General features: G+C 35.8%; 1 long non-coding RNA gene and 1 other non-coding gene across 2 annotated transcripts; both read left to right on the forward strand.

Moving 5' to 3' along the window:
* The first annotated feature begins 15,213 nt into the window (after window positions 1-15,213).
* On the forward strand, window positions 15,214-39,188 carry LOC131152323 (uncharacterized). Its single transcript, XR_009135921.1, has 2 exons — window positions 15,214-15,967; window positions 39,156-39,188. It is a non-coding gene; the product is annotated as an uncharacterized LOC131152323 (long non-coding RNA).
* A 13,641-nt stretch (window positions 39,189-52,829) lies between these two features.
* LOC131152471 (small nucleolar RNA R71) lies at window positions 52,830-52,935 on the forward strand. Its single transcript, XR_009135971.1, has one exon. It is a non-coding gene; the product is annotated as a small nucleolar RNA R71 (small nucleolar RNA).
* Window positions 52,936-72,089: the final 19,154 nt, after the last annotated feature.

Consider the following 72,089-nt stretch of genomic DNA (forward strand, 5'->3'; position numbering starts at 1 on the left):
TCTTATGTTCAATTGTTTTCACGTGAAGAAATACTTGAGACTTTTATGGTCTGTGTAAATCTTGCACTTTTCACCATATAGGTAATGTCTCCAGCTCTTTAATGTAAACACCACAACTGCCAGTTCCAAATCATGCGTAGGATAATTTTTCTCCCAAAGGAAGGGTTAGCACCACAACGGTAATGAGTCGTTACTTTAATTCCTAAAAGCTCCGCTCACAATCCTCGGTCGACTCAAACTTAACTTTCTTTCTCGTCAACATCGTTAGTGGGACCAATATTTTGGAGAATCCTTCCACAAATTGATGATAATATCCGACAAGACCTAGGAAACTCCTGATCTCATGAATATTGTTCGGCCTTGCCTAATTTTCTATAGTCTCTATTTTACTTGGATCTACATAGATGCCATCTTTGGATATCACATGTCACAAGAATGCAACTTTCTCTAGCTAGAACTCACATTTCTTAAGTTTGGCATAAAGTTTCTTTTCTCTTAGAACTTGGAGTACTAGTCTCAAATGATTTTCATGTTCTTCTGTGCTCTTTGAGTAGATCAAGATATCATCAATAAAGACTACAACAAATAGATCTAAATATTTATGGAAGGCCCTGTTCATAAGGTCCATGAATGCGATGGGGGCATTGGTCAATCCAAATGGCATGACCAAAAATTTGTAATGGTCATATCTAGTTCTAAATTCGGTCTTTGGAACATCCTCTATTTTTATTTTCAATTGATGGTACCTTGATCAAAGATCGATCTTTGAAAAGACTTGTGCTCCTTGGAGTTGATTAAACAAGTCATCTATACACAGTAGTGGGTACTTGTTTTTAATTGTCACCTTGTTTATCTCTTGATAATTAATGCACATCCTTATTGTTCTGTCCTTTTTTTTTGACAAATAGGATTGGTACTCCCCATGGTGACACACTAGGTCTAAAGAACCCTTTGTTTAGTAACTCCTGTAACTACTCTTTCAGTTCTTTCAACTTTACTTGTAATGACCTGCTTAACTTATCACATAATAAACATAAATAATAATAACATCAACTCGAACCTGTGGGTAGCGGGGGATAGCCTAACATAAACAGCGGAAACCTAAGCAGCAGTAAAAATAATTTACATCCATCAAACTATTAATTACATAATACCAGAGTCTACTACATTCCCAAAATAAAGTATTTGAATACAATCTCCAAAACATCAAAATAAACCTAGGATCTTACAACGAAAATCTCCTGATCCTAGATCAAAGCTTACCCTTCTAGTAGGGAAGCTCAACTCACTCAACGGCGGCCATGACCCGCCTGTCTCTCAGGGTCTCCAAAAAAATTAATTAAGTTCGAGGGCGAGATACATATGAGTAAGGGAAAATAAACTAAATACAGCTGTGTGGCAACATGAATATATAATACAGTTATACATATACAATATATTTCACATATCTGTAAACATTCATCATAACATACTGAATCATCATATACTTTCATTTTTTTCTAGTAACTCATATAATTCATAAATTGTCTGTTATATCTGATAATACTGAAAACATACCCAAGATGAATAGCTAGCTGATGTCATGTATTACCTCCCATTACGGATTATGCAGCCCGAAGGCGGGACTCGACAATGGTTGGCCGACCACTACCTAGTCAAAGATTTCTGTAAGTATGATGGGCCAGCCACACCCTAGTCCGGACTGCCAGGTAGACGTCCACACTTTACTGAAAGCCACATCGACTATCCATCTCCCACCCCCTCATAGGGTGGTCAGCACTGATCTGATCATAGATATCTGATCTATAAGCTACAGTACCGAGCTCCTGAACTGAACTAAACTAACATCCGTGTTCTGATAACATATAATACACGATAATATAACATCTTTCATAATTTCATAAATACGGCCTCACGCCGAAATCGTTTCATAAATACGGCCTCGCATCGAACATTTCATAAGTACGGCCTCGCGCCGAACATTTCATAAATACGACCTCGTGCCGAACATTTCATAAATATGGCCTCGTGCCAAACATTTCATAAATACAGCCTCGCACCGAAATCGTTTCATATATACACGGCCTCGCACCAGAATCATTTCAGGTATATACATTATGAAAATAAATCAATTATCATGTATTTGTCAAAATCATCATAACATACTGTATCATTTCATAATACCTGAAAACATGCTTTACTCGTAAAAGCTTCCATATCATAATACTTTTCATGAAAAATAATGTTCATGCCACACAAAGTTGGGTAAATCATGCATTTCATTATAAAATCATAATTTTCCTACAACAGCAGTATTTTCCCAAATATGCATTTATTCCATAATATTCAAATATCGTACATATTTTTCAGAAAATCAATTTGCTCATAAATAATAGTAATTTGCATGAAAAATAATTGCTTTAGTTTATTCCCTTACCTGACTACTGAGAAAGCCCCTAAAAATCTCGATCTAACACCCGTAGGGTTTCCTGATCAATGCCCTAAAAACGACAACCCCCAAAATTAAACATCAGTATTTCTTCGTAAATATCTTTTCCTACAACTATGGTAAGACCAAATTTAGCATAAAAAGGCTTACCTCAACTTGGGGACGAATTTCAACTCAGCTCCACTGACGATCCGCTCTGGAAGATATGGAGAGAACTTCTCCAAGAGCGTTGTAGTGACTTCAAATCGTCGAACCAGTAGAAATCTGACCCGAAATCGAAGAGAGAAGGAGAGGCAGCTGAAGGGAGGAGAGAGAGAGGGAGGTTCTGCGCTGAATTTCATCAAAATCCGAGTTTTTCACTATTTATAGGGCTGGATTTGTCGACGAGCCACGTCATCTTGTCGACGAGTCCTTTAATAATTTCGTCGACGAAACCCACTCCTCGTTTATGAAATTCAGACTGCCCAAAATCTCTCTCGGTATTTCCTTATTGACGAAACTTGGCTTCGTCGACGAGACCCTCTTATACCCTCGTTGATGAATCCCCTGTGTTCATCAACGAGGCCCTGATAATTTCTCTCGGTTATTCCTTCCAAAGTGCAATGTCATCGACTTCCTCATTCTGTTACTGTTTCCATTTTCCACCCTCTTAATCATTATTTAAATCCCATTATTATTCGGGTTGTCATACTACTGGTGCCATTTTGTATGGAGTTTTGGATATCGCTGCCATTCCTGGTAGTAGGTCGATAGTGAACTCAATTTCACGATCAGGGGGTATCCTAGGTAAATCCTCAGGGAATACATCTGAGAATTCCCTTACTATTGGAATATCCTTCAACTTTAATTCTTCCTTTGGTGCCTCCACCATGCATGCTAGATACCCTTGACATCCATCTAAGAGTAATCTCTTTGCCTGGATGGCCGAAAATATCTGCGGTGAAGAGCGTACATGAGTTCGATCGAATTTGTATTCTTACTCTTCGGGAGGTGTGAACATCATCTCCTTATTATAGCAATCTATACTAGCATAGCTAAAAGCTAGCCAGTCCATCCCAAGAATTACATCGAACCCATGCATATTGAATACTACCAAGTTGGTAGGTAGTATTCTTTCTTCAATACAAATTGGGTAACCTTTAAGTATTTTTCTACAAATTACTGAGGTTCCCATTGGTGTAACCACAAATAACTCAGTTTCTAATGGCTGAGTCCCAACCCCACACATTTTAACATAAGTTGTAGATATAAAGGAATGTGTGGCTCTAGAATCAAATAATATTATTGCTTTCTTAGAGAACATGAGAATAATACATGTCACCACATCGTTAGCATTTTCAGCATCTTCTGGAGTGAGGGCATAGAAACGCACCTGAGTGGTGTTTTGTTGATTGTTGCTCCTAGGTGCTTGGTTGCTTCCCCTATGTTGATTAGGATTGTAGGAGTTATTCTGCGGGCATTCTCGTACAGAGTGGCAGGCTTTACCACATCGATAGTAGACCTTTAATCCAACCCAACACTCACCCCAATGCATTTTGTAACATTTTGGATAAGGGGTGCCTTGTGCATCGTTCGGATTTCTCGTTACTTGTCTGTGTCCCAAAATATTGTTGTTATTGCTCTTCTTCCAAGGCCCTTGATTTCTACCAGAGTGAAACCCTTGAGGCATGACCTTTTTCTCTGGTCAAACATCTCTGCACTCCTTTGTAGACTTTTTTCCACTACCATTGCTTTGTCTACTAGCTCGAAGAAATCTTTGACTTAGAGTACAACCACCCGTTCATAAATCCTCGGACTCAAGCCTTCTTCAAATTTTTGAACTTTCTTTGATTCGTCCGGAATTAAGTACATGGCAAACAGAGATAATTCAATAAACTTGGTCGCGTATTGTTGAATAGTCAAGTTTCCTTGAATTAAATTGGTAAATTCCTTGGCCTTGGCATCTCTAATAGATGTGGGGAAATATCGCTCAAAGAATATTTCCTTGAAGCGTTCCAATGTAAAGGTTTCTGGTCTTGGATTTCTTTTGAGGAGAAGTTTCATTGAATTCTACTAGCGTTTAGCATCACCTGTCATTTTAAAAGCCACATATAATACCTTCTGCTCGTCCATGCAATGCAGAACTTACATCAACTCCTCCATTTCTTGGATCCAATTCTCTACAGTGATTGGATACACTTTTCCTTCAAAGGTTGCGGGGTTCATGTAGTTGAACTGTTCAATTGTACATCCCTCATTAGTGGGTGGACAAATCCGTCCCTTGGAACTTCGCAGAATTTCTGCCATAACTTGTGTGCTACTCTTGTAGCACCAATATAGTTGGGATGCCTTCTTCGTGGAAAGAATTCACACTATCCTTGTTTTCTTCAGTATGCACATCGTTGTTCATGTCTTCTTCGTGGAAAGTATCCATAATATTCTCGTTTCGTTCAGTATGCATGTTGTTGTTCATGGGGTCCATTTTGAAAAAGGACCAAAGTTGTTTTAAAAACCATAATCTTATCCTAAAGTTTAATAAAAGTAATAGGCACAAGAAAAAACATCTTAGCCTACCCGATCCTACCCACCTCATGTTTTATGTCTATGCTCTAATAAAAATTATTTACTAGAGTTTACAGAACTTATAACTTATGCTCTGATACCAAATTGTAACGCCGTGAACCCACCAGGGTTTGAGATGTTACTTTCTACAAATGATTTATAACGGAAGTAAATAAATGTCAAATATTATTATACCAGAGCACTAATAACTTCATTACAATCATATCTCAAATACTAAAATTAACATTCTTAAAAATTCTAAAATATACAAACGTAATCCAATTGATATTATACTAATTTTTAATTTACTCTATTTTTTCTATTCCTGCTCATGCACATCCTACACCTGATTTCTAGTACGCTCTTCAAAATTTTCTATAATATAAAATAATATTTAGAGTGAGACGACGCTTAATAAGTAAAAGAGATTATTATTAATGTGTGGCCAAGATGAGCTTTCACAGTATTATAATTTCATAAAATAACATTTAATACTATAACTTCAAAACTGCATTTAAAATAAAAGTAAATTTAAAAATTACTGCATAAAACTTTTACTATCAACTATAGCTATATAATTTTATAACCATACACTGTAACTGTTAAACTAAACTTGTAAATTTTAAAACAGTAACTATAATACTTAATTATATATATACATTTTCCTTTACGTGTTTCCTTCAAATTATCATTTAGGACTACTAAAAATGGTCATGCTAACATAAACATATATATATATATATATATATATATATATACGTATTTACATATACTATAAAAATATCCCTTAAGCCTATTAACTGTAAGTCATGTTTACTCCTATGACAGGGTTGTGTGGTCCAAAAACTGGATTTAATTGGCTGGCCGACCAAACTAAATCAATCTGTAATTTGTAAGTAAGATTTTCCCTATTAAGTCCTAGCCTGGGACCAAGTGTGCACTTAGAAGAAATCCACTATTCTGTAAATAACATGATTGTTGCCATTGCAGTTTTCTAGCATTTGTTTCTCTTCCTTTACCTGAGTACGATGCCCATGACTTTAACAACAAAAGTCATGTCCTTGATCACCTCTTTGTTTGTCATAGGATCACCCAGTTTGCACCCACCTTTCATATAACCCAGAAAGATGTATTGTCTGGACACAACACCAAGCCTAGATCCTTCATCACTAGAATATTGCACTAGTGGACATCCACTCACATCCGAATAGTCTACCGCAAAACCTGCCCACCATTCACCTGCAACTTTCCCATCTAGCGATACTTTTGACGATCGGTCACACGAGAAATATGCCATACTCACTAACTTCACCAAAAAGCACCTTGCAAGCCTTGCATATAACCTGCCCTGCTCACAAAACTTCTTGAACAAAACCAACGTACTCAGCCCCAATGTTTGACTTGAGAATCTCTCACCTGGTCAGGTTCTCCACCTTAGCCACTGCATGAAATACACCAAGACCCTTCGTGATAAACCCAAGAAATACATATGTCTATCCCTTGATACTATCATCATTGGTTCTCAAATATTTGAATACATGTAGTCACCCATATGCTTTAAGGGCATATGCCACAAGAAACCTGACTCAAACTCAACTGTTGCAACTTCACCTAGAACTATAACATCCCGTAGGGCAAAGATTATTCTCACTACTTTATCCCCTTTCATCACTATCAAGTTACCATACATTTTCATTTCTTCACATTCAGACTCATAACAATATCCTATATGGTCTAAAATTTCAATTGAAAAAACCATTCTTCTTTAGACCTGATTCATGTTTTACATCACATATGACTTTTACAACACCATCATACATTTTTATTTTGACATTTCCAATAACAAATATTTTGCATGAAATATCATTTTCCATCAAAATACAACCAGTACAAACTGACCTGTAGATGTCAAACCATTTTATAGGATAAAAGCATCTAGTGACTAAGATTCAAGAATCACCCATGAGGCACTTCGAACTCGATGAAACACATAGCATATCTCTAATACTATATTCTAAGTCTTTCTCCACTACACTTGCAGATTTTGGCGAGCCCATAGACATATATTGGCATTCCCATTTTTACCAAACTAATGCCGGAGAATTCTCATCCATGACGTGATAGAACACGTCCTTAGTCAAACAAAGACGAATGATTGCTCCCAATTCATTCCAAGTTGTTGCATCCATGCTATCCGGTTGAAATTCTGTATAAAGTGTAATAATCCAACCCAAAAAATAAAAGAAAACAAATAAAAGTGTTAGCTTTGGTGTAATCCCAAGAGGGGTGGTGAATTGGAGATTTCAAAATTTATCCCTAGGTCAACTAGTCTAATAGCAGTATTACACAACCTAAGGTCTGTCTATGCAATCATGAATAAAACATACATGTGCGGTTATATAAAGTACAGAAAAAATAAATAGCACACGCAATATGTGATCGAGGTTTGGCCAAAGTGCCTACGTCCCCGCCTTGGCTCACCAGCACAAAGATTCCACTATGACTCACTTAATGGGTGGAGCGGCACCATTTACAAATAAGTCAATTAGCGGGGCTGACCTCAACCTACACCTTACCAAGATGGTGCAACTAACTTTCCTAATCGGGTCTAAGCCAATCTGGGACTATTCAACAGGGATAGTCTCCCTCTTCAGGCCCACACCTAGAATATAACAAATGTATGAAAATTTACGTACACGGAAATATGCTTCTTCAACAAGAAGATATGTACTTACAATATGCACAGTATACTTAATCAACCACACATCAACAATATAGGAATTGTAAGCTCAATGATGTGTATGTGTGTTATTGACTGTGTTATCAACACTCTGTAATGTATAATCTCAAATATGCTCAAGAGTGTACAAACAAGCTATTTCTTTGAAACAAGATATAACAAATCTCAATATTCAAATTAGGGTTTCAAAGATGCTGATAAAAATATTCAAACTAACTCAAAAGATTTTCCTAAATGAAATAAGCACAAGAGTTGTTTGAAATATAGCTTGTAAAAATTCTTTGCACATAAAAATTATTACTTTAAGATATTTTGCAATGACAATGCTAAGATCCTCAAGCTAATGAGTTTTCCCAACACAAGATTTATCAAGTTCATTATGTGGGAAATACTCTTGCTTCACTCTCAAAAATCAAATAATCAACAACCACAGAGATGAGAGTTTTAAGTAATGCAAAATAGAAGACTAGCATAATAAGAACTCTCACAATACTTGGATTGATCACAGAAAGGCGTATATGAGAGTATTTGAAGTAGTATAGGAAAAATAGGCTATTTGAATTTAAGAGGATTTTTCACTAATGATCTTGCTAATCCTATACTAATTTTCAAAAATGTCCCCCTATATATAAAAGTAGGGAAAATTATAACTGTTAAGGACATGGGGGGAATTATTAATATTGTTTTAAAACCATTAAGAAATATTAACCCCGTTTGATCGTGCTTACTACGATACAAATTATTTCAACCCGAGAGCTTCGGGTGGCTAAACCATGGTTTGGTCGCTCGACTAGAGACAACGAAAAAAATTTAGTTTTTAAAGTTCGGTCGCCTGTGCAAGGGTTCGTTTTGTTGAACCAAGGCGATTTCGACACTGTCCGTGATTCGGGTGTCTATTCTGAAGTTCGGTTAACCGAACTCATGTGTTCGGTTGCTCGAGGCTATTTTGAACGTATAACTTTGGGCTGTCGAGTTGTTGAGAAAGGTCAGATTAGCGGTTCAGTCGCCCTAGGACACTATGACCAAAATTGTTCAGTCGCTCAAAACCAAGTCAGCCTTCTAACCGGTTAAGGGTTTGGTCGCCCGAATCCTCACAACTTTTGCATATAAGTCTAGTTTTTATCCATTTAAATCCCTTGATAATATAAGTGATTATAAGAATTATTTTATGTGTATGAGTCAGTGTAACCACACTTCTCGGGGAGAGTGTCGGTATTGGAAGTCGATTGGGCATGCAGAGAGATGTTGAGCACCCCTGGGTTCAGACCAGCCTAAAGTGGGCCAATCGTACTACAGATGAGAATTGTTTTGACTTAGTCTGGTAGGCCAACCATGGTATTCTCTCCTTCTCTCACCCTCTCTTATTCTCTTACTTATCCATGGGAGCAATCAGCAAGAGATTCACTATGAAAATCAAAGTCTCAGAATACATTGGTCTTCTCTCCTTCTCTCACTCCCTCTTATTCTCTTACTAATCAAAATATCCCCAAACACACACACACACACACACACACACACACACACACACACATAGATAGATAGATAGATAGAACAAGCCCTTAGAGACATCCCCCACTGAATCCCCAATTGTCACACCATTTACATTCAAAATTCAAATATTTTCTCGTAACCCAATGACCACTCGTCGACAAAAATAGGTCACTCGTCGAAGAGGCTGAGAAGATAACTCATTGACGAGTTTTTCAACTATGATATTTCCTGGCTCTTGGTGTTTCATCATCGATAAGTCTTTACTGCTACCCTACACCAAGACCACATCCATATGTTTTTCCCTTTGTTTATAAACTCCCGAAGTATAAGAGCCATACGATAAACAACAATCTCCACCTTGGCGATTATACACCCCTTAGGAGAACCCAAAAAATATATTTGAGTGCTCCACCTTGAACTCTGAACATTCGTTTGAGACCGTCTCCCTTCTAGCACTTGGAGACATGCACCAAGTCCAAGTAACGCAGCTTGAACATGTCGATGGTAGCTTCAGCTTCTGCCATCAACCCCGATATAGTTGTAAATGCAATACCCAAAGACTTCATCCTAGGCTTCCAATAAGACCATCCCACAACAGTAAACACAAAAGTTTTTGCAAGCCTTATAATACCAAAGCCCCCTACATAATCTTCAACAAAACTAATAATTGACGGTTCACTCTGTTGCCTGCTGAAACACTCCATTACACAATCATGGAGGACCTTTAACAAATCCCGAACATCACAATTGGTCCTTGGGTACAGAGCAGTAGATATTCTATATAGATTCTCCATAGAACTCCCATGAGATAGCAAACAAAAATCTCTCGTTGTCCATAAAGCCACCCTGAGATAACATCAATTTCCCTGTAGCTCTATGGACAAAGCCACCCTGAGGTAACACCAATCTCCCTGTAGTTTTTTTCAAGCAAATCAGAAAACCAAGACCCATCTTGGCCGTACCTGACACATTCATGTTAAAAACTTTCAACAGAGTATACAAAAGTTTAGTCTCTGTCAAAGCCTTTCCAGCCAAAAACATGTTTTTCATACACAATAGATACATCACTCCATGACATCCAATCACCCTTTTCCACAGTGGAAGCCTCACCAACTCACACACCCGAGTAGTGGTATGATAGTACATATGAGTCCACTGTGATCCTGCTGGTCTCCCAAGCTGAAAACTCCCTGCAATATGAACTATGTCATCTCTACCCTGAGTCTATTGCTCCACTTGCATCACATGCCTATTCATACCGTGATACTATTGACTTGAGATATAACTCCCCACATTTATGCCCTGAGTCCCTAACTCCACTTGAATAACATGATTGCTGCTACTGCAGTTTTCTGGCATTTGTTTCTCTTCCTTTACTTGAGTACGCTACCTATGACTTTAACAACAAAAGTCATGTCCTTGATCACCCCTTTTTTTGTCATAGGATCACCCAGATTGCACCCACCTTTCATATGACTCAGAAAGATGTATTGCCCGGACACAACACCAAGCCTAGATCCTCCATCACTAGAATATTGCACCAGTGGATATCCACTCACAATAGAGTAGTCTACCGAAAAACCTGCCCACCATTCACCTGAAACTTTCCCATCTAGCGATTCTTTTGACGATCGGTAACACGAGAAATGCGCCATACTCACTAACTTTACCAAGAAGTACCCTGCAAGCCTTGCATATAACCTGTCCTACTCACAAAACTTCTTGAACAAAACCAGCGTACTCAGTCCCAATATTAGACTTGAGAATCTCTCACCCGGTCTGGTTTTCCTCCTCGGCCACTACTTGAAGTACACCAAGACCCTTTGTGATAAACCCACGAAATACATATGTCTATCCCTTGATACTCTCATCATTGGTTCCCAAATATCTGAATACATGAAGTCACCCATATGCTCTAACCGCATATGCCACAAGAAACCCGACCCAGACTCAACAGTTGCAACTCCACCTACAACTATAACATCCTGTAGTGCAAAGATATTTCTCGTCACTTTATCCCCTTTCATCATTATCAAGTTGCCACACATTTTCATTTCTTCACATTCAGACTCATACCAATATCCATTACAGTCTAAAATTTCCAATGAAAATACCGTTCTTCCTTAGACCTGATTCATGTTTTACATCACACATGACTTTTACAACACCATAATACATTTTTATTTTGACATTTCCAATAACAAATATTTTGCATGAAATATCACTTTCCATCAAAATATATTCAGTATAAACAGACTTGTAGATGTCAAACCATTTTCTAGGATAAAAGCATCCAGTGACTAAGATTCAAGAATCACCCATGAGGCACTCTAAACCCGATGAAACACAAAACATATATCTAACACTACATTCTTAGTCTTTATCCACTACACTTACAGATTTTGATGAACCCTTAGACATATATTGACATTCCCATTTTTACCAAAATAATGCCAAAAAATTCTCATCCATGATGTGATTCAACACGTCCTTAGTCAAACAAAGACAAATGATTGCTCCCAATTCATTCCAAGTTGTTGCATCCATGCTATCCTGTTGAAATTTTGTATAAACCGTAATAATCCAATCCCAAAAAATAAAAGTAAACAAATAACAGTGTTAACTTTGGTGCAATCCCAAGAGGGGTGGTGAATTGGAGATTTAAAAATTTATCCCTAGGTCAACCATTCTAGCAGCAGTATTACACAACCTAAGGTCTGTCTATGCAATCATGAAAAAAACATACATGTGTGGTAATATAAAGTGCCAAAAAAATAAATAGCACACGCGATATGTGATCAAGGTTCGGCCAAAGTGCCTACGTCCCCGCCTTGGCTCACCAGCACAAGGATTCCACTATGGCTCACTTAACGGGTAGAGCGACACCGTTTATGATCAGGTCAATTAGCAGGGCTGATCTCAACCTACACCTTACCAGGATGGTGCACCTAAATTTCCTAATCGAGTCTAAGATAATCCAGGACTATTCAATAGGGCTAGTCTCCCTCTTCAGGCCCACGCTTAGAATACAACAAATGTATGAAAATTTACGTATATGAAAATATGCTTCTTTAACAAGCAGATATGTACTACAATACGCACAATATACTGAATCAATCACACATCTACAATATAGGAATTGTAAGCTCAGTGATGTGTATGTGTGCTATCAACACTCAGTACTATATAGTATCAAATATACTCAAGAGTGTACAAATAAGCTATTTCTTTGAAGCAAGATATAACAAATCTCAATATTCAGATTAGGGTTTCAAAGATACTGATAAAAATATTCAAACTAACTCAAAAGATTTTCCTCAATGAAATAAGCACAAGAGTTGTTTGAAATATAGCTTGTAAAAATTCTTTGCACACAAAAATTATTGCTTTAGGAAATCTTGCAATGACAATGCTAAGATCCTCAAACTAATGAAGTTTCCCAACACAAGATTTATCGAGTTAAATCTGTGGGAAATACTTTTGCTTCACTCTTAAAAATCAAACAATCAACAACCACAAAGATGAGAGTTTTAAGCAATGTAAAATAGAGGACTTGCACAATAAGAACTTTCATAATACTTGGATTGATCATAGGAAGGAGTATATGAGAGTATTTGAAGTAGTATAGGCAAAATAGGCTATTTGAATTTGAGAGGATTTTTCACTAATGATCTTGCTAATCCTATACTAATTTTCACAAATTTTTCCCTATATATAGAAGTAGGGCAAATTATAACCGTTAAGGACATGGGGGAAATTATTAATATTGTTTTAAAACCATTAAGAAATATTAATCCCATTTAACCGTGCTTAACCGCGATAGAAATTATTTCAACTTGAGACTTTCGGGTGGTTGAACCGGGTTTGGTCGCCTGAACAGAGATAATGAAAAAATTTAGTGTTTGAAGTTCAGTCGCCTAAGCATGGGTTCGTTTTGTTGGACCAAGGCGATTTCCACACTATCTGAGATTCGGGTGCCCGTTCTGAAGTTCGGTTAACCGAACTCATGTGTTTGGTTGCTTGAGGGTATTTTGAACATATAAGTTCGAGCTGCCGAGTTGTTAGGAAAAGTTAGATCAGCGTTTTGGTCGCCCTAGGAAGCTATGGCCAAAATGGTTCGGTCGCCCGAAATCAAGTTAACCTTTTGACCGGTCAAGGGTTTGGTTACCCGAATCCTCACAACTTTTGCCTATAAGTCAAGTTTTTCTGCAGTTAAACCTGTTGATTATATAAGTGATTATAAGAATTATTTTATGTGTATGTGCAAGGACCTAAGGTCTTTCTAGTGAATGAGTTAGTGCAACAACACTTCTCAGGGAGAGTATTGGTATTGGAAGTCGATTGGGACTGCAGAGAGATGTTGACCACCCCTTGGTCCAGACCAGGCTGCGGTGGGCCAATCGTACTATAGACAAGAATTGTTTTGACTTAGCATGATAGGCCAACCATGGCTAAGTCCCGCCTTCGGGCCGCACAATCCGGTCATGTGGGGTGATTACATGATGGTGATATATGAATATCCACTCAGGTTGGTTCCTCATTACAGACATGATAAATGTACATTTACAAACATGTTGGGTTTCGAACCCAGAGAAACAAATTGAGCACGTACATATTTTTGAGAAAAAATATATGGTTGTAAATGTATATATATATATATATATATATATATGGATATGAGTATAGTTTTCGTGATTACTGAGTTAAATTATTTAATAAATGAACGTGCTATGACACATTAAAACTTATGTTACCACACACTGACAATAATTTATTTCCTCTTACTGAGAGGTGTCTCACTCCTTAATTTTTAACATTTCAAGAAATCTAGAAAGCTGAGCTTAGAGAGCTCTGGGTAGGATTAGTGGTTTTGGGGTTGAAGTTAGTGTCGGTGAGATACTATTATTTATTTGTGTATGGATATGTTTTATGTACCTTGGGTTGTATAGGTGATTTTGGGAGAGTTACTTTTGTATTATGATGGTATTAGTACTCTGGTATACCAAAAGTTCACATTTTTTCCCCAAATGCTTCCTTCTTTATTCTTTCATGGGGTATTTATAGGCACGAGGGTGCGCATACCAAAAAAGCCGATCAAAGGATTTGATGAGGCCTAAAAAAAAAAAAAAATTGGGATCCTTCTCCAAGCATAACATGACTGTGGTCAAAATTGGCTTTGGGTTAAAGTTGGATTTAGGTTGAAGAAGTGATGGGACCCATAGATTGGGTTATGGCCAAGCCCTATAAATTATGGTATAATTGCAACCTAATTATAAAATTTAGAGTTCAAATGAATTCCAATGAGTGTTGACATCTGAAACCAACAATTAGGTGACAATTTTGAATTTTAATATATATATATATATATATATATATATATATAATTTTCCATTTACAATTCTTTTGATTCACACATCATACAAATTTTAAATATTAAATTTACAATTTTTTTTTGAATTTTTGGGAAAAAAAGGTGGATTTGAGCCATTTGGCCATGTTCTGTGTTTTGGTAAATTGACATCTAGACAAAATATGATGTGAACAACATTTATTAGGTTTTTTATTTTGTTATCTGAAGTACATGTTTATTTAAATTTATTTATTTATCTTATTAGTTTAGATATGCGATACATTGACAACACAAACAAACTAGTCAATTATTTCATAATTTTTTTCAAAAATAAATAATAATAAAAATTCATTACCATTTACGTTAATGAAGTGTAAACCAAGGAAAAAAAATTATTAGATTAATAAAGACAACGTCACCCTAACAAATTTATTAGATTAAACAAAAAAACAAATATATTAATTAATCATATTGTGTTCGAATAAATTATTAATTCAATTTGTTTATTAGTGGTTATAAAGATATTAATTCAATTATTATTAGTAGTTACAAAAATTAAATTGTAAATTTCACAATTTATAGAAAATTAACATTAGGCTAATGCTTTGCCTACTCCCTATGAAGCCCAATGGGCTTTATAGTGTGGCGGCGTAACACAAAGATAATGAAATCATTCTTGAGGTTTGATTAATAACTGTATTTTCTTTTTGGGGAATTTTTTTCTTGACTAAATGTAAGAAACAAGGAAAAAAAAAGAAAAGTAGAACCTATTAATGTTATCTCTTAATAATAAAACATTCAAACAAACAACAAACACTTCACCTTTTTTCAACATTAAAGGGGACTTGAAAACATCTTAAAATATCAACCATACAAAAAAGTCGCTGAACTTACGATAATACAACTCCAACTATATATATAGTGGCCTCATAATTTTAACTAGTCACCGCACTCGATGAGGTGTTGTCCTAGATAGCCAATCGAGCTACATGTTTTATGGGCATCGATATAAGTACTTAGCACATAAAGCTAACATACAGCAACAATGCTTTATTCTAGTTTAAACACCTAAATTACATAGCTATGCTTTTGGCTAATGGGGCGGATTTCCAATGCCGGGGCTCGGGCCCGGTGTTGTAGGTCTGAAATAATTAGTTGCTGCAAGATTGTGGGCTAATGGTTCAGAGTGGAGAATAAAGTTTGTGGCTATATGATCTTTCCCCATTTCATTCCCATTGTTGCCAACGTTCTCTATCTTAATGAATTGCCTTCCTTCAGAACACATGATTCCATGATGAATCAAAACTAGTATAAGAAGGAAAGCACAATTGATGCAAGGAAACTTGATTTTGGCCATGATCATTGGGTTAGGCTAGCTAGGGGGAAGTGGTGATAGGTAGAATAGCCCCTTACCTCTTACTGCTTTAGGGATGAAACACTCAATGAGGCCTAAGCTACTTATATACACCTTATGCACACACAAACCCACACAATCATGACAAAAAAGAGAGAGAGAGAGAGAGAGAGAGAGAGAGAGAGAGAGAGAGAGAGAGAGAGAGAGAGAGAGATGCAATTAATGATAACGTAAACATTGAAATGGACAAGATTTACCTCACGTGCTCTCCATATTTGATTGTATACAAGACCTACAATCATGACAAACAAAAAGTTAAGTAGCACCCATTGCATGGCTAAAAAATTTTATATGCATATATACAAATACATATACATACACACATACACGTATGTCATTTAAAACTTTTTCTTAGTTACAACTTAGCCCATTGATTCTAACTTGTTACGAAAATATCCAATTAACCAAGTCAATCCCTCCATCAAGATTTAGTTAAAAACTATTGTTTAAAATCCATAAAACCCACTTGCTTTTTCCTTTTATATTTCTATCTACCAGCGTTAAAATAAATATACTAAGAACCCAATTATATTGTCTAAACTTATTTTACCACTAATAAATTTATTCTCCTATAAAATATTAAAAAACATTTTCATGTTATACGGTGAGTTTAATTGAATAAGCTTGAAGAGATGAAAAATGTTAACTAACATTTCAAGAAGTTTCCACCGAAAAAAAAAAATTAATAGCTAATATATTTTTATCAAAGTAATATTTTCTTCGCATTTAAAAGATCTGATTTAACTTATTATTTGCAATTCTTAGTCAATCTTTCCAAAGTTGTTTAATTAAGTTCATAGTCTAAGGTGAAAGTGACTTTAATAATTTACAAGATAATGAAATTTATATAATTCAGTATATTTACAAGAGAATGAAATTAGTTTAAAAGTGGAATTATTTTAACTAGTATATTTGGATTCTTAGGTTACGTTTGTTTGCCCAATATCTATTGTAAGAATAATTTAGTTTTAGTATGTTAATTACAATTAATATTATACAAGAAATTTTTTTGTTACTACAAAACAAATAATGATATGAAATATTTTATGAGTCTATAATATGAAATAGACAAGGAATAACTATTCCTAAATTTTATCATTGGAATATCTATTACTTTTTTATTACTCATTGAATGAAATAATTATGAGTATATATGCAATAACTATTCCCTTGATTCACAAAACTTAAACTATATTTTATCTTATTTCAAGGAGTAACTATTCCGCCTAACCAAACAAGCTGTTAGTGATTTCTTTTGTATAAGAGAAAAAGTTAGTGTTTTTTTTTTCTTTTTGGGTTTAACCCTTATTTCTGATACTATGTTTTGATGGAAAGATTGAGTTAATAAATTGTAATAATTGTTTGATATTTTGAAACTAAATAATATTTTAGGCAATACACGCACATGCATATGTGATTTCTTTTTCTTTTTATGCATGCATAGGATTCTACGTTTGTTAACTTTCTCTTTGTCTTGATATTTGTTTAGTTTACATAATTGATCAATGGGAAAAAACAAATTAAGTTGATTGTCCATTACAAATGGTTTTGCATACAACCAAGGATTTCAATTGGTTGAAACGAAAATTACTATTTTTCATACACAATGTGGGCCTTGTTCACTTTTGCAATGACATTATTTGCATCTCTCTCTCTCTCTCTCTCTCTCTCTCTCTCTCTCTCTCTCTCTCACTCACACACACTAGGGCTGACAAATTGGGTCATCGGGTCAGGTTTGGGTTCGGTTATTAGTTGGTGGGATTTATAAGAATTTAAGTTTGAATTGACCTATTTATTAACATATGTGTAAAATATCAACCCGAATCCATCTAATTAGTAATGGATCATAAAAATGTATACTTGTTAAATATAAAATTTTTGTTTAATATTTTTAACTAATAGGAGTTAAATTTTTTTTTAAGAAGTATTTATTTATCTTTGTTATCTTTAAATTTCACAATATGTGAGTTAATTTTTTTAAGAAAGAAATTATTTTTATTATTTATTATTTTTATCTTTAATATTTTGAAAAATATGATCTATTTTTTAAAAAATAAAATAACATTTATGGGTTAAATGGGTAACTCATTTGACACATTAATGATTTATAGAGTTACTATCATCTTTATTGTATCTACCACATATAATGTTGTGAAAAATAAGGGCGACCTCTCTCAATAATGTGCATTGGAATGAACATTGTATAAAGGATCACGCATACATACTTGCAACAAACAAAAAATGGTGATAAAGAGAAAAATTCCACAACCATAGCAAGATAAAGAGAGTAAAGATAAGTGCAACGACGCCAGGAATTACGTGGTTCGGTAAAGCCAACATTTGTGAGAGCAATCGGCAAGAGTTTCGCTATGAAAATCAAAGTCTCACAATACAATGATCTTCTCTCCTTCTCTTACCCTCTTTTATTCCCTTACTTATCAAAATATGCCCAAAATAACATATATATAACAAGCCCTTCGAGAATCCCCCCCGAATCCCCAACCGTCACACCATTTACATTCAAAATTCAAATATTTTCTCGCAGCCCAGCGACCACTCGTTGACAAGAACAGGGCACTCGTCGACGAGCCAGAGAAGACAACTTGTTGACGAGTCTTTAAACTCTGATATTTCCTGGCTCTCGGTGTTTCATCGTCGATAAGTCTTTACTGCTACCCTACTCCAAGACCACATCCATATGTTTTTCCCTTTGTTTATAAACTCTCGAAGTATAAGAGCCATACTATAAACAATAATCTCCACCTTGGTGATTATACGCCCCTTAGGAGAACCCGAAAAATATATCTGAATGCTCCACCTTTAACTCTGAACATTCGGTTGAGATCGTCTCCCTTCTAGCACTTGGAGACATGCATCAAGTCCAAGTAACGCCGCTTGAACTTGTTGATGACAACTTCAGCTTCTACCATCAACCCCGATATAGTTGTAGATGCAATACCTAAAGACTTCATCCTAGGCTTCCAATAAGACCATCCCACAAAAGTAAACACAAAAGCTGTTGCAAGCCTTATATTACCAAAGCCCCCTACATAATCTTCAACAAAACTAATAACTGACGGTTCACTTTGTTGCCTGATGAAACACTCCATTACACAATCATGGAGGACCTTTAACATATCCCGGACATCACAACTCATCCTTGGGTACCGAGCGGTAGATATTCCATATAGATTCTTCACAGAACTCCCATAAGATAGCAAACAAAAATCTCCTTGCAGTTCAGCCCATAAAGCCACCCTAAGATAACATCAATTTCCATGTAGCTCTATAGGCAAAGCCACCCTAAGATAACACTAATCTCCCTGCAGTTTTTTTTCAAGCGAATCAGAAAACCAAAACCCATCTTGGCCGTACCTAACACATTCATGTCAAAAACTTTCAAAAGAGTATCCAAAAGATTAGCCTTTATCAAAGCCTTTCCAGCCAATAACATGTTATTCACACACAACAGATACATCACTCCACGACATCCTATCACCCTCTTCCACACTGGAAGCCTCACCAACTGACACACCCGAGTAGTGGTCTGATAGTACACATGAGCCCACTATGATGGTGCACCTAACTTTCCAAAACGAGTCTAAGCCAATTCGGGACTATTGAACAGGGCTAGTCTCCCTCTTTAGGCCCATGCCTGAAATACAACAAATGTATGAAAATTTACGTACATGAAAATATGCTTCTTCAATAAGCAAATATGTACTACAATACACACAGTATGCTCAATCAACCACACATCAACAATATAGTAATTGTAAGTTCAGTGATGTGTATGTGTGCAATCAACACTCAATAATGTATAATCTCAAATATGCTCAAGAGTGTACAAACAAGCTATTTCTTTGAAACAAGATATAACAAATCTCAATATTCAGATTAGGGTTTCAAAGATGCTGATAAAAATATTCAAACTAACTCAAAAGATTTTCTTTAATGAAATAAGCACAAGAGTTTTTTGAAATATAGCTTGTAAAAATCCTTTGCACACAAAAATTATTGCTTTAGGAAATCTTGCAATGACAATGCTAAGATTTTCAAGCTAATGAGTTTTCCCAACACAAGATTTATCAAGTTAAATATGTGGGAAATACTTTTGCTTCACTTTAAAAAATCAAACAATCAATAACCACAAAGATGAGAGTTTTAAGCAATGTAAAATAGAGGACTAGCACAATAAGAACTCTCATAATACTTGGATTGATCACATGAAGGAGTATATGAGAGTATTTGAAGTAGTATAGGAAAAATAAGCTATTTGAATTTGAGAGGATTTTTCACTAATGATCTTGCTAATCCTATACTAATTTTCACAAATTTTCCCTATATATAAAAGTAAGGCAAATTATAACCGTTAAGGATGTGGGGGGAATTATTAATATTGTTTTAAAACCATTAAAACATATTAATTCTGTTTAACTGTGCTTAACTGCGATACAAGTTATTTCAACCCGAGAGTTTCGGGTGGCTGAACCTTGGTTCGGTTTCCTGAACAGGGAAAATGAAAAAAGTTAGTTTTTGAAGTTCGGTCACCTGAGCATGGGTTCGTTTTGTTGAACCAAGGCGATTTCCACATTGTTTGAGATTCAGGTGCCCATTTTGAAGTTTGGTTAACCGAACTCATGTGTTCGGTTGCTCAAGGGTATTTTGAACATATAAGTTCAGGCTACCGAGTTGTTAGGAAAGGTCAGATCAGTGGTTCGGTCGCTCTAGGACGCTACGGCCAAAATGGTTCGGTCACCCGAAACCAAGTCAACCTTCTGACCGGTCAAGGGTTCGGTTGCCCAAATTCTCACAACTTTTGCCTATAAGTCAAGTTTTTCTCTAGTTAAATCCCCTTATAATATTATTGATTATAAGAATTATTTTATGTGTATGGGCAAGGACCTAAGGTATTTCTAGTGAATGAGTCAGTGCAACCACACTTTTTGGGGAGAGTGTTGGTATTGGAAGTCGATTGGGCCTGTGGAGAGATGTTGACCACCCCTGGGTCTGGACCAGGCTACGGTGGGCCAATCGTACTGCAGACGAGAATTGTTTTGACTTAACCTGGTAGGCCAACCATGGTTAAATCCCATTTTCGTGCCGCACAACCTAGTCATGTGGGGGGATTACATAACGGTGATAAATGAATATGCACTCAAGTTGGTTCCTCATTAAAGACATGATAAATCTACGTTTACAGACATGTTGGGTTTCGAACCTAGAGAAACGAATTGAGCACGTACATATTTTTGAGAAAAATATATGGTTGTAAATGTATATATATATATATATATATATATATATATATATATATAGACATGTTGGGTTTCGAACCGAGAGAAACGAATTGAGCACGTACATATTTTTGATAAATATATATGGTTGTAAATGTATATAAATATATAAATATATATATGAGTATAGTTTTCATGATTACTCATTTAAATTATTTAATAAATGAACGTGTTATGATACATTAAAACTCATGTTACCACACACTTACAATAATTTATTCCATCTTACTGAGAGGTGTCTCACTCCTTAATTTTTAACATTTCAAGAAATCTAGAGAAACGAGCTTGGAGAGCTCCGGACAGGATTAGTGGTTTTGGGGTTGAGGTTAGTGTCGGTGAGACACTGCTATTTACCTATGTATGGATATGATTTTTGTATCTTGGGTTGTATAGGTGATTTTGGGAGAGATACTTTTGTATTATGATGGTATTAGTACTCTGGTATGCCAAAAGCTTTCATTTCCCCCCCCTCCCCCCAAATACTCCCTTCTTTATTAGTGATTTCTTTTGTATAAGAGAAAAAGTTAGTTTTTTTTTTCTTTTGGGTTTAACCCTTATTTCTAAAACTAAGTTTTGATGGAAAGATTGAGTTAGTAAGTTGTAATAATTGTTTGATATTTTTGCAACAAGTTAAAATTAATGGACTAACTTGTAACTATATAATATTTTAAGCAATACACACCGCACATGTATATGTGATTTCTTTTTCTTTTTATGCATGCATAGGATTCTACGTTAGTTAACTTTCTCTTTGTCTTGATATTTGTCTAGTTTACTTAATTCATCCATGGAAAAAAACAAATTAAGTTGATTGTCCATTACAAATGGTTTGCATACAACCAAGGATTTCAATTGGTCGAACCGAAAATTACTATTTTTCATACATAATGTGGGCCTTGTCCACTTTTGCAAAGACATTATTTGCATCTCTCTCTCTCTCTCTCTCTCTCTCTCTCTCTCTCTCTCTCTCTCTCTCTCACTCACACACACTAGGGCTAACAAAATGGGTCATCGGGTCAGGTTTGGGTTGGGTTGTTAGTTGGCGGGGTTTATATGGATTGAATTGACCTATTTATTAACATATGCGTAAAATATCAACGCGAATCCATCTAATTAGTAATGGATCATAAAAATGTATACTTGTTAAACATATATAAAATTAATGGGGGTTAAATTATTTTTAAGAAGTATTTTTTTTATCTTGGTTATCTTTAAATTTCACAATATGTGAGTTAATTCTTTTCAAAAAGAAATTATTTTGATTATTTATTATTTTTATCTTTAATATTTTGAAAAATATGATCTATTTTTTTAAAAATAAAATAACATTTATGGGTTAAATGGGTAACTCATTGGACACATTAATGATTTATAAAGTTACTATCACCTTTATTGTATCTAGCACATATAATGTTGTTGTTAAAAAAAAAGGGTGACCTCTCTCAACAATGCGCAGCGGAATGAACATTGTATAAAAGATCACACATACATACTTGCAACAAACAAAAATGGTGATAAAGAGAAAAATTGCACAACCATAGCAAGATAAAGAGAGTAAAGAAATGTGCAACGACACCAGGAATTACGTGGTTCGGCAAAGCCTACATCCATGGGAGCAATCGACAATAGATTCACTATGAAAATCAAAGTCTCAGAATACAATTAATGATCTTCTCTCTTTCTCTCACCCTATCTTATTATCTTTCTTAACAAAATATCCTCGAAAGAGCATATATATAACAAACCCTTAGAGACTCCCCCCCCCCCCTCGAATCCCCAACCGTCACACCATTTACATTTAAAATTCAAATATTTTCTCGCAGCCCAGCGACCACTCGTTGACGAAAATAGGGCACTCATCGACGAGCTAGAGCAGACCACTCGTTGACGAGTCTTTAAACTCTGATATTTCCTGGCTCTCGGTGTTTTAGAAGCACTCATCGAAGATCGAGTCTTTAAACTCTGATATTTCTTGGCTCTTGGTATTTCATCGTCGATGAGTCTTTACTGCTGCCCTACACTAAGACCATATCCATATGTTTTTCCCTTTGTTTATAAACTCCCGAAGTATAAGAGCCATACTATAAATAACAATCTCCACCTTGACGATTATACGCCCCTTAGGAGAACCCAAAAAATATATATGACTGCTCCACCTTGAACTATGAATGTTTGGTTGAGACCGTCTCCCTTCTAGCTCTTGGAGACATGCACCAAGTCCAAGTAACGCCGCATGAACATGCCGATGGCAACTTCCGCTTCTACCATCAACCTTGATATAGTTGTAGATGCAATACCCAAAGGCTTCACCCTAGGCTTCCAATAAGACCATCCCACAATAGTAAACACAAAAGTTGTTGCAACCCTTATATTATCAAGGCCCCCTGCAAAATCTTCAACAAAACTAATAATTGACGGTTCACTCTGTTGCCTGCTGAAACACTTCATTACACAATCATGGAGGACCTTTAACATATCCCGGACATCATAGCTCGTCCTGGGGTACCGAGCAGTAGACATTCCATATAGATTCTTCACAGAACTCCTATGAGATAGCCAAAAAAAATCTCCCTGCAGTTTCGTCCATAAAGCCACCCTGATATAACATCAATTTCCCTATAGCTCTATCCACAAAGCCACCCTTAGATAACACCAATCTCCCTGTAGCCTTGTCTACAAAACCACCTTTAGATAACACCAATCTTCCTGCAATTTTTTTTTTTTTTTCAAGCAAATCAGCAAACCAAGACCCATTTTTGTCGTACCCAACATATTCATGTCAAAAACTTTCAATAGAGTATCTAACAGATTAGCCTCAGTCAAAGCCTTTCCAATCAATAACATGTTATTCACACACAACAGATACATCACTCTACGACATCCAATCATCCTATTCCACACTGGAAGCCTCACCAACTCACACACCTGAGTAGTGGTCTGATAGTACACATGAGCCCACTATGATCCTACTAGTCTCCATGGATCTTGCCAAGATATGTTAGCTTTACTTTGTGACTTCCATGACTCGTTATCCTTTCGTGTGTGCTTAATATAGTTTCTGTTCACAAACCCAATGCATAGATCAAATACCAAGTGATTTATCATTATCAAAACCGAATTGGACTCATAGAGTCAACAATCTCCCCCTTTTTGATGATGACAAATGCACGAGCAAAAATATATAATGAGTTATGCCTAACAAGGCTCCCCCTCAATTAATGCATCAAATATTCAATGAATAACAATATGCTCATGTTCATACACAAAATTTTTGAATATGCTCATAATGAATATGCTTTTGAACTTTCAATCTGTGACATCAACAACTGTTTCTCCCCCTTTGCATATCTTCCTCTATGCATAATTCCAAAGTTCCTGAATATGCTCATAATGAATATGCTCTTGAACTTTCAATCCATGACATCAACAACTGTTTCTCCCCTTTTGCATATCTTCCTCTTTGCATAATTCCATTATATTATTTTTGCTTCCAATTTTCTCCCCCTTTTGACATCAACAAAAAAGGTGTAAACTATTAAAGCATGAGTAGACGTACCCTTATGTTCTTCTCCCCTTAGACATCTTAAGGTTTTAAACATGTCCAATTGTTGATTAATGCAATACCAAGTGATTATATCGTAAGGATGTTGCTCCCCTTGAATTATATCATCTAACATGATTCTAAGCAACCTCTCGACTATGCATGAGACCTAATTCATGCCTAATTTGGATAAACCTATCCTACGCAAGTGGTTTCATGAATATATTTGCCCATTGTTCATCCGTGCATACAAACTCTAGTGTTACATCCCCTTTTTATACATAATCACAAAGAAAGTGACGTTGTATTTCCATGTGCTTAGTTCGTGAATGTAATATGGGATTCTTTGAGATATTTATTGCACTCGTATTATCGCATCTTATAGGGATTGTTTCATAACTTAATCCAAAATCTTTTAGTTGTTGCTTCATGTAAAGCGTTTGAGCACAACAACTACCTACCGCTATGTATTTAGCCTCATCTGTGGAAAGAGCAATTGAAATTTGTTTCTTGGAAAACCAAGAGACCAAGGAGTGTCTTAAGAAATGACAAGTATCACTAGTGCTCTTCCTATCCACTTTGCTACCCGCAATATCAGCATCTGAAGAATCTCAAAGGATGTGTACTTAGGATACCATAACTCAATGTCCAAGGTTCCTATCAGATATCTGAGTATCCGTTTAACAGCTAGCAAATGAGACTTTTTGGTGCAGACTGAAATCTTGCACACAAACATACGCTAAACATTATATCTGATCTATTGGCAGTCAGGTATAACAAGCTACCTATCATTCCATGATATAGCTTGACGTCTACTGGTATACCTTGTTCATCTTTGTCTAATTTCAATGAAGTGCTCATAGGTGTACATAGTATTTTTTCGTCTTCCATATTAAACTTTTTGAGTAAGTCTCTAATATACTTTGATTGATTTATGAATATTTCATGATTTGCTTGTTTGATCTGAAGTCCTAGGAAGAAATTTAGTTCACCCATCATGCTTATCTCAAATTCATTTTGCATGGTATTAGCAAATTCATTACACAATTCTTTATCTATAGCGCCAAATATGATGTCATCTACATATACTTGTACTAGGAGAATATTATATTTCTTAGACTTTATGAACAGGGTAGTATCTATCTTTCCTATTATAAATCCATTTTCTAATAGAAAACCACTTAGCCTTTCATACCAAGCTTTAGGAGCTTGCTTTAAACCGTACAAGGCTTTCGTCAGTCTATACACGTGATTTGGATTCTTATGGTTTTCAAAGCTTGGGGGTTGTTCACATACACTTCTTTATTTATGTAGCCATTTAAAAATGCGCTTTTGACGTCCATTTGATATACCTTGAAATCCTTAAAAGATGCATATGCTAAAAGCATTTGTATGGCTTCCATCCTAACTACAGAGGCAAATGTTTCTTCAAAATCTATACCTTCTTTTTGATTATATCCCTAAGCTGCTAATCTAGCATTGTTTCTCACAACTACTCCATATTCATCTTTCTTATTCTTATATATCCATTTGGTCCCTATGATTGACTTATCCTCAAGTCTGGGAACTAATGTCCATACTTTGTTTCTCTCAAATTAATTTAGTTCTTCTTGCATGGACAGCACCCAAGATTCATCCTATATAGCTTCACTCACATTCTTATTTTCTTCTTGAGATAGAAATCTTATTTTCTTCTTGAGATAGAAATGCAAAATGACTAACCATGTTCCTAAGAGAGGAGCGAGTGGCTACTCCACGTAATGGTTCACCTATTATTTGTTCTATGAGATGATTCTTTATGTATTTCCATTCTTTAGGTGGTTCATTAACCTCATTTTTAGTTTGATCAATTTCAATGGATGATTCTTTAAGTTCATTTTTCTTTTCTGAATCATTCTCAATTGATAGGTCTTCTAGTTCCTTGTTTAATTCAATTTCATCTTCATCAGTTCTTTTGGAGAAGGGATTTGACTCATCGAACACTACATGAATAGATTCTATGACCGTCAATGTTCGTTTGTTATATACTCTATTGGCTTTACTATCTAAGACATACCCTAGGAAAATACCTTCATATGATTTCACATCAAACTTTCCTAGATGCCCATTGTCTCTAAGCACAAAACACTTACAGTCAAAGACATGAAAATATGATATGTTTGGTCTATACCCATTCCATAATTCGTAAGGAGTCTTATTAAGTGATGGTCTAATCAGAACTCTATTTAGCACATAGCAGGCAGTATTCACTGCCTCGGCCTAGAAGTATTTAGGTAATTTATGTCTGTTAAGCATAGTTTTGGCCATTTCTTGTATAGACCTATTATTCCTTTCAACTATGCCATTCTGTTGTGGTGTTCTAGGAGCTGAAAAATTATGGTCAATTCCTAATGAATTACAATAGTCTTCCATGCCTTGATTGTTAAATTCTCTACCCCTATCACTTCGAATTTTAGTAATTGTATATCCCTTTTCATTTTGGACTTTCTTGCACAGGTTTATAAATTGTTCACATGCTTCATCTTTGTGACCTAAGAATAGTACCCATGTGTATCTTGAAAAATCATCAACTATGACAAAAGCGTATGATTTTCCTCCTAAACTCTGAATTGGGTTTGGTCCAAATAAGTCTAAGTGTAGTATTTGAAGTGGCCTAGTAGTGGAGATCTCTTTCTTCTTCTTGAAGTTTGTTCTTGCTTGTTTTCCTAGTTGGCATGCATCACAAATTTTATCTTTCACAAATTTAGTCTTAGGCAGTCCCTTAACTAATTCCTTCTTAACTAGTTTTGAGATTAAATCCATGTTTGTGTGTCCTAGTCTCCTATGCCAATTCTAGCTTATTTCATTCATATCAGATAAGCATGTCACATTCTGTGAAGTTAAGTTATCAAAGCTTGTGGTATATAAGTTTTCATGACTCTTAGCAATAAATAGTATCTTATTATCAGTTTTGTGTTCAACTATGCACTTGTCATGTTTAAATGATACTTTGTAGCCTTTATCACATAGTTGACTTATGCTCAATATATTGTGCTTTAAACCTTCAACTAATAAAACATCATCTATAATGAGTGGGGAATCATTACTGACTTTACCTACACCTGTGATCCTTCCCTTAGCATTATCTCCAAAAGTAACAAACCCTTAATCATTGGGTATGGTGGATGTGAACTTTGCTTTATCCCCAGTCATGTGGTGTGAGCATCCGCTATCCATATACCATCTATCTTTTGAGGATGCTGATCTTAAACATATCTGCAAGACACAATTAAACAACTAGCTTTGGTACCCAGATTGTCTTGGGTCTAGGAGGGTTAGTGCTTGATTGACCTTTGACCTTCCATACTTTCTTTATTTTTACGTCTTTATTTTTGAAAGGACAGTCGAATTGCATGTGACCTAACCTTCTACATTTAAAGCATGTAGTATTTCTATAATAATTCTTAGTTGGAGCATATAACTTTGACTCTTTTGTAAAATAACCCATGTAAAGATGTCTTTTCTTTATATTTTCCTTACCATTAAAAACGAGCCCTTCCTTTTCTAGGGAATATCTTTGAGATCCTAGAAGCTTTTCAAAATTGTTTTGCCCTTCAGTAAATTTACAAATAATTTCAGATTTATCTTTCAAATCCTTTTCTAACTCAATTTTCAAATCTTTATCTTTTATGAAAGATGCATGGGATTCATTTTGGTGTTCAACTAGATTTAAAAGTTCTTTGACTTTGCTTCTCAAATTTTCTTTGTTTTCTTCTCAAGCATTTTAATAGTGTACAGGTATTCTTGTTTTAGTTCATCATATGAAATCATATCATTTTCATTTTTAGATTCACTAGAATAATATGAAGATGATGAAAAAGATAATTGTACCTCAAGGTCATCATGTGCCATTAGACATAGATTGGCAACCTCGTTGTCGCTTGACTCAGATTTTGAACCGCTAGTGTTGTGTGTATCCCAACCGAATTTCAGCGCCTTCTTCTTTTTCTTTGAGCCTTTCACGAGCTTGGGGCACTCAGGCTTGATGTGTCCAACTTCTCGGTAGTTGTAGCATGTGGGTGGATCCTCCTTCTTTTTCTTCATGCTTTGCTCTCCTCTTTTCGATTTACAGTTCCGGAATTTTCTGTTGAACTTCTTGTTCTTCTTCAAGAACTTCCCGAACTTCTTTGTTAGCAAGGCCATGTCATCATCCGTTTCGGAATCGCTTCCTTCACTTGAATAGCTTGATGATGCCTTAAGTGCAGTGACCTTTTTAGCTTTGCTTTGCTAATTTTTCCTCTCGTTTATTGCCAGCTCATAGGTGATGAGTGATCTAATGAGTTCATCCACCGACATCTCCTTGAGATTTATCCCTTCTGCTATTTCCGTAACTTTCGCTTCCTACACTAGAGGTAATCCCCTAAGTATTTTCCTGATCAACTCATAAGTAGGGTAAGTTTTTCCAAGAGCATTTAAAGAGTTAATCATGTGTGTGAATCTAGTGTACATAAAGTGTATGGATTCATCAGTTGTCATTTTAAATGCTTCATATTCACTAGTGAGCATGTCTATCCTACTATCCTTGACTTCCTTAGTGCCTTCATATGTAACGTCTAGTTTTTCCCAAATTTTTTTAGCTGAGTTACATGCCATTACCCTATTAAATTCATTGACATCTAATGCACAGAAAAGTAAGTTCATGGCAGTGGCATTGATTTGAACTGATTTCCAATCCTCTTTAGTATATTCATCTTCAGTTTTAGGTACATTAATCTTATCAATTACTTTTATGGGAATGTGATTTCCTTTAGTCACTATTTTCCAAACCTTCCAATCTACGTTCAGCAGATATATGCTCTCTTACGTTTCCAATAGGTGTAATTTACACCACAGAAAATGGGTAGCCTAGTGGATGAGTGTCCCTTACCGAATGGAGTACACTAATGTGTGCCATGTGATTGTTTTACAAATTAACTATCAAGTCTATGTAAACCCACTCTAATACCAAATGTTGAATTAGGTGTAATCACAAGAGGAGGGGGGGGGGGGGGGTGAATTGGGTATTTAAAAAATTTTTTGACACTTATTTACGGCTTAAACCCTTCTTATATATATTTACCAATGAATTCTTGTTACTCAATTACTTATGTGTAAGGCTATCCAACCTATACATGCAATATACACAATTTAAATGCAGTGTTGAAAATAAAGAGTAAAGGGAAGAGAGAAGACAAACACAAATTTCACGAGGTTTAGCCGACTTGGCCTATGTCCTCGCCTTGAGCAACCACTTAAGGATTTCACTAAATCCCTGTTCCTTAAATTGGGATGAAGCTTCCTTTATAATCCACTGCTTACAAGAGGCATAGCTCCCTCCTACTTTGCTGCTTACAAGAGATACAACTCTCTCCTCACACACCGATTCACACACCGAATCGTATATACAATAGAATCTGAAAAATAACACTAAAAAATGCTTCTAACAAAAGCGTGTGAGTACAAATCAAATTCCTAACACATTAACATATGATTAAACTTGAAGCTCATGAATGTATGAAAATGATACAATGGTTTTATGTATGATATGCTTCAACACACAAACCCTCTTTAACCAAAACTCCCACGTAATGATATATTTAAAATGCTTTAGAGTATATTAGGGTTCTAGTTCACTTTGTAAAGAAGCACAAATATGTCTAATGTGAACTTGTTAAAAAACTTATCTTGAATATTTTATCAATAAATATCAAAAGGGTTTCTTTCAAAATATTTAATCACAACCCGATCTTTGTAATATGTTAATATATATATGATATGTAATTCAAAGATCAAAATACTGAGTATAAGATTTTCCAAAGAAAATATCCCTTAATAAAATAGATATTTATGAATACCAAGGATATATTCTCAAGTGTTTTAATATATATAAAATATGAATCCTATAACTGAATGCACACTTGAATCAAACCATTAAATCAATAACGCAACCTTAATCAAGTAACGATATTGTTTAAAATAAATATGTATATGTATAAGCAATTTCAAGATCCACCTTTTAATACCTAATAAAAAATAGATTTTTCAATAATATGCTCTACGAAAACCATATATATACATATATACTCTTGAATAAAAAAACAATCAATTAATAGCTAAACAACTTTCTCAAGTAATGATCTTTTCAAAAACAATTTTTTATATGTATGAACACACACAAGATCAAACTTTTCTAAAGATAATCAAGAACAAGTAATGAGATGAGAAGTTCTTGAAGATAATAAATTGAATGATCAAACCTCAATACTCAAATGAGAATTCAGATGAGTAAACAAGTTCCCTTTGAGATTCTGAGTTGATTTGCCCAATCTTGATGGTTAGAGATTGAAGTGTAGGCAATCGTATAGCAATAGGAGCAAATTTTCAATATTCTTTCAACAAGATGTGTTCTTCTCTTTCTTTAGTGTCTTAGCTTCATTCTAGGGTTTAGATATTTAGTATATATAGTGTCTTACCCTTAGGATTAATCTTAGCCGTTGGATCAAAGAAATGTTTTGCGAGTTCGTTTAATAAAAATCACAATTTTAACTTTCCCGTAGGTTCAGGCGCCCGAGGGTGAACACCCAGGTGACTAAAGTTCCTTAACCCTTTGAAAATTTAACTTAGGATGTAGGGTAAGGCGCCTAAGGATAGGGTCAGGCTTCTGAAGTGGTTCAGGCGCCTGAGGTTCTAGGGTTAGGCAACCGAGGTGGCTCGGCCAACTTGCTGTGTTTTCCCATTAATTCTTCAGACTACCGAACTTAATCTTCAGGCTCCTGAAGAAATTCTTCAGGCTACTGAGGGTGAGTTTAGGCTACTGAAGTCCCATTTTTCTCAATTTTCCTTTTCTAATTTAAAAATCTTCTTTGCTCTTTTTCTTGGGTCTTTTATAAAACATATTTTGTATGGTTTTAAAAGTATTTCTAAGTCCATGAAAGTACCCTAATGATGTACATGAAATGCATGAATCCTAAATTCATTCTAAGTTACGTTGAGCCTCAAATTAAATCATATGAAAATGTAAGTACATGAGTTCTAAATACCAATTCCCAAGATGTTCTTGAACTTTGCCACTTGCATCTTGATTCTCGTACTCTTTGAGTTCCAAGGATCTTGACAAGATATGTTAGCTTTACTTTGTGACTTCCATGACTCGTTATCCTTTAGTGCATGCTTAATATAGTTCCTGTTCACAAACTCAATGCACAGATCAAATACCAAGGGATTTTTCATTATCAAAACCAGATTGGACTCATAGAGTCAACAAAATTTTTATGCAGTTAAATCCCATGATAATATAAGTGATTATGAGAATTATTTTATGTGTATGAGTCAGTGTAATCACACTTCTCGGGGAGAGTGTCGGTATTAGAATTCGATTGGGCCTGCGGAGAGATGTTGACCACCCCTGGGTCCGGACCAGGTTGCGGTGGGCCAATCGTACTATAGAAGAGAATTGTTTTGACTTAGCCTGGTAGGCCAACCATGGTATTATCTCCTTCTCTCACTCTCTCTTATTCTCTTACTTGTCAAAATATCCCCAAAAACACACACACACACACACACACACACACACACACATATATATATATATATATATAGATAGAACAAACCCTTATATATACACACATATATATATATACACACACATATATATAGAGAGATAGATAGAACAAGCCCTTGGAGACATCCCCCCCCTCCCCCTGAATCCCTAATTGTCACACCATTTACAATCAAAATTCAAATATTTTCTCATAACCCAACGACCACTCGTCGACAAAAACAGGTCACTCTTCGACGAGCCAGAGAAGATAACTCATCGATGAGTTTTTAAACTCAGATATTTCCCAGCTCTCGGTGTTTCATTGTCGATAAGTCTTTACTGCTACCCTACACCAAGATGACATCCATATGGTTTTCCCTTTGTTTATAAACTCCCAAAGTATAAGAGTCATACCATAAACAAAAATCTTCACCTTCCTATTATATGCCCCTTAGGAGAACCCGAAAAATATATTTGAGTGCACCACCTTGAACTCTGAACATTCGTTTGAGACCATCTCCCTTCTAGCACTTGGAGACATGCACCAAGTCCAAGTAACGCCTCTTGAACATGCCGATTGTAGCTTCAGCTTCTGCCATCAACCCCGATATAGTTGTAGATGCAATACCCAAAGACTTCATCCTAGGCTTCCAATAAGACCATCCCACAACACTAAACACAAAAGCTGTTGCATGCCTTATATTACCAAAGCCCCCTACATAATCTTCAACAAAACTGATAACTGACAGTTCACTCTGTTGCCTGCTGAAACACTCCATTACACAATCATGGAGGACCTTTAACATATCCCGGACATCACAACTCGTCCTTAGGTACCGAGCGGTAGATATTCCATATAGATTTTTCACAGAACTCCTATGAGATAGCAAACAAAAATCTCCCTGCAGTTCTGTCCATAAAGCCACCCTGAGATAACATCAATTTCCTTGTAGCTCTATGGACAAAGCCACCCTGAGATAACATCAATCTCCCTATAGTTTTTTTTCAAGAAAATCAGCAAACCAAGACCCATCTTGGCCGTACCCAACACATTCATGTCAAAAACTTTCAACAGAGTATACAAAAGATTAGCCTCAGTCAAAGCCTTTCCGGCCAATAACGTGTTATTCACACACAACAGATACATCACTCCATGACATCCTATCACCCTCTTCCACACTGGAACCCTCACCAACTCACACACCCGAGTAGTGGTATGATAGAATACATAAGCCCATTGTGATCCTGCTGGTCTCTCGAGCTGAAAACTCCCTGCAATATGAATTATGTCATCTCTACCTTGAGTCTGTTGCTCCACTTGCATCGCATGCCCATTCATACCGTGATACTATTGACCTAAGATATAACTCCCCACATTTCTACCCCAAGTCACTAACTCCACCTAAATAACATGATTGCTGCTACTGCAGTTTTCTAGCATTTGTTTCTCTTCCTTTACTTGAGTATGCTATCCATGACTTTAACAACAAAAGTCATGTCCTTGATCACCCCTTTGTTTGTCATAGGACCACCCAAATTGCACCCACTTTTCATATGACCCAGAAAGATGTATTGTCCGGACACAACACCAAGCCTAGATCCTCCATCACTAGAATATTGCTCACAATAGAGTAGTCTACTGCAGAACCTGCCCACCATTCACCTGTAACTTTCCAATCTAACGATTCTTTTGATGATCGATCACATAAGAAATTAGCCATACTCATTGACTTCACCAAGAAGTACCTTGCAAACCTTGCATATAACCTGCCCTGCTCACAAAACTTCTTGAACAAAACCAGCGTACTCAGTCCTAATAATTGACTTGAGAATCTCTCACCCGGTTTGGTTTTCCACCTCAGCCACTACTTGAAGTACACCAAGACCCTTTGTGATAAACCCACGAAATACATACATCTATCCTTTGATACAATCATCATCGGTTCCCAAATATCTGAATATATGTAGTCACCCATATGCTCTAACTGCATATGCCACAAGAAATCCGACTCATACTCAACAGTTGCAACTCCACCTACAACTATAACATCCTGTAGTGCAAAGATATTTCTCGCCACTTTATCCCCTTTCATCATTATCAAGTTGCCACACATTTACATTTCTTCACATTCAGACTCATACAAATATCCATTGCAGTCTAAAATTTCCAATGAAAATACCATTCTTCCTTAGACCCGATTCATGTTTTACATCACATATGACTTTTACAACACCATCATACATTTTTATTTTGACATTTCCAATAACAAATATTTTGCATGAAATTAGTATAAACTGACTTGTAGATGTCAAACCATTTTCTAGGATAAAAGCATCCAGTGACTAAGATTCAAGAATCAGCCATGAGGCACTCCGAACCCGATGAAACACATAGCATATCTCTAACACTACATTCTTAGTCTTTCTCCACTGCACTTACAGATTTTGACGAACCCTAAGACATATATTGGCATTACCGTTTTTACCAAACTAATGCTGGAGAATTCTCATCCAAGACATGATACAACACGTCCTTAGTCAAACAAAGACAAATGATTGCACCTATTCATTCCAAGTTGTTGCATCCATGTTATTCGGTTGAAATTCTATATAAACTGTAATAATCCAAACCTAAAAAATAAAAGTAAACAAATAACAGTGTTATATTTGGTACAATCCCAAGAGGGTTGGGGAATTGGAGATTTAAAAATTTATCCCTAGGTCAACCAATCTAATAGCAGTATTACACAACCTTGGGTCTGTCTATGCAATCATGAATAAAACATACATTTGCGGTAATATAAAGTGCAGAAAAAATAAATAGCACACGCGATATGTGATCGAGGTTCGGCCAAAGTGCCTACGTCCCCTCCTTGGCTCACCAGCACAAGGATTCCACTATAGCTCGCTTAACGGGTGGAGCGGCACCGTCTATGACCAGGTCAATTAGCGGGGCTGACCTCAACCTACATCTTACTAGGATGGTGTACCTAACTTTCCTAACCGAGTCTAAGCCAATCTAGGACTATTCAACAGGGCTAGTCTCCCTCTTCAGGCCCACGCTTGGAATACAACAAATGTATGAGAATTTACGCACACGAAAATATGCTTCTTCAACAAGTAGATATGTACTACAATACGCACAATATACTCAATCAATCACACATCAACGATATAGGAATTGTAAGCTCAGTGATGTGTATGTGTGCTATCAACACTCAGTAATGTATAGTATCAAATATACTCAAGAGTGTACAAACAAGCTATTTATTTGAAACAAGATATAACAAATCTCAATATTCAGATTAGGGTTTCAAAGATACTGATAAAAATATTCAAACTAACTCAAAAGATTTTCCTCAATGAAATAAGCACAAGAGTTGTTTGAAATATAGCTTGTAAAAATTCTTTGCACACAAAAATTATTGCTTTAGGAAATCTTGCAATGACAATGCTAAGATCCTCAAACTAATGAAGTTTCCCAACTCAATATTTATCAAATTAAATTTGTGCGAAATACTTTTGCTTCACTCTTAAAAATAAAACAATCAACAACCACAAAGATGAGAGTTTTAAGCAATGTAAAATAGAGGACTAGCACAATAAGAACTCTCATAATACTTGGATTGATCATAGGAAGGAGTATATGAGAGTATTTGAAATAGTATAGGAAAAATAGGCTATTTGAATTTGAGAGGATTTTTCACTAATGATCTTGCTAATCCTATACTAATTTTCACAAATTTTCCCCTATATATAGAAGTAGGGAAAATTATAACCGTTAAGGACATGGGGGAAATTATTAATATTGTTTTAAAACCATTAAGAAATATTAATCTCATTTAACTGTGCTTAACCGCGACACAAATTATTTCAACCTGAGAGTTTCGGGTGGCTGAACCAGGGTTCGGTTGCCTGAACAGAGACAATGAAAAAATTTAGTTTTTGAAGTTCAGTCGCCTGAGCATGGGTTCGTTTTGTTGGACCAAGGCTATTTCCACATTGTCTGAGATTCGAGTGCCAGTTTCTGAAGTTCGGTTAACCGAACTCATGTGTTTGGTTGCTTGAGCGTATTTTGAACATACAAGTTCAAGCTACCGAGTTGTTAGGAAAAGTTAGATTAGTGGTTCGGTCGCCCTAGGACGCTACGACCAAAATGGTTCGGTCGTCCGAAATCAAGTCAACCTTTTGACTGGTTAAGGGTTTGGTCACCCGAATCCTCACAACTTTTGCCTACAAGTCAAGTTTTTCTCCAATTAAATCCCCTGATTATATAAGTTATTATAAGAATTATTTTATGTGTATGTGCAAGGACCTAAGGTCTTTCTTGCGAATGAGTTAGTGCACCAACACTTCTTGGGGAGATTATTGGTATTGGAAGTTGATTGAGCCTGTAAAGAGATGTTAACCACCCCTGGGTCTAAACAAGGCTACGGTGGGCCAATCGTACTACAGACGAGAATTGTTTTGACTTAGCATGGTAGGCCAACCATGGTTAAGTCCCGCATTCGGGCCGCACAATCCGGTCATGTGGGGTGATTACATGATGGTGATATATGAATATCCACTCAGGTTGGTTCCTCATTACAGACATGATAAATGTACATTTACAAACATGTTGGGTTTTGAACCCAGAGAAACGAATTGAGCACGTACATATTTTTGAGAAAGACATATGGTTGTAAATGTGTATATATATGAATATGAGTATAGTTTTCATGATTACTCAGTTAAATTATTTAATAAATGAACGTGCTATGATACATTAAAACTCATGTTACCACACACTGACAATAATTTATTTCCTCTTACTAAGAGGTGTCTCACTCCTTAATTTTTAATATTTCAAGAAATCTAGAGAGACGAGCTAAGAGAGCTCCGGGCAGGATTAGTGGTTTTGGGGTTGAAGTTAGTGTTAGTGAGACACTGCTATTTGTCTGTGTATGGATATGTTTTATGTACCTTGGGTTGTATAGGTGATTTTGGGAGAGTTACTTTTGTATTATGATGGTATTAGTACTCTGGTATACCAAAAGTTCTCATTTTCCCCCCAAATGCTTCCTTCTTTATTCTTTTATGGGGTATTTATAGGCACGAGTGTGCACATACCAAAAGGGCCGTTCAAAGGATTTGATGAAGCCTAAAAAAAATAAAATTGGGATCCTTCTCCAAGCATAACTTGACTGTGGTCAAAATTGGCTCTGGGTTAAAGATGGATTTAGGTTGAAGAAGTGATGGGACCCATGGATTGGGTTATGACCAAGCCCTATAAATTATGGTATAATTGCATCCTAATTATAAAATTTAGAAATCAAATGAATTCCAATGAGTGTTGACATCTAAAACCAACAATTAGGTGACAATTTTGAATTTTAATATATATATATATATATATATATATATATATATATATATATATAAATATCCATTTACAATTCACATCATGCAAATTTTAAATATTAAATTTACAATTTTTCTGAATTTTTGGAAAAAAAAAAAATGTGGATTTGGGCCATTTGGCCATGTTCTGTGTTTTGGTAAATTGACATCTAGACAAAATATGATGTTAACAACATTTATTAAATTTTTTATTTTTTTATCTGAAGTATATGTTTATTTAAATTTATTTATTTATCTTATTAGTTTAGATATGTGATACATTGACAACACAAACAAACTAGTAAGTTATTCCATATTTTTTTAAAAATAAATAATAATAAAAAATTATTACCATTTATGTTAATGAAGCGTAAACCAAGGAAAAAAATTTATTAGATTAATAAAGACAATGTCACCCTAACAAATATTTGTTATACCAGAACAAAAAAAATTATATTAATTAATCATATTGTGTTTGAATAAATTATTAATTCAATTTGTTTATTAGTGGTTACAAAGATATTAATTCAATTATTATTAGTACTTACAAAAATTAAATTGTATATTTCACAATTTATACAAAATTAACATTAGGCTAATGCTTTGCCTACTCCCTTTGAAGCCGAATGGGCTTTATAGTGTGGCGGCATAACACAAAGATAATGAAATCATTCTTGAGGCTTGATTAACAACTGTATTTTCTTTTTGGTGATTTTTTTTCTTGACTAAATGCATGAAACAAGAAAAAGAAAACAAAGAGTAGAACCTATTAATGTTATCTCTTAATAATAAAACATTCAAACAAACAACGAGCACTTCACCTTTTTTCAACATTAAAGGTGACTTGAAAGCATCTTAAAATATCAACAATACAAAAAAGTCGTTGAACTTATGATAGTACTCCTCCAACTATATATATAGTGGCCTTATGATTTTAACTAGTCACCACCCTCAATGAGGTGTTGTCCTAGATAGCCAATCGAGCTACATGCTTTATGGGCATGGATATAAGTACTTAGCACATAAAGCTAACATACAACAACATTGCTTTATTGTAGTTTAAACACCTAAATTACATAGCTATGCTTTTGGCTAATGGGGCGGATTACTATTGCCTGGGCTCGGGCCCAGTGTTGTAGGTCTGAAATAATTAGTAGCTGCAAGATTGTGGGCTAATGGTTCAGAGTGGAGAATAAAGTTTTTGGCTATATGATCTTGCCCCATTTCATTCCCATTGTTGCCAACGTTCTCTATCTTCATGAATTGCCTTCCTTCAGAAGACATGATTCCATGATGAATCAAAACTAGTATAAGAAGGAAAGCACAATTGATGCAAGGAAACTTGATTTTGGCCATGATCATTGGGTTGGGCTAGCTAGGGAGAAGTAGTGATAGGTAGAATAGCCCCTTAACTCTTACTGCTTTAGGGATGAAAGACTCAATGAGGCCTAAGTTACTTATATACACCTTATGCACACACAAACCCACACAATCATGACAAAAAAAAAAAAAAAAATAGAGAAAAAGAGAGAGGGAGATGCAATTAATGATAATGTAAACATTGAAATGGGCAAGATTTACTTCACATGCTCTTCATATTAGATTGTATTGAAGACTTACAATCATGACAAACAAAAAGTTAAGTAGCACCCATTGCATGGCTAAAAAATTTTATATGCATGTATACATATACACACACACATACACGTATGTCACTTAAAAACTTTTTCTTAGTTACAAGTTAGCCCGTTGATTCTAACTTGTTACGAAAATATCCAATTAACCAAGTCAATCCCTCCATCAATATTTGGTTAAACATTATTGTTTAAAATCCATAAAACCCACTGTTGACACCCTAATTTTTATTAGGCCTTCGTGAAAAGACGTGGTGTAATAAAGTTAATTTTAAGCTTAATTGAGCCCTTGGGTCCTTTTCGTAACTGGAGCCCCATTATGAAAGCCCAGTTATCTCAAGAGAGCTTTTTAAACTTTGAGGTAAGTGAGAAAGGAAAGTCATTCTTACCATGATTTTAAATTGAGTTTTTCATAAAATTTATTCGGTGCTAGGAAATATTCAATGTTCATTCTTAAAGTTCAGTTCAAATCTGAATGACAATCCTTGAGTCAGATTTGAAAATTAAGTGATGTGTGGTTGAAAGCTGAGCTTTAAAGGTTTAATTGGATCTTTTAAACTTTTAATGAGATTTTTAATTGAATGAGTCCTTTAATTTTAAAGTTGGGTTTAAATGTTTAAATGGTGTTTTCAAACTTTTAATTAGATTTTTAATCAAGTGAGTCATTTAATTTAAAAACCAGAGATCTGTTTAGATGTTAAACTCTTCTTTAATCATTGGGCTTTTGTAAGACAAAATTGGTCAACCTATTGGGGTCAAAATTGAAAAACCACATACACTTTATTAGAAGAAGTTTGGTCAACAGTGGTTTTTGGCAAAAACTACAGAAATGATGTCATATGAGAGACCCGTGCCCCAACTATGACATAGAGTACACATACATAGAAAATGATAAAATACAATAAAATAAAAATATATACAAAATGTAAAACATAAATTAATATTCCATTGCCCTCCATTGCTGTGATAACACTTGGAAGCACCACTCCAGCCTCCTGCACACAAAAGAAACAAAAGGGCAAAATCAGGCAGCAGCAGAAAAAGAAATACAAAATAAAATGAAAATACCCTACTCCCCAGTCTGATGCTGTCAGCTAGAGGCCTCCAAAATGGCCGCAAGTCCTAGCATGCCACATGGACATTTCATCTGCGCACAAGAGAGAAGGAAATCAGTTAGCTAGCCAGAAATTCATGAAATCAAAAAAAAGAAAAAAAAAATAGAAGAGGAAATCATGCATGATTTGTTAAAGGGAATCATTCCCTGACACAGTTTGTGGGAGGGGAAATTTGTTAAGATAGTTGGCGCCAAAATGCACTCTCAGACTCCCTATAAATAAGGAGTCCCGACACTATAGAAGACACCCCGGGGAATAGAAGAGAAACGCTGCAAGAATTGGGAGAGAGAGAGAAAGAAATTAGAAAGAGAGGAGAAGGTTCAGTCAGTTTAAGAATTAGAGGGAGAGAGCTTAGAAAAACTCTGCAAAGATTAGGAAGCAACACCCCCTTAGTTAGAAGTGAAACCTTGGTGAAATTAAGAGAAGTAAGAAAAAATTCAGAGAATAGGGGAGGCTCTGCTAGTTTTTAAACTCCTTAGAAAGTAGAGAAACCCCACAAGGATTGAGAGAGAGATGTGAAATTAAAAGAGGGAAAGAGGTTCTGCCAAATTGAGGGGGGGGGGGGGAAACAGAGAGCATAAGGAAATACTGTAGAAGATCAGGGAAATTAAAGAGAGGCAGAGAAGGGTAGAGCTCTATCGAAATTGATAAGCAGAGAACTAACGGTGGAAAGAAGGAGAAGGTGCAAACAAACCAACCAAGGGACATCCCCTAGTGCTCCCTGATCAGAACCTAAAAGAAGAGTTTAGGAACTCATACTCAGAAGCTCATCACACCAGAACAGGTGCTCAGATACACACAGAGAGTGGAAAATAAGACCGAAAGGAGAAAGAGTGAGAGGTAACAATCACAAACCATATCCCTTAGTTTGTTTAAATCCATATGATATTTGTAAATGCAGGATATGGTTCTCAAGTTTCCTCCCTCTCATGAGTCTTAGCATTAATGGATCGTCCGAGCCGATCAATGGTCAAGACCTACCTTGCATCATGGGCGTAAAAAGTAACTCAACCCCCGAGTGACGCGTGGCGCACTAGTGCAAGACATCATTAATGCTGAGTCGAACCCCCAATCCTAGCCGTTGGATCCCTTACCCACCAACGAACCAGATCTGCCCGCGGCAGGCGCCATTATGAGGTCCTGTGCACGTGGCACCCTTGCGTCCTTCCCCATTAACGATCAGTGATCTTTCCATATCAGCCATTTGATTCACACGTCAAGGGACGACCAAGATCACACCCTACCAAAAATCCCCTGAAACACTCCTCCGGGTCTCAACACATGGTAGTCCTCACCTCCTCACCATTAATGTTCCGAGTGGCCGTTCGCTCTCGCATGTTATCGACACATGGCAAGGCTGTCATATCACATTTTATGCCTTAATCAAACCTCACTGCCCTTCCGTGGACGATCAAGATGGAGCCACGTGGTTCGATTCTCATCCGCGTGCGAGCACCCCTCATCCCTCGACACATGGAACTAATTCTGGTCCACCTTATCATGACAACCAACCACCAGCCATCGCGTGTCATGGTCTTGCCCCAGACCTTAAACCGGGTTGACCCTTTGGATCGGTTCTCCCTTTGAACCGGTGGGGTCCCTGAATCGGTAAGAGACCGGTTTATATATGTATATATATTTAAATAAATTCCCAAAAACCCATAAAAATCATAAAAAATTCATAAAAACTCAATAAAAATGCCAAAAAATATAAAAACATAAGGGGAAAATCCAAAAATATTTTTCAATAATTCTATCACACATGCATATTAAAGCACTCTCATACTCTTAGGCATGCCCATATGCATGCACATGCATGAACACACTCACACATGAGCACCTTCACTCATGCATGTCTACACCCATGCATTCTAACACGTACACACACGTGCACATGCATGTCCACACTCATTCATACAAATTCACACACTCATGCATATCATGAATACACTCTTTCCTACAAACCCACACACTTGCACAATACATGTTCATTCACAAACACTCATTTATACAAATTCCCACTCACATATGCACACTCACACATCCATGCGCTCATGTGTGTACACCATGGTCATACGCATACGTTGACATGCTCATGCATGAACATGCGTTCAGCATATACATCCACACACTCCCACCTATGTGTGCTACATTCATTCCTTCATGCACGTACGTGCACCCACACGCACATACACATTCATGTACACACCCGTTCGTGCACAATTCACATGCATACATATACACATCCACGTGCTCAATAGCCATGCTTATGTTCCCAAGACACACTCTGAACCATAATGGTCTCGACCAAGACCTTAATCTGGTTTTTCCTCAGACCGGTCAACATTTGACCGGTTCGTCATCCTCCGAACTGGTTCACGCCGGTTTTCCCTGTTTCACTTGATTATTATTTAAATATTCATAAAATCCACAAAATTGGTCTCGACCAAGACCTTAGACTGGTTTTTCCCGGACCAGTCAACATTTGATCGGTTTGTCTTCCACCGAACTGGTTCACGCCGGTTTTCTCCATTTCATTTGCTTCTTATTATTGATATTCAGAAAATTCATAAAAATCAAAAATTTTCAAAAATCCTAAAAACATTTTCATACTTTGATTTTATTTGTGTTATTTTGAAAGTTTGGGAAAAATATTGAAAAATCACATAAATGTTTTCACACTAAGGAAAAATCACAAAAATATCTTTTTAGGCACAGAAAATCATTTCCATCCCGAACAAATTTCTAAAACCTCCCTGAATACTATTTTCCTACTTAGAAAAACCTACAGATTTCAAAAACCTCCCAGGAGCGTATTTTATATCCTATTTTTGATTTTCTTTCCCGATGATTGCAACCAAGGGCGTGAACTCTTCGGAGTATCGGATTGCCCCAGTTCTGAGGGAATACCTATACAGTATTTTCATTCTTTTGATTTTTGAAAGGGAGTAATCTGTAAAGGCTTATTACATTTATTTCGGGATAATTTTTGATTAATCTGGTACCGTTTGTAAGAACGGGCGTGTAGGGGGTGCTAATACCTTCCCCTCGCGTAATCGCACTCCCGAGCCCGACTCTGGTAACGCAGGTAGATTCTACCCCTAACAGGGTAGCAATCAAGTGTTCTAACCACACTTCAAAAGGTTAGTGGCGACTCCATCACACCATGTTTTCTATGAAAAATTACATTTTCAAAACCACACATTCCGTTTTTTCCCCTGTTCGCAGCTGGAACCCACACATTTTTTGTGCCAGAGAGAGTGGTTCTCTCTGGGCCGGGTCCGAGACGTCGCGACACCCACTTGCTTTTTCCTTTTACATTTCCATCTACCAAAATAAAATTACTAAGAACCCAATTATATTGTCTAAACTTATTTTACCACTAATAAATTTATTCTCCTATAAATTATTAAAAAACACTTTCATGATATATGGTGAATTTAATTGAATAAGCTTGAAGAGATGAAAAATGTTAACTCACATTTCAAGAAGTTTCCACAAAAAAAAAAAAAAAAAAAAATACAATCAAAAGAAAACAAAATTTTTTATTTGCTTAAATTTAATTTTTGAATTTATAGAAATACTTTTTAAATTTGGTAGATATTAGAATTACTATATTGAAATTCTCAAATGTAAAATAAAAATTTTAAATTAAAGTTTGTATATATATATGCACATGTGCGCTATCAAATTTAACCAAAATTTTGGGGCCAATCAAATTTTAAAATGTACTTTCATCTATCAAAATTTTAAATTTAAAAAAACATAATTTTTTTTTTCATTTTATTTGTTTGTTTTAGAAAATTTCTTAAAATAATAGCTAATATATTTTTATCAAAGTAATATTTTCTTTGCATTTAAAATATCTGATTTAACTTATTATTTGCAATTCTTAGTCAATCTTTCCAAAGTTGTTTAATTAAGTTCATAGTCTAAGGTGAAAGTGACTTTAATAATTTACAAGATAATGAAATTTATATAATTCAGTATATTTACAAGAGAATGAAATTAGTTTAAAAGTGGAATTAGTTTAACTAGTATATTTGGATTCTTAGGTTACGTTTGTTTGCACAATATCTATTGTAAGAATAATTTAGTTTTAGTATGTTAATTACAATTAATATTATACAAGAAATTTTTTTGTTACTACAAAACAAATAATGATATGAAATATTTTATGAGTCTATAATATGAAATAGACAAGGAATAACTATTCCTAAATTTTATCATTGGAATATCTATTACTTTTTTATTACACATTGAATGAAATAATTATGAGTATATATGCAATAATTATTCCCTTGATTCACAAAACTTAAACTATATTTTATCTTATTTCAAGGAGTAACTATTCCGCCTAACCAAACAAGCTGTTAGTGATTTCTTTTGTATAAGAGAAAAAGTTAGTTTTTTCTTTTTTTTCTTTTTGGGTTTAACCCTTATTTCTGATACTATGTTTTGATGGAAAGATTGAGTTAATAAATTGTAATAATTGTTTGATATTTTGAAACTAAATAATATTTTAGGCAATACACGCACATGCATATGTGATTTCTTTTTCTTTTTATGCATGCATAGGATTCTACATTTGTTAACTTTCTCTTTGTCTTGATATTTGTTTAGTTTACATAATTGATCAATGGGAAAAAACAAATTAAGTTGATTGTCCATTACAAATGGTTTTGCATACAACCAAGGATTTCAATTGGTTGAAACGAAAATTACTATTTTTCATACACAATGTGGGCCTTGTTCACTTTTGCAATGACATTATTTGCATCTCTCTCTCTCTCTCTCTCTCTCTCTCTCTCTCTCTCTCTCTCTCACACACACACACACACACACACACACACACACACACACACACACTAGGGCTGACAAATTGGGTCATCGGGTCAGGTTTGGGTTCGGTTATTAGTTGGTAGGATTTATAAGAATTTAAGTTTGAATTGACCTATTTATTAACATATGTGTAAAATATCAACCCAAATCCATCTAATTAGTAGTGGATCATTAAAATGTATACTTGTTAAACATATATAAAATTTTTGTTTAATATTTTTAACTAATAGGAGTTAAATTTTTTTAAAGAAGTATTTATTTATCTTTGTTATCTTTAAATTTCACAATATGTGAGTTATTTTTTTAAGAAAGAAATTATTTTGATTCTTTATTATTTTTATCTTTAATATTTTGAAAAATATGATCTATTTTTTTTAAAATAAAATAACATTTATGGGTAACTCATTGGACACATTAATGATTTATAGAGTTACTATCACCTTTATTGTATCTAGCACATATAATGTTGTTGTGAAAAATAAGGGCGACCTCTCTTAATAATGTGGATTGGAATGAATATTGTATAAAAGATCACACATACATACTTGCAACAAACAAAAAATGGTGATAAAGAGAAAAATTCCACAACCATAGCAAGATAAAGAGAGTAAAGATATGTGCAACAACATCAGGAATTACGTGGTTCGGCAAAGCCTACATCCACGAGAGCAATCGGCAAGAGTTTCACTACTAAAATCAAAGTCTCACAATACAATGATCTTCCCTCCTTCTCTCACCCTCTTTTATTCCCTTACTTATCAAAATATGCCCAAAAGAACATATATATAACAAGCCCTTCGAGACTCCCCCCCGAATCCCCAACCGTCGCACCATTTACATTCAAAATTCAAATATTTTCTCGTAGTCCAGTGACCACTCGTTGACAAGAACAGGGCACTCGTCGACGAGTCAGAGAAGACAACTCGTTAACGAGTCTTTAAACTCGGATATTTCCTGGCTCTCACTGTTTCATCATCAATAAGTCTTTACTGCTACCCTATACCAAGACACATCCATATGTTTTTCCCTTTGTTTATAAACTCTCGAAGTATAAGAGTTATACTATAAACAACAATCTCCACCTTGGCGATTATACGCCCCTTAGGAGAACCCGAAAAATATATCTGAATGCTTCACCTTGAACTCTGAACGTTCAGTTAAGACCGTCTCCCTTCTAGCACTTGGAGACATGCATCAAGTCCAAGTAACGCCGCTTGAACTTGCTAATGATAACTTTAGCTTCTACCATCAACCCCGATATAGTTGTAGATGCAATACCCAAAGACTTCATCCTAGGCTTCCAATAAGACCATCCCACAACTGTAAACACAAAAGTTGTTGCAAGTCTTATATTACCAAAGCCCCCTACATAATCTTCAACAAAACTAATAATTGACGGTTCACTCTGTTGCCTGATGAAACACTCCATTACAAAATCATGGAGGACCTTTAACATATCCTGGAAATCACAACTCGTCCTTGGGTACCGAGTGGTAAATATTCCATATAGATTCTTCACAGAACTCCAATGAGATAGAAAAAAAAAAAAAAAAATCTTCCTGTAGTTCCGTCCATAAAACCACCCTGAGATAACATCAATTTCCCTCTAGCTCTATAGACAAAGCCACCCTAAGATAACACCAATATCCCTAGAGTTTTTTTCAAGAAAAACAGCAAACCAAGACCCATCTTGGCCGTACCTAACACATTCATGTCAAGAACTTTCAAAAGAGTATCCAAAAGATTAGCCTCTGTCAAAGCCTTTCTAGCCAATAACATGTTATTCACACACAACAGATACATCACTCCATGACATCCTATCACCCTTTACCACACTGGAAGCCTCACCAACTGACACACCCGAGTAGTGGTCTGATAGTACACATGAGCCCACTGTGATCCTACTGATCTCCCGAGCTGAAAACTCCCTGCAATATGAACTATGTCATCTCTACCCTGAGTCTGCTGCTCCACTTGCATCACATGCCCATTCATATCGTGATACTATTGAATCGAGATATAACTCCTCACATTTCTGCCTTGAGTCCCTAACTCCACCTGAATAACATAACTACTACTACTGTAGTTTTCAGGCATTTGTTTCTCTTCCTTTACTTGAGTACACTGCCTATGACTTTAAGAACAAAAGTCATGTCCTTGATCACGCCTTTGTTTGTCATAGGATCACCCAGATTGCACCTACCTTTCATATGACCTAGAAAGATGTATTATTCGGAAACAACACCAAGCCTAGATCCTTAGTCACTAGAATATTGCACCAGTGGACATCCACTCACAACCGAGTAGTCTACCACAGAACCTGCCCACCATTCATCTGCAACTTTCCCATCTAGCGATTCTTTTGACGATCGGTCACACGAGAAATGCACCATACTCACTGACTTCACCAAAAAATTCCCTGCAAGCCTTGCATACAACCTACCCTGCTCACAAAACTTCTTGAATAAAACCAGCGTACTCAGCCCCAATGTTTGACTTGAGAATCTCTCATCCGGTTTGGTTCTTCACCTCAGCCACTACATGAAGTACACCGAGACCCTTCATGATAAACCCACAAAATACATATGTCTATCCCTTGATGCTATCATCATTGGTTCCTAAACATCTGAATACATGTATTCACCCATATGCTCTAATCGCATATGCCACAAGAAACCCGACTCAGACTCAATAGTTGCAACTCGACCTACAACTATAACATCCCATAGTGCAAAGATATTTCTCGCTACTTTATCCCCTTTCATCACTATCAAGTTACCACACATTTTCATTTCTTAACATTTTGACTCGTAACAATATCCATTACGGTTTAAAATTTCCAGTGAAAATACCATTCTTCCTTAGACCAGATTCATGTTTTATATCACATATGGATTTTACAATACCATCATATATTTTTATTTTGACATTTGCAATAACAAATATTTTGCATGAAATATCATTTTCCATCAAAATACAACTAGTATAAACTGACATGTAGATGTCAAACCATTTTCTAGGACAAAAGCATCTGGTGACTAAAATTCAAGAATCACCCATGAGGGACTCCTAGCCCGATGAAACACATAGCATATCTCTAACACTACATTCTGAGTCTTTCTCCACTACACTTGCAGATTTTGACGAACCCTTAGACATATATTGAAATTCTCGTTTTTACCAAACTAATGCTAGAGAATTCTCATCCATGATGTGATACAACACATCCTTAGTCAAACAAAGGCGAATGATTGCTCCCAACTCATTCCAAGTCATTGCATCCATGCTATCCGGTTAAAGTTCTATATAAAATGTAATAATCCAAACCCATAAAATAAAAGAAAACAAATAAAAGTGCTAGTTTTGGTGCAATCCCAAGAGGGGTGGTGAATTCGAGATTTAAAAATTTATCCCTAGGTCAACTAGTCTAGCAGCAGTATTACACAACCTAGGGTCTGTCTATGCAATCATGAATAAAACATACACATGTGTTAATATAAAGTACGGAAAAAATAAATAGCACACGCGATATGTGATCGAGATTTGGCCAAAGTGCCTACGTCCCCTCCTTGGCTCACCAGGGCAAAGATTCCACTATGGCTCACTTAACAGGTGAAGCGGCACCTTTTACAACTAGGTCAATTAGCAGGGCTGACCTCAATCTACACCTTACCAAGATGGTGCACCTAGCTTTCCTAACCGGGTCTAAGTCAATCTGAGACTATTTAACAGGGCTAGTCTCCCTCTTCAGGCCCACACCTAGAATACAACAAATGTATGAAAATTTATGTACACGGAAATATGCTTCTTAAGCAAGTAGATATGTACTACAGTATGTACAGTATACTCAATCAACCACACATCAACAATATAGGAATTGTAAGCTCTGTGATGTGTATGTGTGCTATCAACACTCAGTAAAGTATAATCTCAAATATGCTCAAGAGTATGCAAACAAGCTATTTCTTTGAAACAAGATATAACAAATCTCAATATTTAGATTAGGTTTTCAAAGATGCTAATAAAAATATTCAAACTAACTCAAAATATTTTCCTCAATGAAATAAGCACAAGAGTTGTTTGACATACCGAGGGATTAGGCTGAGGTTGTGTTGGAAATTTCCCTTTTTTCTAAATAATTTAACTGTATACTCATCTTATTAATAATGCCTTGTAGCTCATTTATGGTATGATTTTTATTCTACATAAATTATTGAAGAGTGTTTGCTATCTGTACCACACCATAATTAGAAGGTTTCTTAGGCGGAATAGGAGCTAAATTAGGTTGAAATATTGGAGATGTGTAGCTCTGAGAGATCTGTTGCGGTTGATGCTGCTATTGAGGATCTGTAACTGGATGATATAGTGGCTACGCAGGTGGCACATAAGATTGAGGAAGTTGTTGAAACTGTGAGGAAGATGGACCAAACTGATCATTCCTCCATGAAAGTTCAGGTGATTCCTCCAACCCGAATTATAGGTGTTCGAGAATGGCTGATTTTGAGATTTGTTGACCTAATTTGCTGATTGCATCTGATTAGATCTACTTTCTTGCCATACTTGTTGACCCTATGGGTCATACCCTGTTTTTATTATGACAAATACTCAGGTATTTAATGACTACCGAGTTGATATGCAGGTTTATCTTGGTAGTATCCTCTGATAGTACTCAGAGACTCGGAGGAAAACGAAGACTTTGAAGACCCTAGATATAATTTATTTGTTGTAATTTATATTCGGGTCTGAAATATTTAAGTTGGAAAGGTCTGTAATAGTAAATAGGGATTGGTTTGTAATAAGCTCACACACATCACATGTATGATTTATTACGTAAGCTCAAAAAAACCGTAAATGAGAAATGACCTTAGAAAGACCTTAGGGTATAGTCGACCGACACCAGACTTTTTTGGTGTCTTCAAATTGGACCCTAAGTGACCTTAGGACACACACATTTACACATATGTTTGTTCGGCACTTCATTAGGGTTTGTATGCTTCAAAATTGGACCGAAATGCACACATGGTGCACTTTCGTACGACCAGCTAAGTTAGTTCAAAAGGCCCTGGTTGACCGAAACCTCCTAGGTCAAAAGTTTGACCACCTGGTCAACCAAACCAAAATAGTTCAAAAAGCCCCGGTCGATCGAAACCCTTTTTGGTCAACTTTTTGACCACCTGGTTGACCGAACCAAGTAGTTCAAAAGGCCTTGGTCGACCGAAACCTCCCTGGGTCAAAGTTTGACCATCTAGTCGACCGAACCAGGTAGTTCATAAGGCCCTGGTCGACCGAAACCCCCTGGGGTCAAAAGTTTGACCATCTGGTCGACCGACCCTTTTTGTACTCCAACTACCTGGTTGATCGGAGGGTCTTCGGGAGAATTCCCAGCCGTCTGATCGACCGAACCAGCCAGTACAAAATGGCCTGGTCGACCGAAACTCGGAGATTTGGAAAATCGCCCTCCCCCGGTCGACCGACCACTTAGTTCAAAATACCCCTGGTCGACCGTACCACTTGAGTCCTGGTCGATCGAAACATTTTTGGTCGACCGGACCTCTCGGGTTGCTCCTATTTTTTACCGCAGTTAATATTTTTTAAACATGGTTAAAATGTCTTAAACATCATTATTCTTTCCTAATAATACCCAATAGGTCCCCAACGATCATATTTTCTCCCATGTCTATATATATGAGTTCATTTGAGAAAATTACGGGTAATTAGCCACTTTGATTAGGAAAAATTCTCTGAAAATCCCAAAGTTTATAATACTCATTTATTGAGCTTCCAACACTTATTCTTACTAGATCTTCCACTCAAACATATTTTGTAAGTATGATTTAAGTGTTGTTGCTTTCTAGGGTTGCTCTCCCAAGTGTGTTAATTGTTTGTGATGATTTTAATTGAGATCCAACCCGGGTATTCTTAGGGGACTTTGTTAATAAGTCTCTCCTAAGAAGACTTATATTAAACTTCCAAATATTGCACATTCATTGCAATATCTTGTGAAGTTTGTATTTGTTTTTGGATTGCAAAATCTCTTCAAACATTTCCAAATATCTTGTGGGATTTATCTTGATATAACTTTGAAAAGATATTTGCTTATGTGATATTGATCTTTGTTGCAATATTCATTGACCTACATATTATTTGCAGAATACAAAGATTGAATATATTTTTGCAAACCAAACATATACATTATTAGAGCATCATACGATTGAGAAAACCCGCTCATTGAAATACACACACACACACACACACATACACACACACACACACACACACACACACACACACACACATATATATATATATATATTGTTTGGTTAGCATCTTTGTGTGAACATCTTGCCTGAATATCTTGTGAAACAAAGATTGCTTGATTGTTACTCTCACGCACTCATTACACTGATAGTAAATATATATATATATATATATATATATATATATATATATATCTGAGAGTTGAAATATTGGACCACACTGAGCTTACATAGTAAATCATATTGTGGTGTATGTTATTGTGCGCATTTGGGTACATATCTGCTTTACACAAAAGCACAATCACTGTACCATTTGTTTATATACACATTTGTTGTATTTCCAAGCACGGGCCTGAAGAGGGAGACCAGCCCTGGAATAGTCCCGGATTGGCTTAGACCCGGTTAGGAAAGCTAGGTGCGTCATCCTGTTAAGGCATGTAGGTTGAGGTCAGCCTCGTTAATTGACCTGGTTAAGGTTGAGGTCAGCCCTGTGTTAATTTGACCTGGTTGTAAATGGTGCCGCTCCACCCTTAAGTGAGTTATTAGTGGAATCTTTTGGCTTGTGAGCTAGAGGCGAGGACGTAGGCACAGTTGGCCGAACCCTGATAACATATTGTGTGTCTATTTACATTTCAGCACTTTATATTTATCGCACGTATATGTTATTGTATGAATGATGTGCATGATTTAAATTCCACGTATTTTACTTATCAGCACATTTGGAACTGTGTAGAAAGACCCTAGGTTACCAAAACTTATTGACTTCTGACTTAACCTAGGATAAAAGTTTATATTTCCAATTCACCCCCCTCTTGGGAATACACCTTTTCTAACAATACTGGTAGAAACTGACAATCCCGAATCTTATGGTTAGGGGTCTCACAAATAGAACATACCTCCATTGATTTCATAGTTTTCACTTTCTCTAATTCCATAACCTTTAGTTTCTTAGACAATATAGCAACAAGAGCCTGTAGATTAGTCTCCTCTTTGACCTCGTTTCTACCTCCACCACTGGTTGCTTTGAGAGGTTGTGCTGCCATTGGTGCTCGATCATATCATGTGTTCCATTTATGGGCAATTTCAGTTAGGTAATCAAAGAATGATAGAGCCTGATCCAGTTCCTTGCTGAAGAACTCCCCGTTGCATATAGTCTGGACAAACTACTTACATTCAGGGGTAAGAGTAGTATAAAAATAATTAACTAACCTCCATGATTTGAATCTATGATGTGGACATATATTCATCAGATCCTTGAACCTCTACCAACAAGCCTGGAAGGTCTCATCATCTTTCAGTATGAACTGACTGATCTGCTTCTACAGGTATTGGGTTCTTTGAAAAGAAAAGAATTTGTGTAAGAACTCATGCCGCATTTTAGTCCAACTAGTAATAGAGTTAGGTATCAAAGAGTTAAACCATATTTTTGACTTATCTTTCAAAGAAAAAGGAAATAAGCGAAGTTTGACATACTCATCAGTTCTAGTCCTATTAATGAAAGTTATACAAACTCAAAATATGTCAAATGCTGATATGGACTCTCAAAATCCATCTCGTGAAACTGGGGTATCATGATAACATACCATGCTTATTTGTAAAGTTTGGTGCATCTTGTGGTAAAACAATGCAAGAAGGTATAGAAATGCGTGTAGACTGTAGAAAATTGTGAAGTGTACGTGGTATAGGTGCAGCCATAACTCCCTAAAAAATTTCTTCAAAAAGATCACTCAAATCAATTTCAGAATCACTCATAAAAGTAACAAGAGAACAATCAGACTCTATGCTCTGTGTGTCACTACTAGTGCTAAGTGAAATTTTAGATAGTCTATTCAAAAGATCTCTGACCCAAGGCATCAAACATCAATTCAAACAGCAAAAATTCACCAACACAGCAGCAAACAAGCATGATCAAATTCTTCAAAATTTTCAATTTTTAGTTATTATTATTTTTTTATTTTATATATATTTTAATTAAAAATAAAAAATAATTGGAAAAACACAAATTTTGAAATTAAATTTGGCACTTCTCGACAACAGTGCCAAAAACTTAACTCACTCGAAAAATGAGCAGCTCAGAACCTATCCCACGTATAGGAGTTCAGTTGTGTAATAATTAGCCCAAGGGCCAGATCGCCTCCATAGGGAATGCAGTTTAATTCCAAAAGAAAATAAGCAAAGAAAATTTTATTGAACACAGTTCAGATTCGGCTCCTAAGATGTTTGAGATTTTTGCAACGAAACGTAAACCCTAACTAAAAATTAAATACACATGGAATAACTAAATAAAAGCCGGATGCAACACCACAATAACGAGATAATTAAACACTGCAATCATCCTAAATAAAAACAAACTAAACTCATTAATAAATAAAGCTTAACCAGATAAAAGTACCAAATTTAATAACAAACCCAAACTAGATTAAACGAAATAAAAACACTAACTTTAATAATAAAAACACCCAAAAAAATATTTAGATTCCAACGAAAACTTTAAATAAGATAAAGACAAACTGAAATTAAAGTAATAATGCTTAACCAAGAATCTAAATGCAAGTGAGAAAAAGAAGAAAATCAAATTAACACCAGTTAATAACAAAAAAAAAAAAAAAAACTAATTTTTAATAATAATAAAAAAATAGATTCAAATAATTATTCAAGATTCAAATAAAAAAGAAAGAATAGACAGAGAGAGAGAGAGAGAGATGCAGGCCGTCAGGTTTAGGAGAGCCAGGTTGTAGCAGTAGCACAGAAGCCTTGCTCTCGGGTTCTCCCTTCCCTGCACACTGCAGTAGCACCAGGGAGTAGTTGAAGCAGAGCAGCAACATGTAGCAAACAACAGCACATAGCAGACAATAGCACGTAGTAGACAGCAGTAGCAAGAGAGGCAAGGCAGCAGCAGTCAGGTAGTAGACAACAGCAGCATAGAGAAGAGATAGAGCCGAGAAGAAGAGGAGAGGGAGATGAAATAGAGAAAGGGAAAGATAGAGAGGCTGATAGAGAGATGAGAAGAAGACGAAACAGAGAGGGAGATACTGAGACGAGAAGGAGAGAGTTGAGGCGCTGAAAAATAAAATAAAAGAGAAAAGAGGGAGAGAAGGGGAAAGAGACAAGAATAGAGAAGAGAGGGTGAGATAGAGAGGGGCAATGAGGAGAACTGAGAGAGAAGGGAAGGAGAGGCTGAGTTGCTAGTAAAAGAAAGAACAAGACCCCTTTTTTAAGCCCTAAGCCACGTGGTCACATCCATGCATGCAGCACACCTATTTTTTTTTTTTAAATTCCCCCAAAGGCCGGCCCCTTCATTCCAGTGCAAGCCTCCAAGCTCTCTTCACGAGCCCAACTTCATGAATAAGCCCATTCACACGCGCTTCATGCATGGCTTCTTCTCGGACTTGAGCTCATGCATGACCCACGTACACTTTAATTTCAATTTTAATTTTCAAAAATTGTCCTCCAATAATAGAATACGAATGTCTGTAAAATTTCAACAAAAATAAGATATTAATCTCAATATTATTAAATGAGATTGATGTTAAAAATATTAGACATGGCTGGGAATTTAATTAGAATTATAATCTTGAATGCACAATTTTAGACACCTAATTACGCAATTTTGATGCATAATCAGCGTGTATATTGAATGGGATATGAACTGTAGTGAATCTGCAAATATTTAAATTTAGCCAAAATATTTTTAAAACCCAATTCACCCTCCCCCTTTTAGGATCACACCAATTCCAACACTTCTCTCTTGCTCTTGTTCCTCACTTCACGTAGCTTTCTCGATGCATGCATTTCACTTAAAATATGAGCCACGTCCCCAACAATCTCTACCTTGGCGAATATTCACCATGTAGGAAATCTGAAAGCATAACTACTGCTCCACTCGAGATAGTAGATTGGGTCCATCTACCATAAAGCACTTAGAATTCATTGTGACTAGATTCGTTAGCATATCAGCCGCATTGTTAGACATATGAACCTTCTCAAATAGAAGTTCTCCTAAAACAATTAGTTCCCTCACCCTATGATACTGCACATCAATGTGTTTTGTCCTTGTATGGTATACCTGATTCTTCGCCAAGTATATGACACTTTGACTATCACACTACAACCGAACTCCACCTTGTTAGACACCCAGCTCTCTAACCAATCCCATAAGCCACAACACTTCCTTAGCAACCTCAGCCACTACTATGTATTCCGAATCAGTAGTAGATAATGCTACAAGTGATTGCACTATAGGCCTCCAACAAATAGGTCCTCCCACAAGGGTAAATACATACCCTGTGGCACACCTCCTATCATCCAAGTATCTTACGTAGTCAGAATCCATGTACCCTACAACTGATGACTCACTATGTTGTGCACTGAACATTATTCCATATCCAGTTATACCCCTAAAGTACCTGAGAATCCACTTGACAGCATTCCAGTGCTGTGGACCCAAATTCGAGAAGAACTTGCTCACCACACTAATATCATGTGTCAGGTTCGACCTTGTACACACCATAGCATACATCAAACACAACACTGGGCTAGCATAAGGGACCTTCAACATATCACAAACCTCATCGTCCGTCCTTGGGCATTGGGTGGTAGACAACCTGAAATGAGTTGCCAAAGGCATGCTCACTAACTTAGCATTAGCCATAACCATAGTCTCCCTGCAACTCTATCCTTGCGAATATCCATGCCAAGTATCTTCTTGGCTCCACGAAAGTTTTTTATGTCGAACTCTTTTCTAAACAAAGTCTTTAACTGATTAACCTCGGTCATGTCTTTAGCAGCAATCAGTATATCGTCAACATACAATAGTAGAAATATAAGAGACTCGTCCACAAGATTCCTTACATAGATGTAGTATTTGTACTCACACTTCTTGTAGCCAATATGGGTCATACACGCATCAAACTTCTTGTACCAGTGCCTCATAGACTGCTTTAGCTTGTATAGTGACTTCTTTAGCTTACAAACTAAGTGCTCCTGTCAAGGTTGGCTAAACCCTTCTAGCTGTGTCATGTAAATCAGCTCCTCCAGATCACCATGGAGGAACAACGTCTTTACGTCCATCTACTCAAGATGCATATCATATTGTGCCACTAGTCCCAACACTACCCTGATAGAAGTGTGTCTGACCACAGGAGAGAAGATTTCATCACAATCTACTCCTTTCTTATGTGAGTATCCCTTTGTTACCAAGCGGGCCTTGTGCTCGTCTCTTTCCCTTTTTGAAACTGATTGTTCCTTCTTGTATACCCACTTACATAAGATTGTTAGCTTCCCAACTAGAATCTCCACCAAGTCCCATGTCTGGTTCTTATGCAATGAATCTATCTCCTCTACAATAGCACCTATGTAGCTACCCTTCTCCTGACTGTGTACAACCTCCTAAAAGGTAATAGGATCACCGCTACTTGTGATAAGCGCATAAGACACCAGATCATCAAAACAGTACCTAAGAGGTGGCCTAACGATGCATTTGGGTCTGTCTACAACTATGGTATGATGCGCCCGCTGGTTATTTGAGCTAGAACTACCTGTGTCATCCCCACGATGAATTTTTGACTCCATATGCACCGTTGGATTATCTCTTAGGCTAGGACTCCCTGCATGCCTACCTTGATGTTGACTCTATGAGTCCAATTCGATTTTGATAATGACTAATCACTTGGTATTTGATCTGTGCTTTGAGATTGTGAACATGAACAATATATAGCATGCACGGAAGGATGACAAGTCATGGAAGCCATACACATATTGGCAAAATCCATGGAACTCAAAGAGTACAAGAATGAAGATGCAAGCAACAAGTTCAAGAGCGTCATGAGAATGGGTACTTAGAACTCATATGTTTACATTTTCTTATGATTTAATTTGAGGCTCAAATCATAAACTAGAATGACCTTAGGAATCATGCTGTAACGACCTGTTTATTTTACCATTTTTTAGTAGCTGGACTTTAATGTTGCGGAGCTTTATTCGCTCTCCTACCTGGGGCTCTTGAAATGTTGGTATAATTTTGGGGTGAGACACCTCTTAGTAAGGGATAATAAAGTAATATTAGTGTGTGGAAACATGAGTATTTCCGTGTTATACATAAAACCATACATAAACATATTTAGTGAAACTGACTATATCATATCTGGGAAAACATACATAATCATAGCATGATAGAACATACTGGATTTCCATAAACATCATCCATCTCATATAATAATGATACAAAATGAAATTAGGATAGCTTCCCAAGAGGGGGGTTAATTGGAATTTTAAAATTATTTCAGGTTTAATTCTTTGCTTTATATCAACAATCACAACAAGTAAAAACAATTCAACCACAACCAATCAATAAGATAATCAAAAACTTGATCTTTGTATAATTAGCCTTGTAATAAATTTTAAGATACGCTGATTTTGTGTAAGCCCTGTGTTTATTCCAAACTCACAATTCTTCCTTGTGTTTAACTTTTAAACAAACTTTCAGATTAATAAGTTTAGGATGATCAACCAACGTAGTCCCTTTCGGTTTCCGCAATCAATGCTGAACAAGCCAAAAACAAATTATCCTCTGGTCTATTTAACAACTATACACTCAGAATTAACAATTTAAAGCATACACGCAGGTTGAAAGTATTGCTGAAAAAGTAAAGAGTAAGGAAGAAGAGAGACACAAGATTTTACGAGGTTCGGCTTATACCCAGCCTACGTCCTCGCCTTTGGCAAACCACCAAAGGATTCAATAATTCAGTTCCGTTGATGGGTGGATCAATACTAATCACAATCACTCCTTCCGTTAGGCTAAAGCCTGCCTTTCCAAATGATATTACCTCGTTTGGTCCAACGATTCTACAACCCTGAATCATCTATAAACAAGAACCAAGATAGAGAAGAGTTTGTGTACAAGAAAACATTCTCACAGCAGAGTAGGTTAGTACAACATTCAGCATAATAATACTTCAAAGTAATTCAAATATAAAAGAATTTGAAGCTCAATACTCAATTTAGATCACCAAGTATCTTCCAAAATTTGAAATATTCTGACTTTGAAGGCTTTACTTCGGAGTTTGAATTAGTAGCAATTCAGTAGTTGAAGATGAATGAACACAAGAGAGTTTGAGAGCCTTTTTGAGAACTTTGATTGCTGAAAATTTCTTGGTGTTCAAAATCTTTGAAGTTTGGGGCTATTTATAGATGTTTAAAAGTAATTCCTTACCCCCAAAGTTTCCTTGAAGTAGTTTCCAAGTTTTTCAAAATAATAGTGTCCAAAAACTTCATTTAAAAAATCTTCCCGTTGAGAGTTTTTAAGCCAACGTTCGAGTGGCAGTCGCCTGTCATAGAACAAACTCACAACACAGAACACTGGCAGTCGCCTGCCAGAACTAAAGCAGTTGCCTGGCATGACCATCTAGGCACCTGGCTATGTTCAGGCAGTCGCCTGGCATGCTTCTGTCTCCTTGAAAAATTCTTCATTTAATTTGGCAATCGCCTGCCACAAGAGGACAGTCGCCTAGCCCTTCTATTTTTCAAAAACTTTTCTTTTTCAAAAACCTTTCTTTTCTTCGATTTTAAAAACATTCTTTAGAGTTTCCTTAAAAATATATTTCGGAGTTTCTTTTGATTTAATGAGAGCTTCAAATCAGTTTATACTTGAAATTAACTTGAAGTACTTAGATTCAAAACATCCGTAAAATTTTAATCCTTTGATCTTCAAGTAAGTTCTTGTTCTTCCATCATCTTTGAGTTTTTGATCTTTTCTTTGAGCTTTCATCAAGTTATCTTTAATCCTTATGCTCTTCAAGATCTTTTTTTTTAATCCATAAGCTTGATCATCCTTTTGAGCTTTGTCACTACCTTTAAGCTTTGCCTTTTTCTTGAAAAACTTTCACTTGAACCACATTAAACATATCATGATTTGTTATCATCAAAATAAGAATTGTAAGCCTTGTTAGACCAACAATCTCCCCCTTTTTGATGATGACAAATTGAGAGCAAAAATTATAAGAAATAATACTCATGGCTCCCCCTTTCAACAAGCATGACATTCATAGTTATAGTCATATGAATTCATGTTACTTGCAAAATAATTCATACAAGATCCATACAAGATAATCCATAAATGATCCATACATATTCATAGTTTTACAAACCATAACATATTATTAGCATCACACATTTTTGCACTCCCTTCTCTCAAACATCTTCCCCTTTGGACATCAATCAAAAAGGAGAAGAGATAATACAAAAAAATTTAAAAACGAAAAATAACACATAGATGAAACACATCAATTGGAGGCTTCCATAGACCCACTTTCATCGTCTTCTTCTTCTTGTTCACCAGATTCATCATCACTTGATGGAGCAGAGCTGATATCCATTGGAGATTTGCCTTTAGAGGAGCTAGCCAAATGTTGTTCAATCTTGTCAACTCGCTGAACAAGATTTAAACAATGAGTTTCTACAGTAGAAACCTTCTCCCTTAGAGTACCAAGTCTAGATTACATTCCATCACTGAAGGTCATATAGTGATTAAAAAATGGAACGAACCAAGAAGGAGTTTCTGGGTCAAGTTGAACTGAAGATGTTGGTATGGAAGACTGAGGTGGTGGTGTAAATGATACATGACGATGTCCCTTATGAAACCATCCTTGAGGAGAGTTCTTATATCCCATACGTTTAAGAATAGTATCAGAAAAGATATCGTAATGGGTTTTGCTAGTGAAGTTAAATGATTGTGTAAGAACATTGAAATGAGCAAATGCCATATTTAACATCCTAGCACATGGTAGAACAACACGAGGGACATCAACTTTCATAATAATCCACTTGATAAGTAAGCTTGGAAGATCCAACTTTTTCCCTTTAAGAATACGCCACATTACAAAACAATCTAAGAATAAAGTATGATCATGAGAACCAAAACGTGGTAGGATATTGTATGTAATGAGTTTGTGCAGGATTAGAGCTCGTAGATTGAGCTGTTTGTAAAGAGGTGGATGCCCAAAGTCGACAGGTGTATCAATTATGACTAGAGGCAAAAATTCCTCTAGAGTAAATCCCTGGGACATAATCCATTGTTTCTCAACAATGTGGACCTCAAAATCTCCTGGATTGACTCGAAGAATTTTTCCCAAAGATATGGGAGTAAGATGAATATTTTGCCCTAGAAGATTTGTTTTGAACCCGTTTACTCATCTTTCCATATTTGCATAGAAAATCTGAACCACGTTGGGTTAGTATCCTTTAGCTTGATATGTAATAAACCGATCCCATCCAATCTCCTTAAAAAGTTCCATAATTTCAGGAAAATCCGTATTGAAGAATGTGACATCAAGAACTTTACCTAAAATGGGTTCGGTTGAAGCGATTTGATTCCTATAGAGTTGCTTAGCATGTGGAGTTACTAACCATTTTTCTACTTCATCATTGTTGATCCTTGTCGAAGAGGAAGAACCCTTGTTACCAGTCGATTTTATCCGTGGCATGTTTGTATGGAAGAGGAAATATGAAAAACCCTAGGTTATACTTGTGATTTGGTGTGGAGGGTAGGTTTGATGCTTGGTTTCAAGATGATTTGGATGAGGTGTTTGTGTGGAAAAGAGTAGGGAAGAAAAATTTCAGAGAGAAAGAGGAAGGTGTAGGCACCTATTGGAAGTCGAAATGACTTAAAACAGGGTTTTAAACCCTGCCCGCTGTGAGACAGTCGCCTACTAGAATGAGGCAGGCGCCTGTCAATGTAGAATTTGAAAAGTCAATAGCCTGGCAGTCGCCTTCCAAGGAGAAAAAAAATTAGTTTACTTCATGATTATGCATAATACCCAATTATCTTCTAATGAATATGAATCGCTCTTCAGTTAGAGGTTTTGTGAATATATCCGCTAATTGGTCATTTGTATTTACAAATTCTAGCATTATATCTTCGTTTTGCACATGATCTCTCAAGAAGTGATGTCTTATGTCAATATGTTTTGCTCTTGAGTGAGATACCGAATTTTTTGAAATATTTATGGCACTTGTGTTGTCACATTTTATAGGAATAGTTTGATATTGAATTTTGAAATTTTTTAGTTGCTGTTTCATATACAATGTTTGGGCATAGCAACTCCCTGCTACTATGTATTCTGCTTCTGCTGGGGATAATGCTACAGTGTTTTATTTCTTTAAAGACCATGAGACTAAAGAGTGTCCTAGAAAATGACACGTTCCACTTGTGCTTTTTCTATCTATTTTACATCTAACAAAGTCTGCATCGGAATAGCTTATCATTTCAAATTTAGTTTCCTTTGGATACCATAAACCTAGTTCAAGTGTGCTTAATAGATATCTAAGGATTCTTTTAAATGCTATTTAGTGTGATTCCTTAGGAGCAGATTGGAACCTAGCACACATACATACGCTAAACATAATATTCGGTCTACTTGCTGTTAAATAAAGTAAGCTTCCTATCATACCTCGGTAATGCTTAGTATCTACTTGTTTTCCTTTTTCATCCTTGTTAAGACTAGTTGAAGTGCTCATAGGAGTTCCTATAGGTTTACTTTCTTTCATATCAAACTTCTTTAACATATCTTTAATATATTTAGTTTGATTTATGAAAGTTCCATTTTTTTGCTTTTTTGATTTGTAATCCTAGAAAGTAATTTAACTCTCACATCATGCTCATCTCAAACTCTCTTTGAATAGACTTAGCAAATTCATTACACAAATCCTCATGAGTTGCTCCAAAAATAATATCATCAACATAAATTTGTACTATAAGCATGTCTTTGTTTTTTATTTTTATAAACAAAGTACTATCTATCTTTCCCATTGAAAAATTGTTTTGAATTAGGAACTTACTTAACCTTTCATACGAAACTCTAGGAGCTTGTTTCAATCCATATAAAGCTTTAGTTAACTTAAATACATGATCTGGAATTTTTGAATTTTCAAAACCTGGAGGTTGTTTTACATATACTTCTTCATTTATATATCCATTTAAGAAAACACTTTTTACATCCATTTGATATAATTTGAAGTCATAGGCTGCATAAGCTAAGAGCATCCTAATTGCTTTCATTCTTGCTACGGGGGAAAAGGTTTCATCATAATCGATACCTTCTTCTTGATTATAACCTTGTGCTACTAGCCTAGTTTTATTTATTACAACAACTCCATTTTCATCATTTTTATTTCTAAACACCCATTTAGTTCCTATGATTGATTTGTCTTTGGGTTTTGGTATAAGTTCCCACACTTGACTTTTTTCAAATTGATTTAGTTCCTCTTGCATAGCTATAATCCAAGAGTCATCTTTTAAAACTTCTTCAATATTTTTGGGTTCAACTTGAGATAAAAAGGCATAATGGTTGCAAATATTTTTCAATGAGGCTCGAGTGGTTATTCCTTTTAAAGTTTCTCCAAGTATTTGTTCTTTTGGATGACTTTTAGAATATTTCCATTCTTTAGGTAGTTCTAGATTTTCTACAATGTTTTCATTTGAAGTCTCATTAATATTTTCTTCCTTTATTTCAAGATCTTCTTCTTTTTGTGGAATATCTTCTTTTTCATCATTCTAAATTTTATTTTCATAAATGTTTGATTCATCAAATGTTATGTGTATTGATTTAGTAATAGTAAGAGTTCTCTTATTATAAATCCTATAGGCTTTGCTATTTGTAGAGTAGCCTAAAAAGATACCTTCATCATATTTTGCATCAAACTTTCCTAAATCATCTTTTGTGTTAAGGATGAAACATTTGCATCCAAATACATGAAAGTAAGATATATTAGGTTTTCTTCCTTTCCATAGTTCATATGGTGTTTTATCTATACCTGATCTTATAGATACCCTACTTATAATATAACATGCTGTGTTTACAGCTTCAGCCCAAAAGTATTTAGGTAAGTTATTTTCGTTTATCATTGTTCTTGTCATTTCTTGTAGGGTTCTATTTTTTCTTTCTACAACTCCATTTTATTGTGGAGTTCTAGGTGCTGAGAAATTATGGTTTATTCCATATTCAATACAGAATTTATCAACCTCTTTGTTTCTAAACTCCCTACCTTGATTACTTCTAAAACTTGTTACATTATAGCCCTTTTCATTTTGTAATTTCTTACATAAGGTGATTAGCATGTCACAAGTTCCATCTTTATTTGTTAGGAATAATACCCAAGTAAATCTTGAATAATCATTCCACTATTACAAAAGCATATTTTTTTCCTCTTAGGCTTAAGGTTCTAGTTGGGCCGAATAAGTCTAGGTGTAATAGTTCTAGGGATCTTTTAGTAGATATATACTTTTTCTTTTTAAAGATGGTTTTAACTTGCTTTCCCTTTTGGCATGCGTCACACATCTTGTCTTTTATGAATTTGGTATTTGGTAATCCTTTTACAAAATTTTTCTTTGATAATTTGGATAATAAGTCCATGCTAGCATGTCCTAACTTCCTATGCCATAGCCAACTTATTTCATTCATGGCTACCAAACAAGTTATGTTTTGATTCGTTAGATTCTCAAGATTTATATAATAAACATTATTTATCCTAAGAGCTATAAATAAGATTTTATTTGCTTTAGGATTCTAAATAACGTATTTTTCTTTCTTAAAGGTTATTTCAAACCCTTTGTTACTTAATTGGCTAATGCTTAAAAGATTGTGTTTTAAACCTTCTACTAATAATACATTATCAATAGTAATAGAAGGTTCTTTACATATTCTCCCGATGCCAATGATCATACCTTTGGAATTATTGCCGAAGGTGACATATCCTCCATCCTTTTGTTTTAGAGATGAAAACTTGGTCTTATTGCTGGTCATGTGTCTTGAACACCCGTTGTCCAAGTACTACTTGTCCGTTGATGATGTTGTCCTAAAACATACATACAATGGAGGATTCATTGTGTTAGTATTTGGAACCCAAATCCTTTTAACTTTCTTTGTTTTGTTGTTAGTTCCATTATTGACTTTCCATTCTCCTTGTATTTTAACATACTTCCTTTTTAGTGGGCAATCAAACATTACATGACCTTTGGTCTTGCACATATAGCAAGTAGTGTGTTCATGTTTGTTGTGTGAGGAAGTGCTAACATAGTGCTTGGCTTCCTTTACAAAATATCTCATGTATAATTTCTTGTTCTTTTTGTTTGTTTTACCATTATAAATTATTCCTTCTTTATTCCTATGTAGCCTTTGCTATCCAATCATTTTTTCAAAATTATCTTTACCTTTTGTAAAATTATATATAATTTGTTCTTTATCTTCTACTAATTTTTTTAGTTCATTTATTTCTTGATCCTTTCTATTCAAGTTTTCTTTATGAGTTTTGCCTAATTCTTGAGTTACTTTACTTACTTCCTCCTCTAACTTCTCAATACAAGAATCTTTTTCTTTTTCAATGGTTTTAAATGATTCAAGTTGCTTCAAAAGTTCTTTATTTTGATCTTTCAAGATTATATTTCTTTTGGAAATTTTTATAAATCTTTTATGTAAGGAAAATAATTCAGCTTGTAATTCTTTGTATGAGGACATACTGTCACATGACTCCTCACAAAATTCATTGCAAGATTCTGTTGAAGAGTAGTAGGAATTTACCTCTTCATCATTTGCCATGAAGCATACGTTTGCCATCTCTTGTCCACTTGATTCGTTTTCCGTTTCGCTGGAGCTTGAGTCATCCCAAGTAGCCTTCATAGCTTCCTTCTTTTACTTCTTGTCTTTCTTGAGCAATGGGCAGTCCGGTTTGATATGTCCTGGTTTCTTACAATAATAGCATATAGGAGGTTCACTTTTACTTTTATTTTCTTTTCTACTTGATTCTCCTTTTTCAGTTTTTCTTTTGTTGAACTTCTTAGGAAATCTTTTATTCCTTCTATAAAACTTTCCTAGTCTCTTAGTGATGAATGTTAATTCATCTTGATCTAAGTCACTTGTTTCACTTTCTTCTTCACTTGAGCTGTGGTTTGATGCTTTTAGAGTAATTGATTTCTTGTGCTTTGGTTCAGGATTTCTTTCTTTTAGAGCCATTTCATAGGTAAGGAGTGAACCTATGAGTTCATCTAAGGAGGTGGTCTTAAGGTTTTTTCCTTCGGTAATTGTTGTAGCCTTAGGTTCCCATATCGAGGTAAGGTCTCTCAAAATTTTCCTAATCATTTCGTAGGTGGTATAAGTTTTTCCTAAGACACTTAAGGAATTAATTATGTGGGTGAATCTTGTGTACATGCTTGATATTGATTCATCTGAATTCATTTTGAAAGCTTCATATTCGCTTGTTAACATGTCTATCCTATTGTCCCTAATATCAATAGTTCCTTCATATGTAACTTATAATTTGTCCCATATTTCTTTAACTGTTTTACACGCCATGACCCTATTAAATTCATTAGCATCTAAAGCACAATATAAAGCATTTATAGCACTTGAGTTTATTTGAAGCATCTTATAATCTGAATCGATCATATCATTTTTCTCTTTTGGAATATGTTTTCCATCTATTATTTTGGTGGGAATAAGGTCTCCATCCATTACTACTTCCCATGCTTTCCAATCCATGTGTTGGAGGTAGATTTGCATTCTTTTTTTGCAAAAGGTGTAGTTGTGTCCACAAAATATTGGTGGACGAGTTGAGGACTGGCCCTCTCCAAAAGGAGCTATTCCTATGTTAGCCATTTAGATCTTTTTATAGCTTCTTGTTAGGAATTTACTTGATTACGCGTGAAAACTGCGTAATTGGGCATTTTAATCCGGTCTTTACGGCTTATATTTTTAATTAAATGTCTAAATTTGTCCAATATTTTAATAAAGTGCCAAAATCATCATTCTTGAACTTTATTGCACTATTTATGAAGTTTTGGTAATTTTTTGTCGCAGGAAAATTCTCGGGAACCAAAACCGATACCTATTCGTATTTTGTGTATAACTTTTCCATCCAAACTCCGATCGAGACAATTCAAATTTTTGAAGAAAGAGGAAAGGATTATCTACAACTTTCGTGTTTTGCATTTTGCGAGAAACTAGCTCCAGAAGAGTCAGATTTGCGATGAACAGAGAAAAAAAAATAAAAAAAATATAATAATTCAGGTCCTCTAAATGGGTCAAATCTCTCAGCCGGGTCGGGTTGGCTAATTTGGGTAGGGCAATTTTTCTCTCTTCTTTATAACGTGCCCTGCGCACCACTATTCTCTTCTCTTCTCTTCTTCTTCTTCTTCTTCTTCTTCTTCTTCTTCTTCTTCCTCTTCTTCTTCTTCTTCTTCTTCTTGTTTATTCTTTCTCTTGCGCTTGCTCTCGGCCAATTTTCTTTTTATGTTCTTCTTCTCTCTATCTATATCTCTCCTCCTCTCCCTTTTCTCCCTCTTCTACTCTGAGTACCCCTGTACCCTTCTCTGCACTGTGGCCTCTTCTTCAGCTTCATCAACAATCCACTGCCAAGACACCATCACCCTGAGTCGCAACACACCAGCGCTGACTCCTCTGCCTCTGCTTCCATCGGAGCACCAGTAGCGTCTCCTCCCAGAACTGCTGAATTTCAGCCACATCTAGCCAGACCCGAGCATAAGCACTTCACCAGAGCAACAACACACAGTAGCCAAGCTTGAAGGCCCTCCTACACAGCTGTTCTCTGCTACACCACTCCAGGGTTGCTCCAAACTCCGGCAACACCACAGCCACCTCTACGCAGCAACATAGCCACACCACCAAAAGACACAGTTCCGAAGACCTGCTGTGCTGTCTTCCCTGCAGCTGCGGCACAATCCCAACCCGGCTCTGTTTTTTCTGCTCTCTCTCTCTCTCTCTCTCTCTCTCTCTCTCTCTCTTTCTCTCTCACTTTTATTTATTTTTGTTTAGTCTTTAAATACTGAATAAAGTTTAGTTTTTTTTAGTGTTATTTGAAATTTCTTTTTAAGTTGGACATTGTCAAGTGTTTAATTCTTGTTGAAATTATTAATTGTTTATCTAATTAGTGAGAGTTTTAATTTAGTCTTTTTAATTAAGTCTGGTTTGATTTCTTGTGTTTTTATTATTTTTTTTGTTATCGCTTATGTGTTAAAGTTTTGTTTGTTTTGTGTTTAAATTGTGATTGTGGCTTGAGTAATTGCTTTGGTTAAAGATCCAATTTTTAATGTGTGTGTGTGTGTTAAATCCAATTAAATTTCCATTGCGTATTTTTAATTCCATATTTAAAGTTTCCATTTTTAGTTAATGTGTTCCGGTGTTCCTTGAGTAGCCTAGGGATTCCATTATTGTTATTTAATTCCATGTGTGCTAGTTTTAGGACTTTAATTTGTATTTTCATTTAAGTCTCAATAATCTTGAAAATCCCCAATCTAAACTAAGTTCAGTACATTTGTGTCTTTGATTGGACGAACGTAAATTTTGAGATTAAAACGCATTCCCTGAGGAGACGATCTAGCCCTTGGGCTTAATATTACACGACGTAACTCCTATACTTGGGATAGCTTTCGAGCTGCTCATTTTTCGAGTGAGTCATTACTATAACTAGGCTCTGATACCAATTGAAATTAGGATAGCTTCCCAAGAAGGGGGGTGAATTGGAATTTTAAAATTATTTCAGGTTTAATTCTTTATTTTATATCAACAATCACAACAAGTAAAAACAATTCAACCACAACCAATCAATAAGATAATCAAAAACTTGATCTTTGTATCAATAGCCTTGTAATAAATTTTAAGATACGCTGATTTTATGTAAGCCTTGTGTTTATTCCAAACTCACAATTTTTCTTTGTGTTTAGCTTTTAAACAAACTTTCAGATTAATAAGTTTAGGATGATCAACCAATGTAGTCCCTTTCGGTTTCCGCAATCAATGCTGATCAAGCCAAAAACAAATTATCCTCTGGTCTATTTAACAACTATACACTAAGAATTAACAATCTAAAGCATACACACAGGTTGAAAGTATTGTTGAAAAAGTAAAGAGTAAGGAAGAAGAGAGACACAAGATTTTATAAGGTTCGGCTTATACCCAGCCTACGTCATCACCTTTGGCAAACCTGGCTATATTCAGGCAATTGCTTGGCATGCTTCTGTCTCCTTGAAAAATTCTTCATTTAATTTGGCAATCTCTTGCGACAAGAGGACAGTCGCCTGACCCTTCTGTTTTTCAAAATTTTTCTTTTTCAAAAACCTTTCTTTTCTTCGATTTTAAAAACATTCTTTAAAGTTTCCTTAAAAATATATTTCTGAGTTTCTTTTGATTTAATGAGAGCTTCAAATCAGTTTATACTTGAAATTAACTTGGAGTACTTACATTCAAAAAATCCTTAAAATTTTAATCCTTTGATCTTCAAGTAAGTTCTTGTTCTTCCATCATCTTTGAGTTTTCGATCTTTTCTTTGAGCTTTCATCAAGTTATCTTTAAGCCTCATGCTCTTCAATATCTCTTTTTAATCCATAAGTTGTATCATCCTTTTGAACTTTGTCACTACCTTTAAGCTTTGCCTTTTTCCTGAAAAACTTTCACTTGAACCACATTAAACATATCATGATTTGTTATCATCAAAATAAGAATTGTAAGCCTTGTTAGACCAACACAAAACAATCCTGGAAGGTTAGCTGGCTGGTGTCATGTCTTACCCTCACATGACTGGGTTGTGTGACCCGAAGGTAGGACCTGATAATGGCTGACCGACCATTGCCAAGTCAAAGTAAATGTCTGTAAGTACGATGGGTCTACCAGACTTGGTCCGTACACCAGGGGTGCCAACACTTCAATAAACCACATCGACTATCTATCCTCACATTGCCCCGTACGACAACAATAACACAATATCACAATGATCGTGATCACATAGCTATGGTACTGTGCATGTGTAAGCCTAAACCAAGCCAACCAGGTTCTGATAATATATAACATATATTCAAACAGTGATACATGGCTATTTCATAGTAATAATTGATAAATAATATCATCATATCATTTTGCATATTATACGTGAAAATCATCGGCCCGTACACTGGCATTTCATATTTTATCATCCACAGCCCGTACGTCGTATTACATATCAGATAATACTTTCGGCCTGTACGCCATCATATCATATTCAAAGCTCAGCCTGTACACCGGCATATCATATAAACCATCGGCCCTTACACTGGTATATCATATCAAAACTCTCAACCCATGTGCTGGTATATCATATCAAAATTCTCAGCTTGTACGCTGGTATATCACAATAAAAACTCTTGGCCCGTGCATCGGTTGTTAGCTTTGATGTATTCCCAAGAGGGGGGGGTGAATTGGAAATTTAAAAATTTATCTCCTAGGTTAATCTATCCAGCAGAAGTATATACACAACCTAGGGTCTGTCTATGCAATTTCCAAATGCACAGATAACTATGATGTGGAAATTAAATCATACGCATCATTCACACCATAGCATACACATGCGGTAAATATAAAGTGCAGAAATATAAGCAGACACACGATATGTTATCGGGGTTCGGCTAATTGTGCCTACGTCCCCGCCTCTAGCTCGTAAGCTCGAGGATTCCACTAATAGCTCACTTAACGGGTGGAGCGGCACTAATAAGAGGGTCAATTAGAACAGGGCTGCCCTCAACCTTTACAAATTCTCCTTGCGGGGCAGAGAAGGCCCTAGGTCAAATTCACAGGGGTGACACCAACCTGATCCTTCCGGGTTAGATCAAACCCCCATAGGCCACATCTGAAAATACAACAATATTTTTCTCAATCAAGTTGGTACAGTGATTGTGCTTTCATTTAAAGCAAATATGTACCCAATACACACAATATAATCAATCAACCACACATCAACAATGTAAGAAATGTAAGCTCAGTGATGTGTATCTTTGTGCAAGCAACACTCAATAAGATGTGATAACAAGTATGCTCAAGAGTTATCTAAACAAGCTATATCTTTGAAACGAGCTAAATGAAATCACAATAGCAAATTAGGGTTTCAAAGATGTTAATCAAATATTCAAAACAACTCAAAATATTTTCTTCAATGTAATATGCTCAAGAGTTGCTTGAAAGAATAATATAGCTTGTAGAAAAATATTTTTTGCACAACAAAATCAAGCTATAGGAATCTTTGCAATGACAATGCAAAGATCCTTAAGCTAATGAGTTTTTCCCAACACTAGATTTATCAAATAAAAATATGTGGGAAAACTCTTGCTTGACTCCCCAAAAATAATAACAATCAATCAACAAAAGCAATGGGAGTATAAGCAATAATACTAAGCAATGACCTAAGCAAGAATTCTCACAAAGCTAAGATTAATCAATGGAATGAAGGTATGAGAGTATCTGGAAGTATTATAAGCAAAATGGGATTTTGGGTTTAAGAGAATTTTGGCTAATGATTTTTATTAATCTCGGCTTAATCCTCACAAATGAACTCATATTTATAGACCAAGGCAAAAATATAACCGTTTAGGACCTATTGGGTATTCTTAGAAAAGTATAAAATGCTTAAGAAATATTAACCCAAATTAATATAATCTTAACCCCTGTAAAAATTAATTTAACCCGAGAAGTTTGGGTGCTTGGTCTGAGGTTCGGGTGCCCGAAAAGACTCAATTAAAAAAGCATTTTTAAATAGTTTGGTCACCCGGGTCTAGGTTCGGTTTCCTAAACAAAATTCGAAAACATTTGTCGCGCGGTTCGGGTGCTCGAAACAAAGTTCGGTTAACCGAACTAACAAGTTTAGTCGCCCAAGCCCTTTTTGAATTGAAAAGTTTGGCAGCCCGAGTTGGTGAAAAGTAACCTTCTAAGGGTTCGGTCGCGTGAGGGCGATAGGGTCATTTTATGTTCGGTCCCTCGAAGCTTGGTCAAACTGCTGACTTTCCAGCAGTTCGAGCACCCGAGGAGTTTTGAACTCCTAAGGTTCAGTCGCCTGACCTCTCACATACTTACCTTATTTTGTCTAGTTTTATTTCAATTGTTTCTCCTGATAATGTAAGTGATTATGGGGACTTTGAGCACAATGTATATGAACCTAGGGTCTTTTCAAGTACGCCCAAAAACCTGGCGTCGATCGACCGAAGGGTGCCCTAAAATCATTCGGTCCCTATGGTTAGACTACGGTTATTTTGAGCTTACAAAACCTTCATGTGTGACATGTAAAGATTATTACAAACCGTTTCTCCTGATTACTATTTCAGACCCTTATTGAATTAAAATGAATTACAACATGAGAGAAGTCTTCAGGGTCTTTAGACTTTGAGTCTTCATATGCCATTAGTTGATTTGCTAATTATATACCGGCACACAAACTCGATAGTCATCAAATATCAAGAGTATTTGTCATTATCAAAACTGGGTGTGACCTATAAGGTTAACATTCTCTCCCTTTTTGATGATGACAAATACTTTATGCAAAAGTGGGTACAACCAAGAAAGGCTTCCCCTGACTTTATGCATAAAGACAATTTAAGCTCAAATTAAATGATTTATCAGTGGGTAATTAAATTTAGATTTTAGCATAGTACCCAGTTTTGCCTTTTCTCTCCCT

The sequence above is a fragment of the Malania oleifera genome, chromosome 3, assembly GCF_029873635.1.
Source record: "Malania oleifera isolate guangnan ecotype guangnan chromosome 3, ASM2987363v1, whole genome shotgun sequence".
NCBI classification, from domain to species: Eukaryota; Viridiplantae; Streptophyta; class Magnoliopsida; order Santalales; family Ximeniaceae; genus Malania; species Malania oleifera.